This window comes from Mustela nigripes, chromosome 4, assembly GCF_022355385.1.
Source record: "Mustela nigripes isolate SB6536 chromosome 4, MUSNIG.SB6536, whole genome shotgun sequence".
Classification (NCBI taxonomy): Eukaryota; Metazoa; Chordata; class Mammalia; order Carnivora; family Mustelidae; genus Mustela; species Mustela nigripes.
Window position 1 is genome coordinate 113,176,046 of NC_081560.1, and position 72,089 is coordinate 113,248,134.

The window sequence follows — 72,089 nt, forward strand, 5'->3', positions numbered from 1 at the left end:
TAGTCCGTGGGGACACAGCCCGTCTTCTGTGCGCATGCTGCAGTGGAGACTCGACTCGGTTCCCTCACGCCCTGCGGCTGGCTCTGGTTCCAGCCAGGACCGTTCCTCAGTGTGCAGGTGGTCTTACACCTGCTGCTGGTTCAAGTGATGAGCATGAGAGATGTCGTGTACCTCTATGCTCAAGGTTTTACAATCTTTCTTGCAGTAAATACAAAGACTACTAATTTTTTTTATACCTCAAAGCATAAGAAATAATAATATGCCTACCCAATAGACAGCAAGATATTGGTATTATTGATCCCAGTTTCTGTTATTTATGATGATGCTTGCTGTTCAGTTGAGCAGTGGTTTACCAACTGATGTCTATGATACATGAAGCACATCTACTATTTTTGGCCACACCATTCTTGCTCTCACACTAATAGGGATGGCCAGAGAGGTGAGCATCTCATATTTTGCTGTTAACACCTGCTATCTCCCCCTCAAAATATGATTTTTAGTTTTCCAGCACTTTATAAAGAGAATGTCTGTCATCTTCCAAATCCATCTACAAGTGTCTACTAACCACTTTCTCCACCAAATAGGGTTCTGAAAAGCCCCTGGTCAGTGGTCCTTGGAGTGCTTACTCTAAGAGTGATCAATATTGACGTCTGTGGACAAATAAATCAATAAATGAATTCAGAAGGGGACAGGTTCACCCAAAATTGACTTCTGACTTATGCGCCATGTATTGTTTTCTTTTTACTTCAGTGTGTGTGTGTGTGACTTGAGATCTGTTCTTCATTTAATCCACCCATACGATTCTAACACATTAATCAAATATTAAACTTTCTAAGCTGTTATATGCCATGCACTGAATATGCATTCCCTGTAAATTTAGAATACAAATGTAAAAAGCCAGATAAATTAAGGAGTCACCACTCACATAAAATCATTTGTTTCTTTTGCTACAAAAGAAAGAAATCCTGCTTTGGGGCCTGGGAGGGTCAGTGGGTTAAGTGTCCGACTCTGGTTTCAGCTCAGGTCATGATTTCAGGGTGGTGAGATCAAGCCCCGGGTTGGGCTCTGTGCTCAGTGTGGCATCTGCTTGAGATTCTGCCTCTCCCTGTCCCTCTGTCCCTCCCCTACTTGCTCTCTCTCCCTCTATCTCAAATAAATAAATAAATAAGATTTTTAAAAAAGCAATTCTGCTTTCTTCACACCTCATCAGAAGATACTAATAACTGAATAACTTGTAACCAGAAACATCTTGGACCAAAAAGCTAAGAGGAAGCCAATGTGGGCAGACTGGTGAAAGGATGTCTCCGTGCCTGGGATGGAGGCTCCATCATTTGAGAAAAATTATCAGACGTCAAGAAAGTGAAACAAAACAGAAAGGCACGTGGGCATTTAAAATTTTAAAAAAGGGAGGTCTTAGGATTAGTTTGTGATTTTTAAGAATTGGTTGCTACAAAGTGTGGAGAAATGTGGATCCCTTACTTATCTATTTATTTTAATAAGAGCACAGGGTTTAATAAGGCTCAGGGTTTCATTCCAGAAGCAAAGCCTCAGAGAGTGGTCCAGAGGGAAGCTTTTGCCCCACCCCATCCCTGTAGGCACAGAACCATCCCCCTTATAACAAAGGCATGCACTGCAGAGATTGTATTGGGAATGTTACTGGAGGGTCGTGGGAGCTACAAGGGCTGGCTGAAATGCTATTCCTAACAGGGGATAGCCATTCCAGGCACCCCAAGAGCTGGCTGTTCCCCCTCCCCCAAATTCATGTCTGCCAGCTCTGGGCACTGGCTGAGAAACAGGAGTTGGCCAAGGCCAACAACTACCTACCTCTGGAGACAAAAGAAACCAGCAGAGCTCTGGCACTCATCCAGAGTCAGACCACGGGAGGCTTCCTGAACATGAGACATGGAGTGGTTTTCCTCAGAAGACATCTGCTGAATTTTGTGTGGAAGGAGCCTGTGATGCCAAAGCTTCTGAAAAGCAGAGTAAGATCTCCTATAGGCTCAGGGTCTTCAGGAAAGAAAGACCTGTGGCAGTAGGTTCCTGAGATGAGACCTCGACAGGGAGGAGCAAGTAGACACTCATGGTCTACACTTGACCCTAGCCTGAGGGTTTCTGATGCATTCGGTGGGAGGCCTCTGCTATGGACATTTGCATGAGATAAGAGTAACAAATTTAGAGACGTTGGGGGGGGGGTGTTTGAAGCATACAGCGATTTCTTCACTGAAGACTTTTGAGAGATTTTAAAGCTGTTGTCTTTTTGGTTCAAAGGAGGGTGGAAAAAGGAAGTGGATATTCTCAACCCAACCAGATCCACCATGGATTCTCAACTGAAAGGACTAGAGGGGAACTGAAGGTACACTGAATCTCACTAATGTTTACCCAAACTGCCACCCAGCTCTGATCGAGTGTAACTCTGACTGGTGTAAGGCTAAATACCCATCTGAGAAAAAAAAAGGAAATGTAAGATGTTCCCTGGTGCATAAAGGAAGGAGAACTCTGTCCTCCTAATGTTTCTGTATCATTTTGTTTAGGAAATTTGAAGTTGTAAGTGCTCTTTCCAACTCTACAAGATGTGAAAAAGCTAAATTGGGACTCTTGGCATCTGAAGAATGTCCTTCTTGAAGATCTTTGAGGTATCTCTTCAAAATACAAACACCAAGGAGTATGATACCCCATCCTTCTGTTTCCGGGGGTTCAAGTTTCAACCCTTAGCTCCAAGTGATAACTTCCTGTTTGTGAAAAAGACACTGCAAGTTCTAATTTTCTTTTTGATAGTTAGGACAGTGTAAAAGGATGAGTATCCCTGGCTGTGGGAAAGGGTGGGATTCTATTCTGCCTTTGCAGTATTTTAGTTGATTGTCTAATGGTTATACAATATCAGTTTAATGCTTACTCAATAACAAAACTATTCTCTTGCTTTTAAAAAAAATTGGGGAAATATTTTCTGGGTTTGCAGCAGGCTTAATTTTGGTGTTTTCCCAAAACTCGATGTGGGGAATCAGCCCCCACACATCCTCTGACATAGAAGAACCCCTTCAATAGTGGGGAACATCCCTGGGTCCTCTAAGGACATACCTGGAACACTCTCAGAGTAGAGCCATGCAAAGGGGCAAGATGACAGAGCTGCTAAACAAGAGAGACAAGGGATGATAGAAACAGAATCACAGATGACCTAGCTATTACTAGTGGCAGACAAGGGCTTTTAAATAACTGACTGATGTATTCAAGAGACACATGGAGAAGATGAAAAATGGAGGGTTTTATCAGAGGATTGGAATGTATGAAAATCAAATAAGCATTCTAGAACTGAAACAATACAGTATCTTAAATTACGATATCAGTGGATGAACATAAGTGTAGATTGGACAGGATTGTTGCACCTGAAGACAAATCAATAGAAAATATCCAAAGTAAGTAGGAAAGAAAATAATCATGGGGCAAAATAAAATTATAAGAGACATGTAGAACATGTTCAAAGTTTCTATGGGATGTGTAATTGGGAGTCTCAACAGGAGAGAAGAAACAGAATAAAGCAGAAGCAAAACTCACAACGTTTAAAGAAATACTGGCCAAAAACTTTCCAGAACTGATGAAAAAAATATTAACCCAGAGGTATTTGGTGAGTCAAAACGAAAACAACAAAACAAGATAAAACACCAGACCTTGATGTGCAATTCCAGGGTCATAGCGAAGTTCTATGTTTAATTTCTTGAGGAATCTCCACACTGTTCTCCAAAGAGGCTGCACCAACTTGCATTCCCACCAGCGTGTAAGAGGGTTCTCCTTCCTCCACATCCTTTTCAACACATGTTGTTTCCCGTCTTACTAATTTAGGCTATCCTAACTGGTGTAAGGAGACATCTTAATGTGGTTTTCATTTGAATCTCCCTGAGGGCTAGTGATGATGAACAATTTTTCATGTGTCTGATAGCCATTTGTATGTCTTCATTGGAGAAGTGTCTGTTCATATCTTCTGCCCATTTTTTGATATGTTTGCCTGTTTCGTGTGTGTTGAGTTTGAGGAGTTCATTATAGATCCTTGATATCAACCTTTTGTCTGTACTGTCATTTGCAAATATCTTCTCCCATTCCGTGGGTTGCCTCTTTGGTTTTTTTTGTTTTTGACTATTTCCTTTGCTGTGCAGAAGCTTTTGATTTTGATGAAGTTCCAAAAGTTTATTTTCACTTTTGTTTCCTTTGCCTTTGGAGACATATCTTAAGTTTCTGTGGCTGATATCGAAGAGATTACTGCCTATGTTCTCCTCTAGGAGTCTGATGGATTCCTGTCTCACGTTGAGGTCTTTTATCCATTTTAAGTTTATCCTTGTGTATGGTGTAAGAGAATGGTCGAGTTTCATTCTTCTACATATAGCTGTCCAGTTTTCCCAGCACCATTTATTGAAGAGACTGTCTTTTTTCCACTGTATATTTTTTCCTGTTTTGTCAAAGATTAATTGACCATAGAGTTGCTGAGTGAAATAAGTCAAGCAGAGAGAGTCAATTATCATATGGTTTCACTTATTTGTGGAGCATAACAAATATCATGGAGGACAAGGGGTGTTAGAGAGGAGAAGGGAGTTGGGTTAAATTGGAAGGGGAGGTGAATCATGAGAGACTATGGACTCTGAAAAACAATCTGAGGGGTTTGAAGTGGTGGGGGTGTGGGAGGTTGGGGTACCAGGTGGTGGGTATTATAGAAGGCACGGATTGCATGGAGCACTGGGTGTGGTGAAAAAATAATGAATACTGGTTTTCTGAAAATAAATAAATCAATTTAATAATCATAAAAAAAAAAACACCAGACCTTGGTCTTTTTAAGTAAAACCATTAAAAATCAATGACAAAGGGAGGCACCTGGCTGGCTCAGTTGGAAGACCATGCAACTCTTGATTTCAGGGTTGTGAGTTCAAGCCCTGTGCTGGATATAGAGTTTCCTCAACAAATAAACTTAAAAAAAAAAACTGTGAAAAAAAAGAAATCTTTAAGGCAGTTAAAAAAGAGCCAGAACACTGAAATATTCCTTTCCTTCCTAACTACTTCATCAAACCATTTAAAATATAAATACAAATGGAACCACCACACTGAAGAACTCTTACTACTGTAGCAGAGGTTATATATACATGCTTGTAGAAGACTGTTCCTGCTGAGTGAGGTTTGTTATTTAATTTGTGAGTATACTTTAATCCTATGAATATGGTTCTGAAAGCAGGACCTTTGGATGAGAAGGCAAAATCATAAAGCAAAGAGGTTGTCAGCTGGAAAGTCATAGACATCAGCCTCCAAGGGGAAAAACTCAAAAGAGAAATAAGTCTGGTGCAGAGGAGACACGCAAGAAGAAGCTGGGAGTCCAGATGCATGAGAGCGCTGGAACTAAGAACGGTTACATTTGTAAACACACTGAAAAGGAAACGTGTATGGTAAGAAGGGTGTGGTGTTTTGGCCTGTCATGTGGATTTATGCAAGTACAAGTATCCTGAAGTTCATTGACTATTCTTTTTCCTATGTTACCCAGATTAAACAACACGACAACATTTCACCACCTTTTTAGTCCTTTTGTAATTTGGCATCAATATTTAAAAAAAAAAAAAAAAACTCCACTGCCTTAAAATTCTTTCATATAAAAAAGGGATTTTTTTTCTAAAATCACTTGAGTCATATTTATCCTCGCCAAGTCAGTCTGCTATACATTTTTAAAAATCAATATAGTGCACCAACTGAGCTAAACAATGTGAGAACTCCAGTCTTTGTGGTTAACTTCTGACATTCCTGATAAACACTGACCAAAAGGAATGAATACCCCAAGCTATTTCTCTTCTACCACAGGAGATGGGGAACCTTGTAACTTTCCTGAGTCTTGCCTACTTTCCATGAAAACTTTGTAATTTCTTTCTGTAAGAAGCTCATTTTTGGTACACTTATCATGATGGGGGGAAAAGCTCATTTTTTCCCCCTGATGCTGGCCAATGGGAGAGCTAGCTATGTGGGAATCAGCGAGAATAACACAACATGCAAACTGAGTGAAAGATTTGGATTCTGCCCAGTGAGCCTGCAGTTTGTAGATTGTGAAAGAGAAACACTGATTTTTAAATCAACACATAGAATCAAAAATAGTTCTAACAGATGCAAATAGTATATCTTATTAAAGGTGATCTTTGAACAGCAATTGTAATAATCATTTCATTTGACCATGAAGATGTTATTGTTATGTCCATGGTAACCTGGTATGGTGGAAAGAACATAGAATCAAATGGGGATTCAAAATGCAGTCCACTTCTTCCTGGGCATATTGTCTTTGAGATGTTCAAGCCATTCGTTTCTTGGTAAGTAAACTTAAATGAGTAATATTTCCATCAGACAGATGCTCTGAGAATTGAGAGAGAAACAAGAAAGCATTGAGTACAGCACCTGACACAAATGTCAGTCCCTGGTTCCTCCGTCTCACCTCAATAGTACTGATAGATACACATAGAAAGGGCACTGAGTCACCCACTGGAGAAAGGGAATGTTAAGTAAGTGGCCATATGTATGTTGCTAATTGACTAAGGGAACTGAGCAGTGTGGAGGTAAAACTCCCCCTTCAGCATGTGTTTTAGTCCTAAATCTTGTCATCTTGTCAGAAGACCTACTTGGATTTAGGGCACAGGAAAAAAAGAAAAATAACTAGAAAAAATTAAATGCAGGGTTGGGCTCTCACATCCAGATTTAGGCTTCTCTCATAAGAAAGAAAGAAAGGAAGAAAGAAAGAAAGAAAGGTCAAGTTATGAATGGCTACCATGTACTGACTATTAAGTATGTCCCAGTAACTGTGAGCTTAACTGTGTAGTTGTCAGCCCACTCAGTCACTATGTAATTCTGATAAAGGGGTTTTACTCACTTTACTTTACAAGTGAAGAAACTGAAGCCAGGTGTGAGTAGATAAATGTGTCAAAGTCAGGTACCCAGGTGGCACATTTGTTTCAGTTGGTTAAGTGTCTAGCCCTTGGTTTGTGCTCAGGTCATGATCTCAGGGTCATGGGATCGAGCACATTGGGATCTGTGCTCATCAGGGAGCCAGGCTGAGATGCTCCCTCTCCCTCTGCCCCTCCTTCTACTCTCATGTGCTTGTAGGTGCACGCTCTCTCTCTCTCAAAAATAAACAAATAAAATATATATTTTTTAAATGTCAGGAACCTACTCAATGATAGAACAAGCATTTAATCCTAACCTTTTGAATTACAAAGATTCTATCCTTTATTTGTTGTAATGCCTCTCTCACGGTCTACACAAATATACCAATATTTGTTCATTGGTTTCATAGTGAGAATGCATAGTCAAGGCGACACTTAAGGAAAGGAAGAAAGGAAGAAAGGAAGGAAAAAAGCAGGAGGGAGGGAAGAAGGTTGGTTGGTGTGCTCTCTAGGGCTTAGAATTTTGTTGCTGTTGTTTCTGATTTAATCATCTCTGACTTACAGACATTTCTTAGCATCTCAAAAATATAGCACAAGTACTTCTACTAAATCCAAGACAAAATCAATATTACACTTACTTAACCGAACAATCAGTCCCTCAAGGCAGTTCAAACAAAGATGCAGTCTTGTCATCCTGCCAAGAAAGTGACACCTGCTCCACTCCTGGGGGCGGGGGAGGCCCCTTATGGCAGATTCTACTCACAAGAGCTGCAGTCCAGGTCATCAGTCACCATTGGGTTTCCATGAACCTGGGCTGCCCAGGAAGACACAACCCACACAGGCACTGAATGGAGCAAGGCTTTCCTCCCGAAATAAGGGACAGGGCAAGAACAGCTTTAGTAGGGAGCATGTCTCACCCCTTAGCCCATTCATGGCCATGGTATTCATGCACCCCTCTCAGCTGCAAGGGGAGCACGCCATTTCCTCACCGGTGGGAAGGTAGAGCAGTGGGACTGGCCACGTGCCACATGACACCTACACACACTGAATCAGAACAAAGAATTGAATGTCAAGCTGGGAATAGGAGAAAACAGTCCCAAATAAGGTGAAAGGCAGCACAGGCTAGGAGAGCTCCTGTTTCCTACGAGGAGATGGTTCATGTCCGAGGCTACTCTCTTGATCAAGAGTTGGCAGATGGCATGACGTTGTTTCCAACAATTACTATGTCATGAAATTAGAGTTCTATTTTGCTGTATTTGGGTCTATAAAGCTTTTTTTTTCTCATCTGAAGAAAATGCATATGGAAACTTTTATCAAGGCAAATAATCATTTATGAACAGCTTAGAATATTTGTCATAAAAACACGATGCCAGGCACACCTAAAACTAACCAATTTGTAGTAATTTGTGCCAGTAGAAGAATTCTTTGATGATAATATTTTTGATATTTGATGATAATATTTTGATAATTTTGATGATAATATCTTTGATATTATCAAAATATGGAAATTTTTATAATTGATAGAAATAATTGACCTGAAATAATACTGACAAGAAATTAAACAGCACATAATAGAAGAGTTTACCAGGCAAAAATGGACAAATCTGAACCCTCAGGACTTTGGATTCTTGTTAACCAATTGAGGAGAGGAATGTCCTCATGTCAAACAAGGCACCATGACAAAAACTAGACTCAGGAACATAGTATATGACACTGCACAGAGCAGGATTGATAAATCTGTACTTTCTATAAAATTAAGACAGAAAAGAACTGAAATTAGTGGGCTACAAATAAGGTGAAAATTTCAAAGTATTTTCCCTGTGCCGCAAAGCCTTTGATCAAAGAATTAGTGGCTATAGACAGGAGTTTTAATGGAAAAGAATCCATCGAGATCATGACAGTTGCACATTTTATGTACAATGTCCTCAGGGTGGAAATAACAAGGTCAAAACTTGAATTGCTTAAAACTGGCAGGACAAGACAGAAAACTAGACGTTTCTTAACAGCGGTTTCCTACCCTTGGCCTTACATTTTAGAGGCTTACATCGTTCACAGATAAAGTAAACATGCTTCAAAGGGACCAGAGCCCTTGACTTTTCTGTGAGGATGTGGAGATCTCATTTGCTCCTACCAAACCCAGCACACTTTACAATTTCTTCTCTCTTTAGATGAGTTTCCAATTCTTGCATCTTCTTAAGGACTTTTCATTTTTTTTTTTCCATGTCCAACTTGAGACTGTGAATTTTGGCTTCCATACCCAACTCCTATTTTGCAAAAATGTCTGCAGAAACCTAGATGTGCTAATGTTGCATTTTTTAATGGCAGCAGTGAGTCAGACTTGGCTGACTACACTTACTTACTTTGTGACGTTAAGAAACTACTTACATTTCTTAAGCCTCCATTTCTAAGTCTCTAATAAGGAGATAACAGCCCTCAATTTGTGTGTTCATGGTGAGGGTTAATAAGACTGGCCTTCCAAAGGCTTTCTGTGACTCATATTCCATAAAGGGAGGATTTGTCTGCCTTCCCAGCAGGTGAACTATGAATCAGATCTTGTTTATCAATTCTTTCTTCAAACACACCTTCATCATCTCTGCACTCGAAGGGGTTTACTCTACACATTAAGGTTTCTCTTTCAACTCATGCACCCCATTGTCAGAGTCACAGACTCGTGTATGTACGTAATCTTTGGTGTTGTGAAAACTCTCATTATTTCAATGGGTGTTTGGTGTGGAGACATGTATGTGTCTTCAAATTGAGGTCAACAGATCAGAAGATGACTTACATTGCAAAGAGATTTTATTATTCTCCAAGGTCCCCACAGGAGGGGGTCTGCACCACTGAGGGCCACCTTAGTCAGGAGACTAAGGTGGAGAGGCAGAGGAGATGAAGAGAAAATGTGGACAAGGACCTATCTTGGGGTTTCCATGGGATGGAACAGGTGAAGCAGGGTGGGCAGGCTTGGGATTGGTTAGTTTGAACCATGTCAGTAGGCTGTCGGGCAGAGGGGCTGTCCCAAGCTGCCTGGCCTCTGGCCTGGGGCTAGAGCATGAGAGCCCAGCACACAGGAGGAATGGCTGGGTGTGGAACTAACCAGCTGCTCAAGTAGAGTTACTTATGGGTCTCCAGTTGGAGCCTCAAAACTAGGCCAATACAAGCTACAGAAAGCTGTACCCAGTGTGAGGGTGAGGAAGTACATACTCTCCTGCTGTAGGGAGTGCAGCTCATGCCCTTGGAGGCTGGTTCTTACATCAGGGAACTCAGGAATCCCAGTGTAGCTGGAGGCCTGGGGCCATATCATCATGGTTCCTGAGCTGGGGGAGTGCACCCCCATCAACAGCCACAATGTCATATGATAAACCAGCACTCCTGGCTCACGCCACGGGCCAGTGAGGGATCCAGCAGTTTGGAGAAGGTAAAGTTTCAATTCAGAGGAAATTTTAATTTCCTCCTGGGTCTTGGCATAAGCCAGAACATGCAGAAGAGTGTGGGAGGTGGGAAACGGATTAGCGCACCTCTCTGGAAGAGTGTTTTCTGGTGAGGAAAGACCTGTGTAGGTGTGAGGACTGTCTTCCCTGGGTGGGAGGATGCTGGATGTTGTCTAAGGACACCCTGAATGATAGTAGGCATCAACCAAAATGCCGGGTCGCCAACTAAACTCTTCATCACGTCGAAGAAAGCCATTGGTGGTAGTGCATTCCAAAGCAGCTTGCGAAGAACCGCATGGTTCCATCCAAAATTCCAAGTCAGACCTAGGAAATTGAATGTGAAGAGGAAGAAAATGGAAGTCTAATGCTCAAGTTGCATTTTTAGCCTTTTCATCTGGGACCTCCTTATCCATGAGGTACAGCTGACAAAAAGGCTGCACTTGAATTTCTTTTAAAATTATGAGGAAAAAAGTGAATATAAATAACAATGACTATATTAAACAACTAGATTTTTATACTAATACAGTCATATGATGGAACTTTTAATACTTTCTAACAGAGGAAATAGTCCATGGAGTAAATATACTCACTCAGTCAGTGAGAATAACGACCCCAGCATTGCCCCCACTCTCCTCCCCAGACCCTGTGTCCATGTGACTCCACGTGGACAAAAAGGACTTTGCACATTAAGGGTTTTGGGATGATCCTGCAGTACCCAGTGTGATCTTCAGGGTCCTCTGAGGACAGAGCATGTGTGTGAGAGAGAGGGAGATCTAACCAGAGAAGAGGGGTTGGAGTGACGTGCTTTAAATGTGGAGAATGTGGCCACAAGCCAAGTAAGGTGGGCATCCTCCAGAAGTTGGAAAAGGAAGATGGTCACTTCTGCTCTGGAGTCTCTTGAAGGGACGTGGCCCCACTGACACCTGGTTTCATGTCAGAGATCTGACCTCCAAAACCAGAGAACCACCAGTTTCAGCTGCTTGAAGGTGCTGAGTTTATGGACTTGTCAACAGCTTCCATAAGAAACTATGACACCCATGAAAGTTGCAAAGTGGTCCCCTCACCTTTGGCAAATCTCTGACATAGTCGGGCTTTAAATTCTTCCTCTGTCACGGAGGGAGACTGAAGCAAGTCTCATTTGCACACTCAGATTATTTCAAGGCCAGACAGGTAGCGTAACCTGGTGACTCTAGACCCTCGTTAGGAGCAAGAAGTCAGTCTGTGGCATACTGGTGCTGGCCTAGCCAAACAAAATACCCTCAAAGACATGGGTGGGAAGGAGTTGTGTGAAGTCCCTCTCAAAGTCCTTATGGAATTTTTGTCTTTTAAAGATTTTATTTATTTATGTGACACACAGAGAGAAAGCACATGTGTGGCATGGAAGGAGGGGGAGGGCAGGCAGAGGAAGAGGGAGAAGCAGCCTCACCACGGAGCAAAGAGCCCCACTCAGGACTTGATCCCAGGACCCCTGAGATCATCACCTGAGCTGAAGGAAGACACCCAGCCTACTAAGCCACCCAGGCATCCCATCCTTATAGACTTCTACAAGAGACAGCTCAAACTCTTGAAACTGTAAATGAACTTGGAAAAATGTCACTTTATATTAACTAGTAACTTATAGCAGCTCAAGATTTTATAGGTTCAGTGCATCTGGGTGGCTCATTTGATTAAACGTCTGCCTTCTGCTCAGGTCATGATCTCGGGGTCCTGGGATCGAACCCCATGTCTGGCTCCCTGCTCAGGAGGGCCCTGCATCTCTCTCTCCTCCATGCCTGTGCTCTCTCTTGCTCTCTCTGTCACTATCTGCCTCTCTCTAAAATAAATAAATAAAGGCTTTTTTAAAAAGAATTTTTTACATGCTCACTGTTATCTACATGTAGAAAATGGGTTCTGACACCTGGGAGAGTATTTGGCATAAAACATGGGTTCCAAAAGAGTGTTCTTTGAAAATAGAAGCACATCCTTAGACCAAAGGTCCTGAATTATCCCCAAATCAGACCTTTCTTACCAGCATGCGAAGCCCATCTACTTTGAGTTCATAAATAGCAAGTGTTTGCTTACTTGTTTTTACACGTTTAGAATCAACACATTTACCCCCCTTGAGGGATGAAAAAGGATTCACTCAGCCCGACTTTCTCTATAATCTCCCTTCCTTCCTGGAATCAAGATTGCATCTAAGTTTTTCTGTCTGGATAGGACTAAAATAACTCCATCAGGAACAGTACACCATGTGCCTCCTGCTAGATGAGCAGTGGGCACTGCAGACAGACATCACTGCTGCATTTCCCATTCAAGGGAGGACGGTCTAATGGGAAATTCCAAAGGCTCTTCAATACCAGTAAAACCAGTAAAAGGCATCATCGTCACCTATAAAAAGAACAATCCCTAAAGTCAAATTAATTCTGAAATTGTGTTCTTCATCATTGTGGAAAAAATTAATAAATTTTTCCTTTAAGGATTTTCCTTCTTTCTTTAGGGAAAAAAAAAAAAAAAAAGGTGGCATCCAGAGCTAGAAGAGCTGGTCCAAGTGGCTTACTTGGTATTTGCAAAGTATTTTCCCACTAATTAAATTGTGTTATATCTAAGGTTACATCCACAGTCTCCTAACCTGTTTACAGTTATATTTTAATAATAGGAATAATAGATATTTTAAGTCAATGTGACTTCTTAGATGGTGACAAAAAGTCAATTACTAGTATACATTCCCAGCCAAAATTAAATACAGTGATAAGAAGATATTTTGTTTAGAGCAATAACAATTAACTCAGAAAATATCTTCTCAAGTTTTAAAATTTCAATGGCAAGTTTGTTTTTTAATTGATTTGGAAGATTTTTAAGTTTTAATTTAATTTAATTTAATTTTTTAAATTTTTAAATTTATTTTCAGCATAACGGTATTCATTGTTTTTGCACCAGACCCAGTGCTCCATGCAATGCAGGCCCTCTCTAATACCCACCACCCGGTTCCTCCAACCTCCCACCCCCCCACCACTTAAAACCCCTCAGACTGTTTTTCAGAGTCCATAGTCTCTCATGATTCACCTCCCCTTCCAATTTACCCCAACTCCCTTCTCCTAACTCCCCATGTCCAGCATGCTATTTGTTATACTCCACAAATAAGTGAAACCATATGGTAATTGACACTCTCTGCTTGACTTATTTCACTCAGCATAATCTCTTCCAGTCCCGTCCATGTTGCTACAAAAGTTGGGTAGAAATCCTTTCTGATGGAGGCATCCTACTCCATAGTGTATATGGACCACATCTTCCTTATCCATTCGTCCATTGAAGGGCATCTTAATTCTTTCCACAGTTTGGTGACCATGGCCATTGCTCCTAAAAACATTGGGGGTACAGATGGCCCTTCTTTTCACTACATCTGTATCTTTGGGGTAAATACCCAGAAGTGCAATTGCAGGGTCATAGAGAAATTCTATTTTTAATTTCTTGAGGAATCTCCACACTGTTCTCCAAAGAGGCTGCACCAACTTGAATTCTCACCAACAGTGGAAGAGGGTTTCCCTTTCTCCATATCCCTTCCAACACATGTTGTTTCCTGTCTTGCTAATTTTGGCTATTCTAACTGGTGTAAGGTGATATCTCAATGTGGTTTTAATTTGAATCTCCCTGATGGTTAGTGATGATGAGCAGTAATCTCTTCAATATCAGCCACAGCAACTTCTTTCAAGATATGTCTCCAAAGGCAAAGGAAACAAAAGCCAAAATAAACTACTGGGACTTCATCAAAGTCAAAAGCTTCTGTACAGCAAAGGAAACAGTCAAGAAAACAAAGAGGCAACCCATGAAATGGGAGAAGATATTTGCAAATGACAGTACAGACAAAAGTTTGATATCCAGGATCTATAATGAACTCCTCAAACTCAATACACACAAAACAGACAATCATATCAAAAAATGGGCAAAAGATATGAATAGACACTTCTCCAATCAAGACAAACAAATGGCTATCAGACACATGAAAAAATATTCATCATCACTAGCCCTCAGGGAGGTTCAAATTAAAACCACATTGAGATATCACCTTACACCAGTGTTTTGCTGGTTTCCAGTCCCTAATTCTTGATTCTGAAATTTTAGTTCTGCAGCTCTTCTTTTGATTTTTTTTTAAAGATTTTTTCTTTATTTATCTGACAGAGATCACAAGTAGGCAAAGAGGCAGGCAGAGAGAGGGGGGGAAGCAGGCTCCCTCCTGAGCAGAGAGGCTGATGTGGGGCTCGATCCCAGGACCCTGGGATCATGACCTGAGCCAAAGGCAGAGGTTTTAACCCACTGAGCCACCCAGGCACCCCGAGAGAGAGAATTTCAAGCAGGCCCCACACTCAGCAAATAGTCCAACGTGGGGCTGGATTCCAGGACCCTGATATCATGGCCTGAGCCGAAAGCAAGAGTCGGACACTCAACAAACTCAGCTACCCAGGTGCCCTTAGAAGATGCTTTTACTAACCAACCTGGAACAACTTGAGCAACAAAAGGAACAAGGTATCATTGTATGATAATCAAAATATAAAATAACTAGCCATGAATTCATGCTGATATAAATGGATTAGTAAATAGGAGAGAACAAAAAAATCTCCTATGCAGAATTCCTGATAATTTATGTACATAATTATGTAGCTACCCCAACAGGAAGGAGGTATAGTGTAAGTGGTATAGTGTAATTGCCCACTTCCTTCCAAGAAGTACAGTATGAAGAGAGAGAAAACAAAGTAATAAGTCATGTCCAGAGCACTAACCCTTGATAGGATAAGACCAAATCACATTTTATCTCTGTGGTCTTCCTCCAAGAAACCCATAACCTCAGTCTAATCATGAAAACAACAGCAGACAATTCCCAATTGAGGGACATTCTACAAAACACCTAACTCTACTACTCAAAACTGCCCAGGTTATCAAAAACAAGGGAAGTCTGAGAAATTGTCACAGCCAAGAGAAGCCTAAAGAAATGACTAAGTGAAATGTGGTATTCTGAAACAGAATACCTGCATGGGGGAGAAAACTCCAGGGTCAACTATCAAAAGACAAATCACATCCCATAAAATAATAGTTGGCAACCCATAAAATGGTCAAGTGTATCCCTAATATATAAAGCGCTAGACTGAAGAAGAAGAAAAACAAACAAACAAACAAAAAAAAAGCCACAAACCTAAGAGCAAAATGGGCAAAAAATATGAACAGAGGGTTCACAGAAATGTAAATACATCTTTCAGATACATGAAAAAATACTTAACCTCACTCATAGTTAAGAAACTTGCAGATATAAACTTCATAAAATTCCATGTTTCTCTTTCCACTGCCAAAATTCCAGAAGTTGAACCACGTGTTCTTTGGGGGAAGCTGTGGACAAACAAGAACCCATGCGGTGTTGATGGGAGTGACACAAAATGATACCAAAATCCTGAATGATCGAGTTATCAATTATATGCACCCTTTGACCTGGCAGTGCACTTCTAGTAATTTATCGGTTAGAAAAAACCTATATGTACAAGGTCATTCACTAGAACATGGTTTGTAATAGCAAAAGGTTTGAAATAGTGCATAACTGATAATAAACAGTTTAACTATGGAACGTCCATGCTTGAATTACTGTGCAGCTATAACAAAGAAACAATCCATGTTCTGTTTAGATGCAGATGTCTGGGACAGGCTTTTAAGAAGTGACAAAAAAGAAAGAACAGAAAATCAATTATAGACTCCTTACTCGAAGTGTGGCTCCCTAAGCAGCAGAGTCCGCTTCACCTGGGAGCTTTTTAGAAATGCAAAACCCAGGGCCCCCACCAGATCCACTAAATCAGCATCTGCATTTTAACAGGATGCCAGCGGTGTACACCTGCATCTAAGTTTGGAAAGCCCTAAAGATGATGGATTTCCTTCTAAATAAAAGTAGGGGGCATACAAGAGTATTTTTTAACTGAAGAAAGAAGCACTGGTAGGACAAACAAGACAGACAGATATCTACAACAGGATGTCTGGGACTGTCCCGATATAGCCAGTTGTCCCATTATAACTTTATGGAACCTCTTTCATTCTCAGTGGAAGTGTCTCAGTTGAGATGAAAAATGTCACCCTTCCTAGAGGGAACATCACTTAACCTTTTAACCATGTTATTACTAATTAAAAAGTATTTTATTAAAAAGAGAGAGAGAGAGAGAAGACCAGTCAGGAAAAAACACAGACTGAAGAAAAGCAGTGAGCCAAGGATGGTTGGGCAACAAACCCAAGGAGAGTCAACGTCTGGGGCAAAAGGGAAAGAGAACTTTGTGAGCAACAGTAAGGGGATGTATCAGAGTTAAGAAAGGAAAGCTAGCAGGCAGGTGTCAGAGATAACAGAGACTGAGGATTATGCTGCAAGACGGTCAAGTAAGACAAAACCAAAAACTGGATTTAACTACAATTTGGTAGCCTTTTCCAGAGCTGACTCACGAGAATGTTGAAGAAGCAAGAATGCATTCATGAAGTTGAAATATGAATGAGAAAAGCAGAAACTAAAGCCAGAACAGTTGGCTATTCAAGCTAGAGATGTGAACAAGCTGACACAAACCCTTAGGGAGAGTCATCTGGAGGACGCGTGGTCCCTCCATTCCACCAGATCTTCGAAGTCATATTCCTGGATCAAGCAGGACCATGAGAGAGCTGTCTACTCAAACCTCATTGTTCGGTCCCCTGAAAAGCATCCATACACTTCTAGCACAGTGCTGTGTCTATCAGAAATGATTATAGGCAATTTCAGTGTTGTTATTAGAAAAATCAAAGGAAGTTTTACAACTTGCAAAACTCTGTGAAATTAAGAGTCTTGCTTCTCATTCTACCAAATGTTCTTTGAATTTGCTTGATAGACTTGATATACTTCCCTTCAAGTAATTCTTGCCTATTTCTGTCTTTTTAGGTTATTTTAAGATTTTTATTCATTGGACAGACAGAGATCACAAGTAGGCAGAGAGGCAGGCACAGAGAGAGAGGGAAGCAGGCTCCCTGCTGAGCAGAGAGCTTGATGTGGGGCTCGATCCCAAGGACCCTGTGATCATGACCTGAGCCAAAGGCTTTCACCCACTGAGCCACTCAGGAGCCCCTCTATTTTTTTGTTTTAAAAATATGAATCCTTTCAAATTTTAGAAAACTCATTTTAAAACAAAGTGGAAATAAACAAACAAAAAGCTCACCTGGTATGTGTTCATTTTTTGCTCTTAGTGGAGGAGGGAGAGCTGAGGAAGAAGGAAGGAAGAAGGAAGTTAGAAGAGACTTGGCCTGCCTTGTAGTTCCTGGATTTACCTGCCTACACAGCTCCACATACAAGATACTTACGTGTCCATGTGTGGCTCTGATAGATGTTGAGTTTAGACATGATACTTTTCACTGAGTGAATGTAAACATTTGTTTCTTATTGATTTATTACCAATTTAGGTTTTGTGACACAGGAAAATTAAAAACATGAGATGAGTTTAACATTTAACAGTAACCCAAAGGAGAAAACACTCTGGCTTTTTCAGAACTGATGTGGGAAAAATTAAAAATTAAAAATCTCAAGCCACATTGTTAATCTGTTTTCCTGTGAACACTATTAATCCCCTGAGGTCAGAAAATCCAAGAAACCTCTGGAAAAAAGAGATGGGGTGTTGAAGGCAAGATAAAAAATAAATGTCTAATGTTTGTTTCTTACAACTTTCAAAAGGTCTTTTAATAAGAAACTATCTTTGACTCAATTAATAGTGACAAAATGAGCCCTGGCCTGGGAATTTGCACACCTGGCCTTTTTTTAAAAAATATTTTATTTCTTTATTTGACAGAGAGAGAGATCACAGGTAGGCAGAGAGGCAGGCAGAGAGAGAGAGAGGAGGAAGCAGGCTCCCTGCTGAGCAGAGAGGCCGATGCGGGACTCGATCCCAGGACCCTGAGATCGTGACCTGAGCTGAAGGCAGAGGCTTAACCCACTGAGCCACCCAGGCGCCCCTGCACACCTGACTTTTAACCATGGTTCTACCACCAACAAACTGCATGATCTTTGTCAGTCACCTTCTCAGACTCAATTTTTTTTTTCATTTTTCAAATTAGGCCAAAACAGAAAACCTCTTTCCTGCACTACCATCCTGTAGGTCTATAAGGCCAGGAGGAGAGCAAGAACCTCTGCATCTTTCTAGATGCCAACAACAATGGCAGATGGGGAATGGAAAATGAGGGGAGGAGCAGGTGTTCAAGGAGGGGTGATGACAGAATTTCCTTCGTTATGGCTGGTGAGCCTTTCATTCCGATCATGCCCTCACAGACTCTCCAAAGGGGTGACATTTCCTGTGTAGCCTGCGTGCCTACCCCTCTCAGCTCCAGCTCACCTCACTCTTCTTATTTTGTCCCAGACCTTACACTGTCACACAGCCTTCGATGCCTTCAGGATACTGTCATGCTTATACATAACAAATAACAAATGAATACATAATAAATAATAACTGGGGACATGGGGAATGTCAGAGCCAGGAAAGGGCCTTGGTGGCTAGCTAGTACAGCCTCTTCCCTCTTCCATTGCCCAAATGAGTTAACTGAGCAATGAAGGCCCTAGAGAATTGTCAAGGCTCCAGCCACACGTTATTACATACATAACAAATACAATAGCAGCTAACAAAATGTGAGTGCTCAGAATAATCATGTCGACTATTCAGGGCTCAGGAAATGCTTCCTGAGACCTTTTGACTTGGAGGGCTCAGGCAGAGTCAAACGTGCCATGGTTTCACGTGCTTTTGAAGGAATGTTGGGTCCCATTTTGATACATCCTAGATGTCTAGCATTGCCGTCCTTGAGGCCCAAGTTTTCCCCGAGGTGCAGAATGGTGCTTGGGGCCCCAGTTCCTCTGGCGTGGTGTCTGGGTGCTCCCGAGTCGGAGCTCAGATGAGGGACAGCCTCTCCTCGCTACACCCCTTGCTGCTGCCAAACACACAGGCTGAGCGGGGCCCATTTTCTGGGGCTGCTGCCAGTGTTGAGCCCAGCATTGGGCACGGTCCTGTGCGTGAAAGCGACAGGGGCGGTTCCGGGGCAGCACCCTCGGGGAGTGCTGCCCCTTGAGTCGATCCCAGGGTGCTTTCCAAGGAACATGAGTCCTGAGTTGGCTATCTCTGGAAGGAAGTGTTCTTTTGAAGAGGAAAAGTTGGTTTCAAGAACCCACCTTTGTGGACGTTCACATCTAACTCTGGTGGCCTTTCCAAATGTGTTGCTTACCTAAGCTAGACAACTTGAGGTCACCCTCAGAAACATGGCCACATTAGCTCGTGGGTGGGCAGTCCCCTTGCTCCTTATTCTGCGGGCATAACACCGGGACCCCATGGGCTCAGGGTTCATTCAGCAACTGGACCATGCGATTGATTCCCCCACAGCTGTGGAACTCAACGAGCACCTTGACCAGCTGGATGGGGCTGGGATGAGAAACTCTTTCCCTCAAAGCCAGAGAACCCACACCACTCCACAGTGTTCTCTGTGGACTTATGGGGACAATGAAGGACTCCGCTCTCCACCTGGAGTGGAGAGTGCACTTGGAGTGCCCTTATCTCCCGGACAAGTTTTCTCCCACTCACCAGCGACTCCTACTAATGAGGACCTTCCGGTGGGACCTCCAATCAAAAGGTCTCGGGACTCTGCTACCAGGGGTAGCCTGGAGTTCAGAAGTTTTATGTAAGGCAGGGACTTGCAGAACCTTCTCCATATGTGCCAAGAAGTAATTTTCCCCCGCAGCCAACTCTAGACATTCTGGTTAAGGGTATATCTCTAAGTTAATTGACAATAAGAGGCTATCTTTTCCTCTGGAAGAAAGACAGAAGCCGGCAAGAAAGACACCCAGGTCAAGGCCTGAACCTCAACCCAAGGGAGAGGTTCATAACCAAGACAACTTACCACTGCGATGCATGTGCACCAGGGAGATGACAGCGGTCACACTCCTGGATGTGCTGCACTTCCATTTGCACTGAAGAGACAGAGGCCAGACGCTTTGGATGCTGCCCAGGAGGCCACGTCCCCTGAGCCTCGAAGCACCACCTGTAAAAACAAGGAGAGCATTCAGTCGAGGTCTCAGGACCCACACGTGGGGAGACACGGAGTCACCCAGGACCGAAAGTAGGCCTATCCCTCCCAGTAGGGAGTGAAGGCTCAAGGAGGCCCAAACCAGAGGGCCTGCCATCTGTCAAAGTCTTAGCATAGCTGCTGGAAGACCTTCCCCTAATACATGCTTAGAGATTAGGCTGCCAGGAGTTCCATGGGGCTGAAATGGGCCTCTGGTCTTTCCTTGCTAAGACGTGCCTCTTGTGGACACTGGAACTCAACAAGAAAAAAAAAAAAAACAACAACAATAACAACTATCTTCCCCTTCCCCAACACCCTTCCACTTCAGGGTCGTGTCTATGGCAGACTTCACGCTGTGCACATTTTGCCCTGATAAACGCCAACCCTCCAATAAAGCACAGAGCATGGAGCCAGGCTTGGGCACCCCGGTGACCTGGCTGGCTGCCGTGGCTGCCTGGCCCTGCCTGCCTCCCTCCCTTCTTCCCTAGCTCCAGTCCTTTCTATAAGCATCTGCCTGGGCCCTGGGACTCTGACTCTGCCCCAGGTGCCCCAGGCCCTGGGTGCAGGCTGTCAAAAGGCAGTTGAGGGGCCGTAGACTCCAGTTGGCCGGCCCTGTGCTCCTCTCAACCCAACCACCGTGGTGACCAACGTGGGCCCAGGTGCCAGATCCAACTGCGGAGCCCACCTTCCTGCTCAAACACAGGGGGTTCCTCAGAAGCAAGGCACATTGGCCCCAAATAAGCTGCCCCTAGGCCCCCACCCCACTGGCCTGAATATCCCTTGGGGACAGAAGTCCCAGACACCAATACAATCTCCACTCCAGGCAGCGCATTTCACTCCTCACGTCTTGCACAGGTTGTCTGATGAGTCCAGAAAAACCCGCCTACGGTCTGGCCTGCGTGCTACTGTGATGTTAGGAACCCTTCACCTCCCCAGAGTTTGAAAGCTCACCTGACCCATTTCGGAGGGCTGTCCCAGCGACCACGCCCACTTCTCCTGCCAACCTGGGACTCTGCCTGCAGAGGAAATGCCCATCATGGCTGGCCAGAGGCATGACACTCTAACTGCCCCAGCTGAACAGAGCAGGAGACCCAGCAGAGGAGGGGAGAAGGGGCAGGCCCTTGGCTCAGAGACGAGCCCACATGGTGCTCCATGGGACGTGACATCCCTCTGGGAGCTGTCAAAGAAGGGGCAGCTTGGACAACAAACTCAGGGGCTTCATCGTATCACAAAGGGCTATAAACAGTGAGCCACGGGGCTTTCTCAGACCTGAGAAGGGGCTGTGACCAGCAAGTCAGGCTGACGTGGATATCGGGTTGCTACGGGCCCTCCTGGCACCATGGGCCACCGAGCACAGACTTCATGGCAGAGGCCAAGGTCCGCACATGCCTGGATTCCCCAGGAAGCCTTCCCTGCCTCTCTCCGGCAGCACATCCTGGGAAGCAGGAGGATGCCTCCAGGGGTGATAATCCCTCAGTTCTGAGGGCAAGACTGGAAGCATCTCTCTGTCTGTTGGGTTGGCCCAGCCCTCCACAGATCTCCTTGTTCCCCGCAGGGACCTGAAACCCACAGTCTCCCCTTCCCACGGTTCCCCAGAACCAGGCTCCTCAACAGGGGCACGCTGCCCGGCCCCTGAGAGAGGCAGGCCAGGACTCCCAGAGGGCAGGGGCACCTGGAGCACACTGGTCTCCCTCACAAACACCTCCACGGTGTCCTAGATGGGCTCAGGCCAATGCTCTTGGAGGCCGCCAGGATGACCCCAAAGGGCCGGTATTTCTTCACACCTACAGATGGAAAGAGACAGGGATCAAGGGGTCAGGAACCACCCCCTCTCTTGGAACCACACTGAGCTTCTGCAGGCAAAGCCCCGGGCATCCCCAGAGGGTGTGTGTGGAGCGGCGTCCTCCTCCTTCCCTGACCAGGGACTTTCATCCACCCAACACAACAGCAGACCCACCCAGCCCCTCTGCGCTGAGGGTCAAGGGGGACAGCAGGCTTTCTTCCAGAGGAAGAACACAGGTGCCAGAACACAACGGCATGGGTCTTGCCATTCCTCTAGAATCTCTCTGTGAGAACAGATGGGGAAACACCCCAGCATTGGAGCAAGAAATGCAGTTTGGACTCTTGAGTATTTTAAATTGTCCTTGTCCAGTGGCTTCTACCTTGCATTTCTCCTGGCAGTATTACTGAAAATGTCAAAATCAGTGTTCCTCCAAGAATGCAAGTCAGCCATCAGGACTACCCAGACATGAGACCCTAAGTCCCATCGAGATGGGTCATCCTCAAGCCTTCTTCTTAGTGGGATGCAATCTGAAGACTCAACTAGCTTGGATGATCCAGGAACTAGGAAACTGCCACCTTCCAGGGGCAGAAGGGACCTGAAGCAGGATGCCAGCCACCCAGACAGTGAGAAGGGATGGTAGGAAATAACACTCAGATCATTGCTGTTTTCCTGGTAAAAGGATGGCAGAAAAGAGATGGATGAGAATTCTCAAGGAAGATTCGTGATGATGGAAGCTTTGTTAAGAGAGACACTCTGAAACTAGAGTGTGAAGGACAATCAGGAAGGAAACCCTGGGCATATCTCCTGTGTCAAAGGTCCGAGCACCATGAACTTTTGATGTCTGGCCCATGAACCTGCTCAGTGGCAGATCCCCTACCACCTGGTACACATCCCTTTACTCTGGACTGAAAGAGAACAACGCAGCGCCTGTTAGCTGCCAGCACTCATCGTCGTCCTTGCAAAACACGTGCCTGTGCTTTTCACTCATGAACCTATACTCCCTGCTCCAAATTGGGAGCACACCTAATTTCCCTCCAATCTGTGTCTCCCAGAGGACCGTCCCTAATTCCCCAAAACAGAAGTGTGCCATTTTGTTTCTTTTCTTTTCCAGCACCCAATTCTTGACTGACACAAAGATGTACCAAGGCAAAGGGCCACGGTAGGCTATTTACACATCGTCAGGTGATGGAAAACATCAGAGGAAACATTCAAAGGCCAAAGTTCACTTCACCTTAATTCAGATTCCGGAAATCGATGGGTTTCCTATTCAGTCTTTTTGGAAAATTTCTCTCCAAAGAACCATCCCTGGCTGTCGGAAGTAAAATGTCTGTTTTGGGGGTGCCTGGGTGGCTCAGTGGGTGAAAGCCTCTGCCTTCAGCTCAGGTCACGATCCCAGGGTCTTGGGACCGAGCCCCATATTGGGCTCTCTGCTGTGCAGAGACCCTGCTTCCTTCTCTCTCTCTGCCTGCCTCCGTTTACTTGTGATTTCTGTCAAATAAGTAAAATCCTTAAAAAAAAGTCTATTTTGACAGAACATCAGAAATCCATCCAATTTCCTCCATCGTAGTCTCTAAGATACTCTAAATAGCTAGACTTGTCTTCACACCACCACCACCAAGGAAACCCTCACCAAGTCGTAAACTCCAATTAATTGTTATCTGACATTTGCCAGAAGGACAGAGATGACTGGGTATTACTCAAAACTTAACTTCTTAAAAGTACATATTTTCATAACATCCTTAAGAAAGGTTTCCAAAACTGTGCCAGAAAAATGATCTATTTAGATATCAATTGGGTCAAAGGGTATAATTGTGTTACCTGAAGTAGCATGATGATTGTATTGTCCTGTATAAATACATGCTGTTACTAGTTTGGTTTTGTTCCCCCTCCCATTGTATTATGTTGCAGAACTCATAAAATATATTCATTTATGTATCATTTCTATTAACTTGTTGATTTATATTGTAACGTTGTTACTCACTTCTTTGGCAGAGAGAGAGAGCACTCCCAAGTAGGCCGAGCCACAGGCCGAGGCAGAGGGAGAAGCAGGTGCTCCTTCCCTGAGCAGGGAGCTCAACTTGGGCTGGATCCCAGGGCCTGGACCTGAGGTGAAGGCAACTGCTGAAGCGACTGAGAAACCCAGGTGCCCCAGTTAGAAACTGTTGTAAAGAAATCACGTTCTATTTGTGGCCTGTAAATGCCTACATCCCTTGGGTCATTGCCAAGGAGTTCTTGATGGTCACTTTCCAAGAGACCACACGGCAGTGACCAGGCCCGCAGGGACTTACAGTGGATGTGGCCCCCTGCATGCCCAGCTCCCGGTTTCAAGGGGTGAAACCAGCAGAGAGGTTTGGGGTCCAAACACTCCAGGGTGCACAGACTGACCTCGGCAAACAAGAGGGTCCTACCCAGCTGTCAGCTGCCTCATCCTCTGTGTCCATAGGGATACCACATGTGCATGCCATGTATGCAGGCCCTGGAGATGCCATCTGATGCTGGAGACGACCCGCTGTCCACAAAGGGCGATCTTCCCGGCAGACTGGAAATGGAGGATGGGGGGCAGGCAAAAAGGAGGTCCGTGCACTAAGGGCCTCTGAAATCGAACGTGCACGGAGAACCCAGGGTTTTCAAAGGGTATCTCTCTGTCCCCTGCAGAAAGGGCACCTTGCAATCCACATGAATGCAGCTCACTGAAAAATGACAGACATATGTTTGTACGCTTAGCTCATGGCTCAGGCAGTACGCCCCACAGACAATACTGGGAACTGACACTCTTGGCTCCCAGGGGATCCTAGAAGGCACACAGGGCCTTCCTGGGGAAGGGAGCCCCTCAGGAAGCCCTTTACATATTTTCCTATCTTTTAAAGTATTTATCTATTTTCTCTCTTTTCAGCAAAACAGTATTCATTGTTTTTGCACCACACCCGGTGCTCCATGCAATACGTGCCCTCCTTAATACCCACCACCTGGCTCCCCCAACCTCCCACCACCCGCCCCTTCAAAACCCTCAGGTTGTTTTTCAGAGTCCATAGTCTCTCATGGTTCACCCCCCCTTCCAATTTCCCTCAACTCCCTTCTCCTCTCCATCTCCCCAAGTCCTCCATGTTATTTGTTATGCTCCACAAAGAAGTGAAACCCTGTGATAACTGATTTCCTCTGCTTGACTTATTTTACTCAGCATAACCCCTTCCATTCCCATCGATGTTGCTACAAAAGTTGGGTAGAAATCCTTTCTGATGGAGGCATCCCACTCCATAGTGTATATGAACCACATCTTCCTTATCCATTCGTCTGTTGAAAGGGAGCATCCTGGTTCTTTCCACAGTTTGGCGACTGTGGCCACTGTTGCTATAAACATTGTGTCTACAGGGTAAATTTTCTTTTCACTCCATCTGTGTCTATGGGGTAAATACCAAGTAGTGCAAACGCAGGGTCCTTATTCAACACAGCAGGCAGGACTTGGGGAGGGGCAGAGGGAGCAGCACTCCCCCTGATCAGGGAGCCAGATGCTAGGTTTGATCCTGGACTCCAAGAGCAGGATCTGAGCCGATGGCCAATACTTAACCCACTGAGCCACCCAAGAACTCCTGGAGAGACTTTGTGAAACAATCTCGTATAAATAGAGGAATTTTCCAGAGTAGCAGATAGTAAAATGAACATTTCAGTCTCCTAGGTGCCCTCAGGAGTATCCTTTTTTGAATGTCCAAAAATGAAGTTAGTTAACGTACAGCGCAGTATTGCATTCTGCAGTACAACTCAGGGGCTCATCACTTCTCTCCACCACTCAGTGCTGACCACAGCAAGTGCCTTCCTCAATGCCCATCATCTATCGACCCCTCACCAACCCACTTCCCTCCATGACCCCACAGTGTGCAGGGATGCCTTCACCATGAGAGTTCTGTCATGAGCCATTGCCACAATGACCCAATGACATGCATCCAACCTTCCGTTTCAACTGTCACTCTGTGAGCCGAGGCCGTGACAGTTTGGTGAATGGCTGTAGAGGTCCCCACGATGGGGAATCTTAACTGCTGTTGTACAGGTATGTGCCTATCGATTTTCTCAATTCTCTTCTCTCAACCTGGCTACCTCCCTTTTACAGAGACATGCTTCTTCTCTTTGGCTTTTCCTCTCCACCCTCTGATTCCTCCTCCCAGTTCGATGCCTGTGTTTGTTCGTTTGTCTGGGTGATTTCATTGGGATTTCGTGGGGAAGCTGCCATCCTTAAAGCACTTCTACGTTCAGAAAACCATATTCTTTCTGAATACCCATTTCGGACACAGTCCTACAGGGACAATACACAGGTCACACGTCACACTGCTGTCCCTGGATCAGAGAATCTTGGTGCGACACAGGCACCACACTTGAGGGGAATGAATTGCTGGTCACGTCTTCCCGATGGACATGACAATATCGGAGGGGAACGGTCAGCGGTCAAAATGCAGCTGTTTTTAGAAGGAGATACACTGGAAGACAGTGGGGTGGTCTCATGGGTTGATGTGAAGGGTTTCACGGGCCATCTGCTTGATGCCTGGGAGTGGACAGGAATGGGCTGTGCCACCGGGTGGGTGGACAGAACACATAGCAGCTGCATGGTGGACTGTCTGCTGGTCTCAAAGGTAATCCTGGGCTGGGTTCTCCAGTATCAGCCTAGGGAGGGAGACAGGAGACTGTCTGCTAAACCTACAGTCTCCAGAGGGAATCAGGAGACCTGAGAGTAGACAGGGGATGCTGGCAAAAATGAGAGAGTAGGGAGGGACTCACAGCAGCCAGGGTAGCCTCACTTCCATCCAGGCTCCTCAGAGCAGTCTGCACGGCAAGAGTGGGTCACTCAGCATCATCCGTCTCCTTCCTGAAACCAACCACCCCCAGCCCACATGGCCACCTCCATGTCCATTCGTACCATCGACTGCTCCTCGGCATTGGCGAGCTCAAGGGAAGCGCATTCTCGGTGGGGTCAAAGTGTGACCTTTGGGAGCAGAAGGCAAGTGAGTTCTCGGCGGGGTCCTATGTGACCGTTGGGAGTCTGAATCAGCTTGGGAGCCAAGCAGAACCCCAGGAGCCGTGGGCTGCAACTGGCCTTCAGGATGGCCTTGGGCGACTGTGCTGACCTTGCAGAGAGGTGAGGGAACATGGCCCATGCTACACGTTCCTGGTCCTTCACTAGGGCCCCACTGGGCAGAAACCGCCATATAGTTGATGTCAGGGCCCCAAACACAGGTGAGTGAGGACTGAGGCTAGTCTCGTGGCTCTCACTCCCCCCTACAGAAACACTGGCACAGAGGGATTTGTGATTGTGAGGGCAGCTCTTGGTTTAGGTCTTCAGGATGTTTTCTCAGGGGCCGTGGGTTGGTGTCAGGGGCTCAGGGTTGTCCAGCAACAGGGAAACGATGACATTCCTGTCCCAGATCCATCCCTCATCACAGTGGCAACTCTGGATGGTCCTTTCACCACCCTACATTTCAGGGCCCTCCACTGTCCAGTGGGGTTGCCAGCCTGTCACCACTCCTATCGGTGCTGCTGTGGGGAGGACCGGACAAAGGCACACAGATTCTCTGTTGGCTGTCAAGCATCATTCTCATGGGAAGGATAATGAGGGGGCTTCCATCCTCCCCTGCAGTGGAGCCATCCCAAGTCCCACGTGTGGCTTCACCCACAGCCAGCCATCTAGCTGAGTCTGTAGGCAGTCTGTTTCTCAACACCTGCCAAGCGGCTGGGAAGCATCCCGTCCTCCCCTAGGGCCCAGGCACTCCTTGGACTCAATCACTTGGGACACCGTGATGGCACACTAACGTCTAGGCCAGAGGGCAGGGACAGGGGGCACAGAGAGTTCTGGGGAACACTTTCAGGTAGGTGTGGCTTCTCAATGGGATGTGAACCCAGGCCCTCAGGTGTGCTCATGGCGCTCTGTTGTGTTTCTGTCCTGTCTCTCTTCAATAAAAGCCATTTCCCAGAGAACCTGTGGGTGAGGGAGGGGGCAGAATTCAGAGCACGGCACACGGCGACCTCTTCATAAGTCCCACCTGGAGGGAGGAATGCCTGCTGGGCAGCTGGCGAGTAGAGGCAGCTGAAGGATGGACTAGAAGGAAAGGATGTCCAATCCCCCTATGAGGTCTACACCATCGAGGACACCGAGGAAGGTACCTTGGGGATTGACTCATTACGTTGACTGGAGATGTATTCTTTCATTCAGTAGCACAGACATAACCGAAGCTTTGAAAACTGCTGAGACACCTTGTCCTCTGATTTCACTGGTAGCCATTTCCCTCTATGCTGTCCGTCCATCCCCTTTTAAGTTCACAAGACACGATGAGATTCTCCTTCAAACTGGATCCAAGGGACACAGGAAAAAAGTGTCTACTAGCTGAAGGGATGGATCTTAGGTCTTTCTGGAACACACAGGTCCCTATCGGTCTCCCCAGGAAACATGGTTCTTAGATGTGTAGGTAGGAAGAGACTATGTTTTCCGCCAGGAATGCTGAACAGAAAAATGGACCAGAATATGACAGGAGGTTTTACGATGTCCCCTCTCCACTTCCACCCATTAGCCACATCTTAACACGGGTGTGCTACGTACCATCAAAGGAACAAAATGACCTCACCACATTTGGGGAACTCAAGTACCCAGCACATTCCATGTGGTTACCATTCTACAAATGGGGCCAATGCATTCGGTGACGTCTTTTCATTCTGGAAACAGACAGAAATCTGTGCACTAATGTCTCACACAGCTGGGTTCCCAATAGCCCCAGAAAGCCACTGCCCCCAAATTCATCATGGGATGAAAGAACACATTCCATGGCATCCATACACATCATGGAGTGCAATTCAGGTGTAAGAAGAAACAAATGTTTCCAATATTTTATGAAACAGATGGACCCTGGAAACCTAACACACATGTTGAAAGCAAGCACACAAAAAAAGAGGTACACTACATGATCCCAGGCTTTCAGGACACTCGAGTAGGGACATTCGGAGACCCAGAAAGTGGAAGGGACATTGCAGGGGAGGGCCGGTCATGTTGTCATGGCTACAGAGGTGCCATGAGATAGGATGGCAATGTTTTCCCCGAAGATGGCAGTGTGGTCTACAAAGCATCACGGATGTCAGCAGTGTCACTGAACCGACACGTACTAACAAGTACAACCATCCCCAGTATTTAGATTCCATCACCAAAAAACCTACTTCTCCAAGGCACGATAGAGGACCAATAGGGTCACACAGCAGAGGTGCACAGAAGACAGCTGAACAGGCCCCATGACCAGCTGAAGAAGTGGCAAGCTGGCTTGGCTTCACAGTGGGCAGGAGGGCTCACGGGACTGCGCCCTGAAACCCAGGGTGCCTTGAGTGTTTCCCAGACAGACGCTGATGAGTTCCCACTGATGATGTCCCCTCCGTTGGAAAGCCAAGGCCCCATTTTCCTTTTCCATCCTGCTCCCCTCTTCTGTGTTTCTGTGTCCACCACTGCGTACCATGTCCACCACTGTGTATGCCACTGTTGGCCCACTGGCAAGTCAGGCCTTGCTTGGTCACCCTTCATGTCGATTCCCTCTGGCCCTGCATCCACATCCAGCAGACTTAACTCCCCGAGTCATTCCTGAGTAGCACAGCCAATGTCCTGACAGCTCCTCTCTGTTCTCCTAGACCCTGTGGAGGGCCAGTCCAAGGACCTTCCTAGGGGCTGGGCAGAGGAAGGTCCTCCAACTCTCCCTGAGGTAAGCTCACCTCTCTCAGAGACAGAAATGGTGCTTCTTTGATTTCTTCCATCAATGGAGTTTGAGGAACATCTGGCACTTTACCTCCCAGGGCAAGGGGGCAGCAGTCTCCTCTCGTGGAAGAATGCTGGGTCTGACCTCTTAACGCTCAGTGGAAACAAAAAGGGTGATGACACAGGACAGCCTCAGTTACAAACTCCATGGGATCAAACACCTTCTTCAGCAGAAAAGGTTTCTCATTGAAAGAGAACGTTCTGTCTGTTGATCAGAATGGACTTCAGAGATTGAATGATGCTCCAGCATCATTCAAACGGTCCTCTTGAACTTGGGTGGGGGCACATGGACTCAACCACGGGACCTCATTCAATGAACTGCCTGAAGTCCTCCCCAAACCAAAGAGCTGGCCCAACAGCGGACAGGATGCTGGGATCCTCACTGTGTTTCTGTTTCCCCAATTGCAGGTAGACGCTGGGAGCAATGAGAGCTGTACATATTTAAGAGCATTGGGCTCTGGGAGGAAATCTAGAGTACAAAGAAGCCTGCCCCCTGATTCTGGGTTCCAACAAGGAATAGGGGTTGGGGGATACTGACCGAGACTGTCCAGTGAGGCACGGTCACCATGTTCAACAGGGCCTGGAAGAACTCGTACATAGGGAAGGGGTGATCTGTGTGCACGTTGGATGAAGGCCTTGTGTGCGTGGGTGCATGGGTGTTTGCGTGTGTGTGTGTGTGTGTGTGTGTCCCCATGCGTTATGCTTGTGAACACGATTGTGTGCCCTTCCCAGGTCTTTCTCACACTTCCATCACAATCACAGTGTCACCCTTCCAAAACATTCTCATAACCCTGGCACACTTTACATACTCCTTCCCCTACTAACCACAGCTGTACCTGGAGGACATTTCCCTTTGCTTTCCTGATACGGGCATGGTACGGAGAGGAAGGATCCAAACCCTTGACCTCCTACTTGGAAAGCCAGGATTGGAGCTCAGGTTCCAATCTGAAAGTTGCTCTGGCCTATACACCTGTGTTAGTCCCTCAGCCAGGGGGTCATGATGTACCATGGGTGCTAGCTAGCAGAGGGCCACCAGCATCCATGCACACAGCCAAATACCTAGATTCTATGATGGTCCCTGACAGGACCCAACAGGACACACTGGCTTCCATGGACACAGAAGCCAGGGCAAGCTTAGAAGCCCACGTTAAAGATTACATCCTGGCCCCTGGAGTCAAGTGCACAGAGAAAAGCCACATCCTCATGCTCAAGCCCACATGGCTGGAAAGCGTGTGGACCCGTGGAGGACAGAACAGGGCAACATCGGTCATAGCTGGTCTCAGTGTGTACACACGACTGACCAATGGCAGAAAAGCATCACGGAGGGAACTGACTGTACTTGATAAGATTTCCCTACACCTCAGGAAGGTTCAAATTCTCAAAGCACACATTCACACACCACTGGTCAATAGGAAATCAAGGTCAAGCTTGGGTGGAAGCTTTGGACCCAACACCCCTGGGGCAAATCCTGCAAAGCAGGCCTACTGCCTATCAGCACACACTCCAAGACTCCTCTGTGTAAACAACTTCCCACCGGTCAGAACACCTGGGAGGGTTCGGACAGCCACTGTCTTCAGGGGAAACACACACACACACACACACACACACACACGGGACAGCTCAAGAATAGTGGAAGGAATCTATCACACTCATCAACGGTGCCAGCTGTTTACGGAAGCTATAATGTCTGTGCTCTCCAGCGTTGCACATGGGATTTTCTGAAGACAAAGAAAGGATGAGTGAAGCAAACTACTAGGCTCCTTTCCTGACGGTTGAATGAAGCCCAGCAAGCAAGGCTGCTTTTTATGCCATGCAAAATATTACAGAGACGTGATGCATATAGTCGCAGCAGATGGGGATCTTGGTCCCAGGGCTGATGCCCAAAGAAGCAGTGTGGGACCCCTTAGTGGCACGTCAGTCAGGAGAGGTTATGGGACTTGGTCCTCACACAGAAGCCAGGTTAGGCTTCACATGTATTGGACTGGCTATTTGGGTTTAATTGGGTTCGCTTTAGCTAGAAAGACAAAAACCCTCTTCACGTTTCCTCCCTGCTCCTCTCCCGTCCCTTCCCCTCTGCACCAAGGACAAGGCTGTCAGACTCCGGTAGGTTTTGCGGGCCGACAGGCACGAGGAGAGCGTCCGGGCCAGCCAGTAGCTCCCCTTGGGGCTGAGCCGGATGGCGAGTGTCGCGAGTCCTGGCGCATTAACGAACCACACCAGACTCGGGGGATCTGTCGAAGCAGGATCTCACTTTATTGAGTGGGGTTGCAGCTTATATTGGGTAGGGGATGGGAAATGAGGTCAGCGGGGAGAGAGCCTATGGGGTTTGGTTACGTAGTCAGTAACTGGGTAGGGTGTGTTGGGCGAGAGGAGGAAATATCAGAGATATGCGGAACCGAAACCGCCACGTTGGCGCCAATACTGCCACGGTGGCGCCTTTTCTAGCTGGAAGAGAAGGCAGGCCAGCGCCATCTTTGCTGTGCCCAACACAAGGCCCGGCAGCAGTACGGCCCGTACCTCCTACGCGCCCGCACGCACACACTCGCCTCCTGTCCTCATCCATCCAAACTCCCCGCCTACTTCCTGAGCAGCCTCACCAGTGTCCTCACGGTGCCTCTGTATCCTCCTAGCTCCCCGCGAGGACCTGACGGAAGAGCTACCCATTTTGAGGGCCGAGGAAGAAACTCCAATTCTCCCTCAGGTAAAGTCATTGTTCCTCAAGATTTTATTTCTTTGAAAGACAGAAAGACAGAGAAGGAAAGAGAGACAGAGAGCGCATGAGAGTGCAAGCAGGGGGAGTAGCAGAGGCAGAGGAAGAAGCAGGCACCCCTTTCGAGCAGGGTGCTCAATGTGGGCCTCCATCCCAGGACCCTAGGATCAGGTCCTGAGCTGAAGGAAGAAACTTCAATGTCTGAGCTGCTCGGTCACCTCAGTAAAGTCATTTTGTGCTTCTGAGGAACAACCAGTGTTTGATTTCTCTTTCCATGAACATCTGAGCATGGACATGCCAGAGGGGAGAGACAATATCCTTGGTGCTGAGAGCCTGCCGTGAGTTTATACCATTAATGGACACTGGATCAAGATGGGCACTGAGAAAACATCACCACCATTGCTTAGGCAATGGATGGTCATGAGCATTTTCCACCAGGTCATTCTGTCTATGGGATATGGCTTTAGAATGAGTTGCTGAAGAAAATGGATGGGGGGGTTTTGACATAACAAGCCAGAGCCTTTTTGGGAGGTCATTTCCTCCTCTGGATTATAGATGCAATGACCGCATCCCATCTAGCTTGCTTACAACACACACCAAGGGCACAGAGATGTGTGCACACGGTGTGCACAGGGTGCTGGGATCCTCACTGGGTTTCCCTTTCTCCAACTGCAGGAGGCGGCGACCAGATATGTCCCATATGGGTATTCCCCCATCACTCCCTTTAGGGGGACAGATCTAGCTGAAGAGTAAGGTAGGGCTTTCTCTCCTCCTTTGGTCTGGAGAGCATCCCCCATTCTGAGTTCCTTCCGGAAATGGAGGCTGGGGCGGACTGAACAAACAGAGTGTCCTGCAGAAAACCAGGACCCTGTGCTACAGTCCCTGCAAACCAGTAGGTCATTCGGGTGGTGTGCTTGGTGCGTCGGAGGGTTGGGGCTTGTTTTCGTGTGGGTCGATGCGAAGGGACCAGGCATGTGGGTGTGTGGAGTGCGTGCGTTTCATCAGAAGACATCTCCTGCTGAATGGACTTGAGGGCATGGGTCAAAGATTCAAAACCAAACTTCCTTCATCTCCGCTGCGCACCCCCCCACCTCGAGGACACCACATTCCTCGCTGACCACAGCTCCACCTGGAGGGCTGCTCAGGATTCCCTTTCTTCAGACACAGATGGGGAGAAAGGAAGGGGCCCACATCTGTCCTAGCTCGGGACGTTTCTCAGACAGGGTCAAAACACAAAGGAATCAGAAGCTACTTTCGTCGACCCAAACATCACCACCAGCCTTACAAAAATGCTCCCACCTTGAATGCTCACTGGCAAATGGCAATGGCCAGGAAAGCTTCATCATTAGCTCGGGGCCTGATCTGACTTCCTGACAATCTGCTACATGGCCAGGTTAGAGAGTGCCCTTCCCTTGTCTGGCCTCCTCTTGCTCGTGAACTTGCCGGTTCCTGACTGGGGGAGCTGGGTCCTGGGAAACTGTGTCCTGCGGACTCCAAGGACACACCCACATGCCACAGGAAAGGAAGACGGAAAGAATCGACACTTTGTGGATGGGGACTCTGTTGGAAGGGTCAGATGTCAGTATGTAGAAATCCTGGGTCTTTGGTTTTCCTGACCCCGCGTGACTCAGGGACAAATAGAAACCTCTAGGGTACTTGTGCTTGCATTGAAAGCAACCCTGCCACACAGTGTTCTTCTGCAGAAATACAATATCCTAGAAGAGGTGAGAGATAGGTGGGAGCGGCCAAGAAGCGGTCTTGACAATGACCACAACACAGTCACTGGCTGGAGGAACTTGCCTGTCAGTACAACAGACCATGTCTCTTAGTGTTCACCCTCTTTCGGCTTGAAGAGGTCCCTGATTCCATTCCCTGTAGCTCAAGTTCAGAGTCAATATTTTTCCCTCCATTCTTGCTCCTTGCCCTGACCTCTCTTGATGCAGCAGCAGTTTCGATACCCACGCAACCCAACGTCGGCATACTCTCCCGGGCACGCCCACCCCAAGCAACACTCCCTGAGCTCTTCCTGCCGAGCCCCACCAGTGGACTGACCATTCTGTGGATCTCTCCCTAGCTTGGCTGGATAGACAGGTGGGGGAACTTTTGGCAGGAACGACAGAGGAAGATGCCCCATTTTTCACCAGAGTGGTACGTTAGCCTTTCTTTGGGGGAGACACAAAAGTCTTCTGGCTTTTTTAATCAAGGTCACATTAAAAAAACAAATCTCAGCATGCACAATTGACAGGGTAGGGAAAAGTTTGAGGGAGAATCTGTTACCAAATACTACCTAACCCTGAAGGCATTGCAGGGGTGCAGGGAGAACCACAGCAGGATCACCTACCATCTGGAGGGCAGGGAGCTTTGGTACGGGTAGCAGCTATTTCTCCTCGCCACCCATTGTGTCCAGTGGGACCAGGAACGTGGGACCTCTAGGAAGACTGGGAGCATCTGTGGAGGACTCATTTTGCTCTCGGGCCTCTAGCACACTTCCCCATCTGGCTTCTTCCCATCCCCCAGAGAACAAAGGAGCCATGCAAACAGGACAAAGCCTGATTTGATGTTCATACTGTTTTCTTTTCTGAAATTACAGATGTCCCTGCTGGAAGGGGATGGTGGTAAGTAATCTGTACTCTAGAGTCACTCCCTTGTTTGCAACAACCTGGAAAAGGGCAAAGCTGGGGGCTTCCTCGCAGGCTCCACGATGAGAACCACCCTGATTCCAGGTCTGGCGGGACTGAGAAGAAGGGTCAGAGTAACAGAAAGGGATTTTCTGGAGAAAGACCCGTGGCCTCATGGCTCTGTCCTCAGAAACTACTGTGCTGCTCTTTGGGTGGTGCAGGTTTGGGGGCAGGCAGTAGGTGTGCCTTGAGATGGACTATTTCATAGCTACTCTAGGCCCTGTAGCTCCAATGGGAGGCAGAGTTTCTATTCACGTCCCTGCCCCTCTCCAGGACATTTCATCCTCCATCCAGGAAGGGCCCACTACAGCTCAGTCCATACTGATGAGCTCCCCACCTCCACACACTTGTCCGCACGTGCACCCCAAGCAAAGCTCCCAGAGTGATTCCCGAAGATTTCCATTGTGGTCCCAACACTCTCTGTGTGTGTCCACCTAGATCCCCTGGCTAGCCTGTACGATGGCCTTTGACCTGGACAGCACAGAGGGAGAGGCCCCATTGTTCACCAATGTGGTAAGTTAGCTTTTCTTCAGGTGAGGTCCAGCACCCCTTGTTTCTCTGATACTCACAATCAGATCCAAACACCTCAGCACATACAATGTCCTTGGTGGGCAGATTCTTGAGGGAGCGACCCTTAGCCAGGGAGATCCTATTCCAAAAACCCTGCAGGAAACAGCAGGTTCAGTTACAGTCCACAGGGTCATGAGCTTTTTCACGTGTGCTACTGACACCACCATACCACCCAATGGGCCCAGGGCATGCGAACTCTAAGTGGATTCCATATCACTGCCCATGACCCTGCCCATCACTAAAAGAACAAAAGAGCTGTGCACACAGGACGAGGCAGGACTTGATGTTCATCATGTTTTCTTTTCTGAAAGTGCAGGTGGCCCTGCTGGAAAGGGAGAGTGTTAAGTATGCTGTCCTCTAGAGTCACTCATTGCTTTGGAGCAACCTGGACAATGGGCAAGGTGGGGATTCCTTGCAGGCTCCATCTTGAGAGCCACCCAGAATCCAGATCCTGTTGCAATGAGACTAAGGGTCATGTTCTAGACCGAGACCCGAGGCCTCCTGACCCTGCCCCCGGATGCTACCATGCTGCTCTTGGGTGCTGTAGGATCGGGTGCTGGGCACGAGGTCTATTTCCATGGGAATCCATGTGCTGTGATTCTCAGGGTCGGTGTGTGTGTCAGGTGGGTGAATCCGGTGTTCTCGAACGTGTCTTGTCCCCTCAAAATGGCGATTAATGGTGTCCACGTTCTCAGGGATATTTCCCATCACTGTCACGTCATGAACGTCCATTCATGGGAAAACTCTTCAACACCTACAATTGAAAGAGGTGCCAATACACGTCAATTCCCCCAGAAAACAAATCCTGTCACTAACTAGGAAGGGCTAGACTGTGCCTCAAAGACACAAGTGTGTCCCTGAGTCAGTGTCCATGGGGCTCTCCCGCCAAGGTAGGTCTCGGGCAAGAATGGTCACATCACCTCCCTCTTGACACTGCGCTCACACACACACATCTCTGCATCAGAGGCCCCATGATGCGTCTTCCCAACCTCATCAGAAGCACTGAGTGCTAGGACACACTTCCTCCCTTCTGCAGGCAGCTTCCAGGGCAGCGGCGTGCAACAGCCCGTTCGGGGACGACCCGCACAAAGGGGCAGTGGCCAGGGAACAGATGGGGCCAATTCACTCCGTGTTTCTCCATGGAGATCTACCATTTCCCTGCAGATACTGTGTCTAGGAATGCAACTGGCCTTCTCCCAGGGAAATCCCACACCCACCACTGGTCCTCGCTGGGGCTCTCGGAGGTGGGCCCAAAAGATGTCCTATCCAAGGGGGAATAAGGTCGTCTTCAGGGACTGAGCATCACTGGGGGCACCTGGGCCCCGTCCATGCAGGAACGAAGGGTGCTCTGTGCATTGCAGGGTGGCCAAACAGAACCTCAAACCTCAACAGGTGTGACAGGACAATCACTGCCCATTTCACTGGCCATCTGTCTGTGCAAGAGGGCCCTGTTAGATTCTGAAGGTTTGGGCCAATAGACAACTCAAGGGAGTTCAGTGCTGGGAATGGAAACAGAGCCAAATCAGGGTTTCAGGGTTCTTTGGCAGCCAACAAGACTTTCTCTCATGAGAAACACCTATTGGAACAGAATCTGATTTTCCGACATCTCTTTTCCTCACTCGCACGTGCGGGATCCACGGGAGTAGCTTTCGCTGCTCTCCAAGGGCACTCAACGGGCTTTTCCAGGGTAATTGCACCAGTCTGCATTCCACGAATTGCATACAAAGTCTCCAATTTTCTGCCTCCTTCCAACATGGGTCCTTGGTTTGAATTCCTGGTTTGAGTCCTCGCTACCCTAACTGACAATGCCACAGCTCAGCGTCCTTTGGATTTGCAGTACCCTCACAATGCCTTATGTTGAGCATCTTTTCTGACGATGGCTGTTTGACTGGCCGAGTCATTTGTTCCCTTTGCAGCACAGACTATTCCAGTCTTTTTCTCAATTCTTTTATTTGGTGAAATCCCAGTCTTCTTTTATTTGGTTGGCTTTCTTTCTTATTTTTCCTTTTTGCCAGTGAACACACCTTTCCTAAAGTAAGGATTTCCAAGGGTGTCTCCAATCTGTGGGCTGCCTTTTCACTCTGTTTGCTGTTTCAGAAGAGGATGCTTTTTCTGGGCGGTCCTCTTGTCAAGCATCGTGATGCCAAGATGAGTGCATTTCCATGGGCATTTCTCTTCCAATCCCAGGTGCCCCTGCCTCTTTGTATGCCAGCACCCTCCTGTTGGCTCAGGGGAGTCATCCACGGTATTGGAAGGTCAGCTTCTAAGGACCCACCACCGACTTCTTCATATTCAGAAATGTCGTGGCTCGTTGTGCTCCTTTGTGGTTCCCTTATCTACTGTAGCAGCTCCTCTGTCCTGAGAACATCACATTGTATGCTTTTGCTCAGTGCTGCACGGAATCTGTTCCCCATTTATTCTAGGAACTGAGACTTCACCTTAATCTCTTCGGGTCCAAAGACCTCCAGCAGTGCCTGATGGGTGTGTGTGATCCCGGGAATGTCTTCCTTTGATCAATGTCCCTGTCAGGCCAGCCACGGTTGCCCAAGCAATATGCAGGAGAGCAGGCCTGTCTCTCACTCCTGGTTGGTTTCGAGTGCTGAGCGATCCAGGAAAGAGTCTGTCTAGTATCCATCGTACAGTCATTTCTTATCTCAGTGCAGTATATGGAAATCATCAAGGGACGAAAATGTGCAGTTGCTCACTCCCACTAGCCACACGTCAAGAGTCCCATAACGACTGGAGTTTCTGATGGTTGCACTGGGAGGGGACAGTGGTCATGGGCATGCAGAACTGACACTGAGGTGACTGCTGCAGCATCCTGGCCTCATTAGAAGGCATTAGAAGTCTCCTCCAAGGGCTCCAGCTCCGCCAGCCCTGTGAACCTCTAACAGCACAGCAAAAGGGTCAGGCAGATGCTGCATGGCCCAGAGACATCTCAATGTACCTGGGATGAAGGGGTGAGGTGGTTTCTCTCCTAACGGCTTTGCTCCTCTTTCAGTTCCTTCAGATCTACTTGTAGAGAGCATTGACAACTCCACCAGTGAGGACGAAGTCTCTTCAGGTAGGGAACGGCACCGAGGAGGGGAACACTGGGACAGGGCTCCTAGGAACATGAGGTTGCCCCTGCCACTCCGGAGAATGAAGAAGGTGGGTCAAAAACCACCAAGGAAAGGGATGATCTGGCACAGGCATGATTTGCTCATTTCACGGTTTGGGGATGAAAAGAACAGATGATGTGTCCACGGGCCTTTAGGTAGGCTGGGTTTGTCATCACCTCTCGACTCCTTGTGCAGCTCCTTGAAGGATCTTTCCCATCAAAGCTGCTCGTGCCTCCCTTGGCCGCTGCCACATGTCAAAGCTTGGTCTCTCTGCTCATGGCCTCTCGGGAATGGTGCACAAGAGATTCTGCATCTTGCTTGGCACGGGCCCAGACATGGTTATGCTCAGGCTTGGCGGCCCCGACCGCACTCTTCTGGGCAAGTGAACCATGACACTACGTTCTGGTCTGAGCCAGGAGGTGGAAGACAGGTCTAAATTCTCTCCCTCATAACCTCCACTACCAAACCATCCCGATTCTCTCCAAGCTGCTATATCTTCAAGGGGACACCCAATGCTGCAGAAGGGAAAGCGTACTTCCCCTGAGTTCACTACACAGATGCCCATAAATCGTAGCTTCTGCCAGCCTTCACACCCCAGCTGAGTCTGACCTGTGGACGTGTTCCCAAGGGCAGGACGCCCCCATGCAGCTACCCTGGAGACTACCTGTCGTGGGCCACGGTCCCCTGGGCCTGTGTGAAGGGGCTGCTGGACCTGATTCACACACTTGCTGCCCCAGGTCCACTCTACCTCTCACCAGCTGGTGTCGAGGCATAGCACAGAGCCTCTTGGGAGCAGGGCCAGGGAGTCACAGTTCCTCTCACAAACCCACCTCGCCGGCACACAGCCCTGGCCATGCTCTCCACTCCCTAGGCATGCCCAAATGGCAAATGTTCCTCAGGCCTGCCCAGGGCCCTACACACACTGCTACCGCATCCATTCCTGGCAAGCCTCAGCAGGAGCACTGGCAGGAATCCTGTGTTTCAGTGACTGCACCGCAGGACGTTTTCCAGGGCTTCCCTGAACAGCTGAGGGCACCTGCACAGTATCCCGTGCTCCCGTCTCCATGCAACCTCCATAACTCTTAAGGAAACACAGGGCATTGCATTCCCTGAAACACATCCCAGGGAAGGTCATCTCAGTCCCTGGGCAGACATGGGCTGTGGGGAGGTGGTGGGCCATCTCTCCCGGCACTTCTCCAGCAATCCCAGACCCATGACAGCTGCTCCCAGCAGAGAGGGATCAGGGGATTGATTCTGGGGGACCCAGGATATATCCTCTCTTTCCTTGGTTGCCCCCTCCTGGACAACAATAGGACTGGTGGAGCTTGGCAGGGGGAAGGAGATGGAGCATCTCTAGGCAAGGAGGTGGAGGAGGAGGAGGAGGAAGGAGAGCAGGGAGGGACAGGAGGGACAGGAGCTGCACTAACTCCCCTCTGTCCTCTCTCACAGCCACCCCAGCATCCTCGCTGCTCTCTAACCTGGACAAGAATTCCACGGAAGACGACGATTCCGACAGAAGGAGCCACCCTGTGCCTGTAATTCACTTCCACCTCCATCTCTTGGGCTTCCTCTCTCCTCTGTCCATAAGCACCTCCTCCCAGCTCTTCCCCTTTCCCTGCTTTGACGACGCCCACCCTGGAGGCCCTCAGGCTTTGCATCGGAACTGCTGCATGAAATCCCTGGGCAGCCCTCCTCACCCCTTTTCTCCCATCACCCTGACCCCTCACCACTGACTCTGGGAAGCAGCCCTGGACTGCAGAGCAGGGAGGAGGGCTGGGAGTCTACAGGGCACGGATCACCCGGCTGGAGGGGCCTCAGGAAGGGAGGCTGGGCCTGGGTGTCCCCACTGGGTTCTCTGCTGCTGGGGAGTCTGCGCTCATGCCCAGTTCTGCTCTTGCTCTCAAGAAGCTTCCCTTCAGTAGAATTCACACAAACAACAAGGGAAGCAGAAGAAGAGGAGGACTCAGGAACAGGGTGAGTTGGGCAGGAAAAGGGGCCCGACACACGCTCTCCCTCGTTGTCCCGTCCCTGTTGTGGGTACCTCAGCAAACCGCACAAAACCTGGGGTGCTGCCCTAGCCTCTGCCCACAAAGAGGAGAGGAGAGGAAGGTCTCAGTCCCTGCAGGCACTAGGAAGCCCTGAGAACATCCCACCGGCAACCTCCACCTGATCCATGCAACTCCCTGTGGTGGTTGGGCGCTGTCGTCCAGGAGCTGCTGATCTTGGAGGGACGGCCCTGACTGCCTGGAGGGACTGGACCCCAGGCATCCTAGGCACGGTTCTCTTCTGGCAAAGGGCTCCACACCCCCCATGGAACCCCACCCTCTGCACAACCCAAGCCTTGCCCTCCCACCCTGCAAAAGTCAGCAGACGGCTTGCTCCTGGACAACACTCGTCAGGAAGAGACAGTGGTGGGGTGGCCTCATCTCCCACTTCAGGCACGTGAGAAATGAACAAATAAGACAGGCCCCCGGGCTCACAGGAGCAGGACAGCTCACCGCTACCAGCGCTGCATCCCTGTGGGCACAGAGTCGGGCCCCATCTCCAGCTGAGTCCTGTCCGCCGGCCACCCCCGTATGATCTGACCAACACCTCCAGTCCCCCGAGCCTCCAAGACGCCTCGTGGGAGGTAGTGGGTCCCCTCATGGCACCATTTCGCTTTGTGAGTTTCATACTCTAGAGACTCTCCTCGATCCCTCAGTCGGCAGGGGAGACCCACCAGGGAAAGGCCACCCTGCCTGCTCCCACCTCGCCCAACACCTGCCCACAGCCCGTGGACTGTGCAAACTCACTTCCCATGGGAGTCGGGAGCACGTCGTCTCAGCCACACCACCTGCAACACTTGTGTGGGCAAAGGCTCCCTCCACAGAGAAGGGCACGTCCAGGGTTCTCAGATAGGCTGGGTAGGGACAGCACTGCAGGAGGAGAACCCCCGCCGTCATGGAGGAGGACACTCAGGGAAGGGGCCTGAGGGACCCTGGCAGTGTAGCCTTCATTCAGCCCCAGGGGGCCCACAGGAAATTCCCCTTTCTTCAGGTCATGCATGGGTCCTGCAGGGAAACCTCCACCTCAACACCTCAGAAGACACGTCCCGCAAAACCCCACAGGCCTCTGGTAAGACCTGGCCCATGCCACATGCCACTCGCTATCTCACACCACTCCACCCGTTGTCTCCACAGCTGCCACACAGGACATTGTGCCCACGACCCCGGGGCACCAGAGGCTCCTGGGGTGCTCCGACAAAGGGAGCCAGGGCGGCCCTGGGGACCCACTTGCGACTCCGATTTGGGACCAGAGGAGGATTCGGCGTGAACACACAGGGAAACATGCCTGCAGGAACGGCTCTCTTCTGCCTGACCTCCGTAGGCCAAAGAGACGACTTCTGGGCAGCCCACCAGAAGATGGCACTGGAGCCCTGAGGATGAGATGAGAGGACCCTCTGAGTCAGCAGCCACACCCAGAGTTGGTTGCCTGCGCCCTGCCAATGACGGACACTTGGAGCACGAGGCAACCATCTGGGCCCACAACAGTCCGTTGTCTGGTGAGACTGGGCCCACCTGAGACTGGGCGGGACAGCAGCCTTCCCCTCATCTCCCCCGTCTGCTGCAGGTGCTGCTCCTCCTCCCGCTGTCCCCTGCAGTCCCCAGAAACCCTGCACAGCATGACACATGCAGGACAAAGCGGCACTGCCAGGGCCCCTTGACCACACTGGGATCGACTCGAGGGGCAGCAACCCTACCCCTGCTGGATTCCCCGAGGGTGCCACCCTGGGACCGCCCCTGTCGCTTCCACGCACGGGACCGTGACCAATGCTGGGTTCAACACTGGCAGCGGCCCCACAAAACGGGCCCTGCTCAGTCTGTGTGTTTGGTGTCAGCAAGAGGTGTAGTGAGGAGAGGCTGTCCCTCATCTGAGCTCCAACTCGGGAGCACCCAGACACCACGCCAGAGGAACTGGGGTCCCAAGCACCATGCTGCACCTCGGGGAAAACTTGGGCCTCAAGGACAGCAGTGCTAGACATCTAGGACATACCAAAATGGGACCCAACATTCCTTTGGAAGCATGTGAAAGCATGGCGCTTTGGACTCTGCCTGAGCCCTCCAAGTCAAAAGGTCTCAGGAAGCATTTCCTCTCCCATGGCAACCCTCAGCATCTCCTGATGTTCCATGAGAATCTCTTCACCTTGGAACGGGGCCATCACTGGAAACATGGCTGATCTGAACAAGGCTTGGGTGGACTGTCCTACAGAGACAGCAACGCTGAGACCCAGATGGGACCAAAGGGCTTTAAGGGACTGAAGCTGACTTTCAGGAAGCCGGTGGCCAGCAAGCCCCTTGGGAATGCTGGTCTTACCCCTTGGCCTCCAGACTACCCACCGCCTCACCAGGAGCAGAAAGAGTGTCACTTCTTGGCAGGAGTGGGAACCCCAGGATCTATCAGGCACCTCAGGAAAAGGAACCTGCCCAAATCCACAGGTATCACAGGCCAGCCCTTTCCTTGGCTTCTGGCCTTGAGAGACAACGTTTAGAGATTCCTTGGAAAAGGCCCAGCGATGCAGATTCTAAGCGATCACTCCAGATTGATCACAAGTCTTGCTGAGCTTAAGTCAATAAGGGGGCCACGTGGGTTAAAGCAGGGCTTGCTTTCCAAGGAACATTAGCCCTAAGTTGGCTGTCTCTGGAAAGGAGTGTTCTTTTGAAGAGGAAAAGTCGGTTTCAAGAACTCACCTTTGTGCACGTTCAAGTCTAACTCTGGTGGCCTTTCCAAATGTGTTGCTTACCTAAGCTAGACAACTTGAGGTCACCCTCAGAAACATGGTCACATTAGCTCGTGGGCAGGCAGTCCCCTTGCTCCTTATTCTGCGGGCATATCACCGGGACCCATGGGCTCAGGGTTTATTCCGCAACTGGACCATGCAATTGATTCCCCCAAGACTGTGGAACTCAACGAGCACCTTGACCAGCTGGATGGGGCTGGGATGAGGAACTCTTTCCCCTCAAAGCCAGAGAACACACACCACTCCACAGGGTTCTCTGGGGACTTATGGGGACAATGAAGGACACTGCTCTCTACCTGGAGTGGAGGGTGCACTTGGGGTGCCCTTATCTCCCGGACAAGTTTTCTCCCACTCATCAGTGACTCCTACTAATGAGGATCTTCCAGCGGGACCTCCAATCAAAAGGGCTTCTTGCAATGGTTTCTTCTCTCCCAGTCCTACTGATCCAAGATCAATAGGGGTGGCCCCTATTCGGGTACACTGGCAAACAAAGGCTTTAGCTAAGCATCCAACTGCCCTCCTGGGAAAAGCAACCACCCAATTCATACGGGGATGGCCCCTGACTCTGAGGACTTGGCATCAGCTCCAGAGCGTCCCAGAGAACAAAGGCCACCAAACCATGACAGCAGGCCCATGATGTTACCAAGTACCACATTACGCTTCCAGATACACCTGAACTAACACCCGAAACCAGCCCACCTGGAAACCCAGTGACCCTTAGGCCTGGACATGACCACTCTACATCCATGGCTCCGAACTCTGGAAAGGCTCTGAAGTCCACTAGAATGAAGATGCCCCTATGAAAATGTGGAGGACAGGTGCTTTAGCAACAGCAACAGTTTCAGGGAAAGGTGGTAAGAATAACCAGGTGTGCTGTCATCAGTCAAACTCGGACTGCTGAGGCCAAAGCCTGTCAGCAAACATGTCTGCCCCCAAAGCAGAGATCCTAGTGCCCACCTGTTGGTTCTCATTGGCAGCAAATCATACAAGCATTTATCCGGACTCCGACAGGCCTCATCGCCCATGAAGCAATTGACAGAAACGGCTCTTCTTCCCAAGCCAGGACCCGCCAACCCGATATGGGCCTGAAATGCTTGCACGTTCCAAGAATGGCCCTCCCAACCCGAGGAGCCCTTGAAAGCCTGACTGCGGCTCAAGGAGACTTGGGATTTGATAAGGGCCCCTAGCTGGGACGCAGTGGCCATGAAGCTCTAACCTGGGCCCATGGCTTCCCCAAGCTCCAGAGGCCACTGGACATTTGGGCTGGGCCAAATGCATGGGTGCATCATGAAAACCATCACTGACCATCCCCACTTCATGCAACAGTGCATGGGTGCTCCGTTCCACTGACGTGGCCACCTAGCATCCATTGTTGCCCCTCTTTGGGAATAGAGGACATTGTGGGGCATGGGGAAGTCCTTACTGAGTACACAGTCAAGGCCCACCATGTCACCCCAAACAGGATTTCTCAGTGAAATACGGGAATGATCCCAATGCACAAAGCAGTTCTACAGAACACAAAAGCTTCAGAGGTGGTAACTGCTGCACAAGGTGGAGCCTGTGCCCATCGAAAGACACAGTGCTGTGCATACATTCCCCATGATCTCAAAGATAACTATGGGTTCCTACCAGATGCCACTGTTCAAATCCCCACTTCTAAGGATCCCTCTCCTTAAAGACTGGCTTAACTCTTGGCCTGGGGGAGAGTTCTCACCCACTATCAGAGGACTCTTCATGGGGATTCTCCTTCTCTTTCTTCTTCTAACCCTTTTGTGTTGTTTCCCACCCCCTGCCCCATCTCTGCAGGTGGTGCCAGGAACCCTTCACTGCAGTAAATTCCAGAGGACAGATGGTCCTTTCCGCTCAGTAAGATCCAGTCACAAGTTCTCCCCTGCACTCAGCGGCCTCTTCCTTTTACAACTCTGACCGCAGAGGCCTCCCCCAGCTGGGCTTCCCCTACCTGACCAGCAACAACCCACGCAGAGGGACAGCTCTGTGCCCCTATTCAGCAGGAAGAAGTTACAGAAGATGAGACCGTCCTCCTTCAACAACCTTAACCACGCAACGCTCTGCAGTGGTCAGGGGTGCAGGACGAGAGAGGAGGCTAGCTGAGCACCAAGCAGGAGCTGCCACACCACACCACCCCCCAACCTGTGATATGGGGAACATCCCTCAGGTGCTCTAACTGCCCTGAAGCTGAGGAAAGGAAAAAACAGATTCATCACAGAAGATGGAGATCAAAACCCGGCAAGACCAGAGTCTCCTTCAGTTTGTAAAAGACTTCATGATTCTGCAGGAAGAGGCTTGCTTAACGAGAGGCTAGCGACCTACCAGAGGCCCGGATCTCCGTTTCCTGAAGCCCTGACATCTCCCTCCCCTCCACGACACTGAGGGAGGCTGAGGCCGAAGGAAATGTCCGTAGGATAGAGTTTCTTTTCAAACCTGCAGTCCCTTGAGAAGGACCTATGAGAGGAGGAAGGTAACATTCCTCCAGGAAGCTCCACACCATCTTTCAATTCATACCTTCCTAGAAGGAAAAATCACCTTCCCTTCACAAGAACAAAGCCAACTGTATCCTGGGTGTCCTCTGTCCACCTGCCACGTTCTTGCAAAACCTCCCTTTTGCCTGACCTCCCCCAATGTCATCCCAGAAAGTCAGCCTCCCGTCACGACCCCAGCAAGCAGCCCTTTCTATCCAAGGGTCATATCCCTGTGCTTTAATAAAAACCACCTCCTGCTAGCAAAGCCGTCTCAAGACTTCTTTCTTGACCATCGGCCTTCAATGCTAACCTCTTCCCTACATCAGTCCTGTCTCCTGTAGGGCTCCTGTGGAAACAACCCTGCCACACAGGCCCACTTCTGTCAACTCTTCCGACTCCATCCACCTCACCCACTGCACATTCTGTGTCCTCCGAGGACAGGACCCTTCTGTGATTCTTGCACTCAAACCTTCACATGGCCCCTCTTTCAGTCCTTGACGTGGTTGACGTTGCCCTTCTGAAACTCCCCAGCATCTCACCCTCACTCTCTTTGTCTCGCAGGTTTATCTGGTCCATAGACTGTCATCACCAACACCCTACAACTGGTTTCTGCTCCTGAGTAGAGGACTCCATCCGTTTCCTTTGTCATCAAGCTCAAATCTTAACTCTCAGATGTTTGTCTCACAACTTTCAAACTTCTTCTTTCCCCTAATGCCTCTCTACCAGTTTCTCTTCCCCCTTTTTCAAGCCGCCCGCCCATCTTTTTGTTCTTTGTATTCCTTCCGCCCTCCCCCTCTTTCCTTTTCTCCTTCTGTTATGTTAGTCCCCACTCAGCACTTCAGTACTTTTTCACCTAGTGTTCCAGGACTCTTTCTGGTGTACAAGACCCAGGAGCTCACGGCAATACGTTCCCTATTATAAAGGATGAAGGGAGACCCACACAGGGGCATCTCAAAGGTCTGTTTCTCTGAAGTCTACGGGAAGCTTCAGGGTCATGAACCCTGGCCTTCCACATTAGAGCTGGACATGGGCTACACTAAGTGTTCCCCACAATCCCCTGTCATCCAAGACCCTGAGCATACGGGCTGTCCCACCAGAGACCTGAAGAGTTTCATTTCTTGGCTGAAAGGGGCCTCAAGTCAAGCCACCACCCGAGTGTTTGGAAAAGTCACTGGCTTCAGCACGACTCACGGGTATATAGTCTTTGAAACAGAGACATCGAAAATTTAATCAGCAGTTGACGTGGGGGTGAGTCTAACATGTAGAAAGATCTATCTGAATTCCAGAAAGGAACACGGCACCCGACTACAAGTGGCTTGCAGGGGTAGACGCAGTGACCATTCCTGAAGGAAGGGGCTGAAATATGTGCATTGAGTCAGGAAGGGAGGAACATGAGTGTGCAGTCCTGCCACAACCCCTTCTGTTCTGGCCATTAGCAGAGGGTTCACACTGCACAGGAACCTGGCCAATACTGGAGCACAGCACAGAGAGGTCTCACGTCCCTCACCTCACTCTGGGTGTGCTGTGTCCTGAGAAGACAAGCCTTGTATTTGCTGACAATGTGGAAGAGCCTTCAGCCATGTGTCCCTGGTGCCAGGGACATCAGAGCTTGTTCATCCTGGATTGCAGCACACCCATCTCCCCAATGTGGGAGAGCCTTTAGTCAGGGCTCTAACCTCGGGAGACACGAGAGAACTCACCCTTCCAAGGAAAGGAGACATGACACACATGGTGGGAACAACTCCAGGGCAGTGCTCACCTCTGTACAGAGTAAGACCACCGGAGATGCACCTCAGCGATGGAACAAAGGTAGGAGACCCTTCCTTCAGAGAGCTCTGCTCTTCTTCATGTCCAGGACCTCACACGGGGTAGAAGCCATGTTCTGGGATGGCTGCACAAGAGCTCGCAGCAACATGCATCCCTTTGAAGTCATGGGCACGTTCCCACAGAATGAAACCGGTTGAAAGCATTTAGGGGAAAGCATTTAGGCCAGCAACACCCTTAGCTAGCATCCGAGGATCCACAATGGCGGCAACCCGGACAAATGTGGTCAACGTGGAAGAGCCGTTAGATATAACTCTCACATTTGGAGACACCAGACAACTCAGAGCAGCGAAATCTGTGTCATCACTGGGGCCCCGCCTGTACCCAGAGTGCCCACCTTGCTCACCGCCACAGAAATCACACAGTACAAACCCCTTGTCTCCCGTCACTGAGGCAGAGCCTTCAGCCAGAAGTGGGCCCTTTCCCAATACCAGAGAACTCACACGGGGAGAGCCACTAGCGTGGTATCCTGGTGGGAGAAGCTTCAGGTGGGGCTCAGGCCTAAGGCTCCTGCTACCATCTCAGAGTGTGCTTCATTCCTCACACGGGAGCGAAGGTGCAGGCACCCCTGGGACCCCCTGCATCATCGCTGTGGCTGAATGCTGAGGACATCCCATATGGAAATCCCATTCCTCACGGAGCCAACACAGGAAGGATCTGGGAGAATTCACACACAGGAAAATCCTCCCAGTCTGATGAGCAAAGGAATGGGCTCAGGTATCCCTTCTTCCCTAGCCAGCAATGACACCCTCACACCGAGGAATCACTGATCCCAACGCAATGGGGGTAATTCTTCCCTGGACACTCCCATCATAGAATCACTGGGCAAATACCTCCCAAGGAATTCCTCGGGGTCACACTGAGATACAAACTCAGACACTGCAAACACATACAGCAGGGCCCCATTCTGAGGGATGCAGAATGCGCTATTCCAGTAACCAATAGCTAGAAATCAAGCACATCTGCTCTGATCCAGCAGTACTTGCATGAAGGCCAGTCTCACCAAACAGGCGGGGTATCACAACCGTGCACACTGTCCCAAGTAAGAACGGGGGACGTTTCCTTTAATACCTCTCACAATTGACACAGGTAACGTCTCTTGCTAGCAAGTGGGGTCACAGGAAGTAACACTGCCTGGGATCCATGAGAACATCAAGTCAAGGGTGAACTCAGAATCTCAGAACACAAGGCGATCGATGGATGTTCATGAAAACAGGAACTTATCCATGTAGGTAGATTGCAAGGATGAATGGTCACAAGATTCAACAAACACATGGTTTGTGATCTACCTCTCATATGTCCTTCATTCTACTAATATTGTCCTCACGAAGTGCAAAGGATTTACAAATTAATGACACACTTAGAAATATCTCTATTTACTTCACTGATTGGAGAGTGACAGAGCTAGCGAGGGAGCAAGAACAGCCGGGGTCCGGCAGCGGAGAAGAGAAAGAAAGGTGCCCAATACAGGGCTTGATCTCCCAGGATCCAGCGATCCTGACCTCAGCCAAGGGCAGATGCTTACCCAACTGTGCCACCCAGGGGCTTGCAAATTAATTTCATCTTCTACAAGGGTGTTCTTTGGAAGACCTGTTGGGACCAGGCAGGAAAACCTCGACAGGTCAGCATCAGGCAGTGAGGCTTCCTCCCCGTCTATGAGAACGTGGGAGTCAAGGGCTTTTCTCCACCACCAAGAACAGCTACGTATCTCTGGGCCTTAGAGGGTGTACAACCACTGCAGACGTGGAAATACTCCCCAATTCAGAAGATTTTAGAACAGGAGGGGGTTCTTACACTCCCTTCCATAAAGACAAAGCCTGTCCAGGAATGCCTGCGAGGTTCTCTCAGTTAAGGGACCAACGTCTGGCTTTGGCTCAGGTTATGATGTCAGGGTTATGGGACTGAGCCCTGAGTCAGGCTATGGAAGGCATGGGGAGCCTGCTGAAGGGTCTCTCTCATCCTCTGCAACTCCCACTCGGCCCACAAAAAGAAACATAGAAATAGAGAGAGAGAGAGAAAGAGAGAGAGAGAATGTACATGACCCATGTACATCCATTTGTAAAGATGCCCGGGATTCTTTGCTCTAGATGAATGGCCCAACAAAGCAACTGTGGGCAGAACATCAATCGTCAAGAGAATGTCTATACAAGGTCAGGCTGCAATAACTCAGGATTCTGCTACCAGAGGCAACCTGGAGTTCAGAAGTTTTGTGTGGGGCAGGGACTTGCAGAACCTTCTCTATATGTGCCACTAAGTCATCTTCCCCAAGCAGGAAACTCTAAACATTCTGGTTAAGGGTATATCTCCAAGTTAATCAAAAAGAAGAGGGTATTTTTCCCTCCAGAAGAAAGACAGAAGCTGGCAAAAAAATTACCCAAGTCAAGGCCTGAACCTCAACCCTGGCAGGAGGTTCAGAACCATGACAACTTACGACTGTGGTATACATCCTCCAGGGAGATGACACAGGTCACAATGCTAATATATTTGGCATTTGAATCTGCACTGAAGAGACAGAGGCCAGACGCGTTGGATGCGGCCAACGAGGTCAAGTCACCTGAGGTTCAAAGCACCACCTGTAAAAACAGGGAGAGCATTTAGTTGAGGTCTCAGGACCCGCACTCAGGAAGACACAATGTCACACAAAACTGAAAGCATTCCCCTCCCTTCCGGCATAGAGCACATGCTCAAAGAGGCCCAAACCACAGAATCCCGAAATTTAAAGATTTAGCATTGCTGCTGGCAGACCTTCAAATGATACATGCACAGTCAACTGGCTACCAGGAGTTCCATGATATCTTTGCCAGACCGAAGCAGGAGGATGTGGGCCAGGAAATGGCCCAAAGGTTAATCACCATGTGCAACTAGTGACAGGAGTCTAAATAAAGTTTCTGCTGCTCCCAGAACCTGAACAGAAGATCTGCATAAACCCTATTTCAACTGCATTTTGCATGACCGTCCAAGGGTTGCTTACTTCTCCTTGCATCTTCATTCATCTTTGACATGCATTCTCATTCCTCTACCCTGTAACTTCAATGACATGGAACCCCCATTGGAGATATGCATATACTCTACCTCCTCAATGTCTTTTCTACTCTATGTGAGTGACTCTGTTAGTCTTGCTTCCTTACTTTCCTCACAACGCTATTTGGCTGAAATGAGCCTCTGGTCTCTCCTTTCTAAGACATGCCTCTCATGGACCCTGGAACTCAAAAAAAGAAATAAAAGAACCAACAACTAATCACCACCCAATATGAATGTAACCTATACCTTGAAGATCGAAGTTGCTTCACTCCTATCCAGAGACTATGTTACTGACCTAAAGGGCAAGCCCTCCAACAACCGGATTCTAGAGGATTCTGGGACGATTTGGGTATAGTTCTGATAGGATTTTCCCAATCCAAAAACACTGCCACCCTACAAAGTGATGTCCCCAAACCTGATTGTGAACTAAACAAATTCAGAGCTTCATGGGACCCATTGTGAAGCACAGAAATGCCTGGCAGTGGTGGCAGCATGTGCCACTCCCCATGGCTGAATGATTTCAGTTCAACAGATTTGGGATAGTTTCTTAGACACAAGGAGGCAGCCACAAGCACACATGGTTTCTTAGCATCTATTCTAACTAAGCCTGGCAGGCATAGTGACGGACCATTCCATACAGATTTTGAAACCCTGCTGTGCTGGAACTTCTCATGAGGAATCTCTAGAGTGAACTTTTAGGAGTGTGTCCAGGCCAAAGCCAAGCACAATACTACCATCAAATTTGACTGCAATACCTGTCAATTTGGGTGGATTCCTCTTCTCGATTCCTCTCCCCAAAATATCCTGAGGTTCCTATACCTACCAACAGGTAACATTCCCTACTCATCTGGCAAGGCTCCTGAGCACTGTGTCATCGAGGTATGAAGCCGCTATTGTCAAGGGGCTCCACAAAGTCACCCTTAATTCCTGAAAATTGTCTGTTCATTATCTGAGTCTACACACATTACTGTCAAATTGGACATTTCATTCAATCCCTTGGTAAAATAACCAAGGTTTCCAGCGGTGTTCTGTTAATAAGAAAAAGGCACTTGTGCTGAACTTACGCCAATAATCCCAAGTACCTTGGAAGAAAGAATTCTCCCTGAGAGTTTCTGAATGATGGAGAGTTCAGGAAGGGAGAGAAATTAAATTTTCCCATTTGTTCACACAAAAGTATTTCATCACATTTCTGTAGATCATGGATATTTTCAGATACAGCTTCCCTAAGTCTGGGAGAAGAAATATTAAAGAACCAGCAACGTTTCAAACAAGAGTCACAAAGGTAGGCTCATGTTCCTCAACTCACTCAGTCCCCCTTTACTAATGCTTGCTTGACTTGAATGCAGCTTTTCCATGAGTTCTGAAAATCCATACCCAGTTGAGTTTGAAAATTTTCACGATTGGACACTAAGACCCCACAAGACACATTACTGTGTATAGTCACAGGCATTTAATGGCAAAATAGGGATAAAAGGCCTGTGGACACACACTTAATGACATATATTTTCACCTAACATAGAAGGCAAGACATCAACATGGAAGCAGAGAGGCCACAAGACCTGCATCCTCGTTGCCAGGGCATGGCGTGTCCATGAGTTTCTGTATCTCCAAGCCAAATACGCTCATGTCTTCTGAGCTAAGGTTTCTGCTTCTAGAATTTTCTCCCAAGGAGAAAACCAGCGGGGTTGTAAAGGATTTGCAACAGTGTTTAAGGAGGCTTCCTGGATAATGATGAAGCCCTGCAGCTCACCGCTTTGCCCAAGGCCCACAAACCTGTTCAGTGCGCCCTTTTCATCCACCATGGTCAGGCAGGTATAGCCCTTTCTCCCCAGGTTGCACAGCACACCCTCTCCTGGTGTCCACCAGGCCGCTCGGCCTCTGTGTTCCATGTCCTCAATGGATCTCTTTGGAAGAAGGTAACCCGCATAGTGGTGGAAAGAGCAAATATACTCCTTCCCACACTTTCTCCCTCTTTGCACTCAACCAAGGTTTCTGCAGGGACATGCAGATGGGGTTCTTCTTTTGTGGCGCCTCCAAGAATCCCCTTGCACAACACCTGAGCCTTAGTGCTTAGCAGGCTATTTTGGTCTCTACCCCCACCGCCCACCTCAGCCACAGAGCAGCATTCCACCTGCCACCCTCCTCAGAAAGAACTCCCGCACCCTAGCTAGCTGCTCTCTGTCCAACGTCCAGATGCTGACCTAGGAATCTGAAAGGAGACTGGAAGAGGAGATACGCCCATCGCACTCAGGTGCCTGAGTGCACGCCACACTACACCTTCTACTTCAGGGTTGTGGTGATGGCAGACTTGCCACTGTGTGCTTTTTGCCCTGAGACATGCCAACCCTCCAATGCAGCACAGAGCACAGAGCCAGGCTTCAGCCCCCAGTGACCTGGCTGGGCCTGCCTGCCTCCTTCCCTCCCTGGCTCCAGTCCTTTCCTATGAGCATCTGCCTGGGCCCTGGGACTCTGGCTCTGCTCCAGTGCCCCGAGCCCTGGGTGCAGGCTGTCAACAGGCAGTTGAGGAACCACAGACTTGGGCTGGCAGGCCCTGTGCTCCCCTCAACCCAACCACTGTGGTAACCAATGTGGGCCCAGGTGCCAGATCAGACTGCAGCCCCCCGCCTTCCTGCTCAAATGCAGGGGGCTCCTTGGAAGCAAGACATGTCAGCCCCAAATACCTGCTCCCTAACCCCCTCCCCACCAGCCGAATAACCCCTAGGGACAGATGTATAGAGAAACCAGCATAATCTACACTCCAGGCAATGCATTTCACTCAGCCTCTCATGGTACTCAGGTGGGTTAGAGCAAGATTCAGCATAACAGCACAAATAACGCTTGAGTAGTGAGCAAATGTGGTTCTCCCAGAGCGGCAACATTTCCAGATACCCTGCAGCAGGCCTGGTTGTCAGCCTACCTGTGCTTCAGTAAGAGCCCTGCTCTGACATTGATGAGCAAGCCACAGACCAAGAGTACCTCTGCAGGTAAATGGGCCCAAATGCAAACTGGATCCTTTCATTTTGTTGTTTCGATTTTGTTCCAAAGTCCAGGAAGATAGCTCTGGGGCATGGATGGGGGTCTCCGTTCAAGAGCACAGGCAGTAAATGAGCCATATGTTCCCCTCAACACCACTCCTGGGACAGGCCAAGTCAAGCTACCACCCGTGTGCTACCCTGTGGCCTCAGCAGGGCCAAAGCCGAGCCTGCTCCCTGGATGTGGAGAGAACAGGGATACAGTCCCTGAGCCACACATTCTGAAGCCAGAACTCTAAGGGAACTATGCATGTGGGCTGGTGGTAGCACAGAAACTGGGCGGCACCACACTGCCCTGAAAGCCACGCAGGCTCCTGGAAGCCTCAGAGTAGGGGTCCAGTGCCTGCTCTGCATTCCAGATTGCCACTGCTCTGTCCTGACTCAGACCTAAGCTGGAACCCTTGTGTCCCTCCAAGTTCAGGTGGCATAAAAAAGGGCCTATAGTAGGGGTGGACCTGGGAAGGGAACCCCCTGAGGCAGATCCCAGGATGAGGCGGGATGGCATATCAGGGGCTCACTGAGATGGGAACCCACAGCACATTGCTGTGGGAACAGGGAGCCCAGGGTCTGTGGGGGGTGTCCACATCACTGCCTCAACAGCTGTGTCCCTGACAAATGACTGAATCTGTCTGTGCCCCATGTTTTCTATAAAACTGGGCCTCACAGCACTTTGTCCCCCAGAATTTGGTTGAGATTAACAAAGACAATGAACAATAAGCACCTCACCAGTGCTTGGAACAGAAGCGCCATCCATGAAGACACATCTCCCTAGGATTGCTTGGTAGGAAACCTGTTTTGGAACCCCTGGCTCAGCTGATCATGTGGTCTTGAACATCAGAGAAAAAATACCAGGCCTAAGGGAGCCTCCCTTCAACATGGTGACTCAGAGCCACCCTGATCCAGTTACACAACCTCCTCTTCAGGGACATTCCTGCCTATCTGGTAAATATTGGGCTATGCAGATGCACTACCCTGCAAGCCCTGTCCCAGGAAGCCTTGGGCCCAGCTGTCTTCCCACATCACCAGGACAATGGACCTGGGCCTCTGGCCTTACCTCGCTTCTCAGTGGTGATGATGGTGGCCTCTAGGGGCTTCCGCAGCCCTGCCTCATCTTGATCATCAGCCTGAAGATGTACGCTGACTCTGGGTCCAGCTCAGTGGCCATGAATTGCCTCACCATAGCTCCCATCTCCACTGTGGTGAAAGTGCTGGAGTTGCTGATGGCCAGGCAGTAGGCGGTCTGATAACCTATGGGTGGGACAGGAGGGCCACACATCAGTCTCATCACCCTGCTCAGATCCCACCTTCCAGCCACCACCACTCTGCCGTGTTTCCACCACGTCCTTCCTCCTCTGCCAGGATCTGAGAGGAATGGCACAGCCGCAGTGGAAGATGGAGCCTCTGAGTGCTGAGCCCCCATGACTCTCATTCCCCTTCATCCATCCCACCACCAAGATATGGAAATAGTTTCATCTTTAGTGATTCAATACTTACATAAAACACCAGTACTCATCATATCAGCCATTAAAAACCTCCCAAAAAACAAAGTTCCAGAACCAGATGCCTTTCATGGTAAATTCTACCATTCAGGGAAGGATTTATACCAGTGTTTTGCCTGCTTTTCCAAAAAACAGAAGAGAAAGCTTCTAAACCCACTTGCTGAGACCAACATGACCCTGATACAAAAATAAATGAGGACACCCCAAGAAAAGAATCTTACAGTCCAATATCCCTGATAACTATAGATGCAAAAATGTTCAACAAAATACTAAAAACCCAAGTTCACCAATATGCTGAGATGATCATATACTATGATCAAGTGGGATCTTGCAGGAATGCAACAATGGTTTACAGGTGCAAATCGATCAAAGTGATATAGCACATTAACAAAATAAAGAATAAAAATGATGTGATCATCTTGAGAAGCAGGGAAGCAATTGACAAACTTTAATATCCATTTGCAATCAAAATTCTCAACAGAGCACATAGACCAGGAACATACCTCAACACCAAAAGGGCCATATATGGGCCACCTGGGTGGCTCAGTGGGTTAAAGCCTCTGCCTTAAGCTCAGGTCATTATCCCAGGGTCCTGGGATCAAGCCCCGCATCGGGCTCTCTGCTCAGTGGGGAGCCTGCTTCCCCCTCTCTCTGCCTCTCTGCCTACTTGTGATCTCTCTCTCTCTCTAATAAATAAATAAAATCTTTAAAAAAAAAAAAAGGCCATATGTGACAACCACACAGATAACCACACAGACACTGAAAAGTTTTAGCTCTTACTATTTCCTCTAAGACCGCCGAAGTTAGAAACACTGCCACTCTTTCCTTGCCACTTTTACTGAACACAATAATTAAAAATCCAAGGCAGAACAATTATGCAAGAAGATAATCAGAAGGCATCAAAACTGGAAAAAAAGAAGTAAAATGGTCACTATTTGCAGATGATACAGAATAGAAGGAAAACCTCAAAGAAGCCAGTGAAAAATTGTTCAAACTATGACTAAATTCAGTAAAGGGACAGTTTACAATATCACTACCCCAAAACCTGCTGCATTTCTATACACTAATAACGAATCATCAGAAAATAAATTAGGAAGAAGCTGCATCAAAAAGAATAAAATAACCAGGAATACACTTCACCAAGAGGTAAAATCTTGTATAATGAAAACTACAAGACAGTAAGGAAAGAAACTGAAGGCAACACACATAAACCAAAACATATCACATATTCATGGGTGAGAAGAAATAATAGTAGTAAAATGTCCATACTTCCCTAACCCATCTATGTTGTAATTCCTATCAAAATTCTAAGGACATTTTTCACAGAAAGAGAACAAAAGGATCTAAAAATTTGTATGATGCCACAAAAAACTCTGAATACCAGAGCAATCTAGAGAAAGAAGAACCACACTAAAGGCATTGCGCTTGCTCATTTCAGACTAATGACAAAGTTTGAGAATCAAAATAATCTGGCATTGTCATAAAAACAGACACACACATCACCAGAAGACAGGAGAGAACCCAGAAATAAACACACACATCTATCGTCTGGGACCTTTATGACAAAAGAGCCAAGAATAAACAAGGGGGAAGAAACAGTCTCTGTCATCAGTGGTGCTGGGAACACTGGAGAGCCACATGCAAAACAACAAAACTGCACCATTCTCTTATACCATACCCAAAATTTAACTCAAAATGGGTCAAATACTTGAATATAAGTCCTGGAACTATAAAACTTGTGGCAGAAAACACAGTGTTTGGAAAGGTCCTTAACATAGGTCTTGGTAGTGGTGCTTTTAAGCTGATACCAAAGTAAAAACAAACAAAGAAGCAAAGTGTGGGCCTACATCAAACTATAAAACATCCAAACAACAAAGGAAACCATCAACAAAATAAAATGGTAACCTAAGGTAAAATATTTGTAAATTATATATCCAGTAAGTGGTTAATGTTTAAAATATAATGAACTCATGAAACTCAACAGCAAAACAAAACAAAACACACAAAAGAACCAAAAACTCCACAAGTAACCTAATGTAACAGCAGCAGATCCAAATAGACATTTTCCTGAAGAAGAAATACAGATGGTCTACACGAACACGAAAAGATGCTTAACATCATTAATCATCAGGGAAATGCAAATCAAACCAGAATGAGGTACAACTTCACACCTGGCAGAAGTGTCATTATCAAAAACACAAGAAATAGCAAGTTTTGGTGAGGATGTGGAGTAGAGGAAAACTCTAGTGCACCATGACTAGGAGTATAAAAGGGTGTGGCCACTATGGAAAACAGTACATAAGTTCCTCCAAAAAATGAGAAACAGAACTACCAAAGGAGCCAGCAATTCCTTTTCTGAGTATTTATCTGAAGGAAATAAAAACACTAACTCACAAAGGTAGATTCACTCCTGTGTACATTGTGGGATTATTTAGAACAGTGAAAATAAAGAAACAACCTAAATGCCATCAGTGGATGAACGAATAAGGAAACTGTGGTCCATAAACAGTGGAATTCTACTCAGCCATAATAAAGGATGAAATCTTTCGATTTACAACATGGTGGCCCTTTAGGTCATTATCCTAAGAAAAACAGGCCAGACAAAGACAAATACTAGAAATCACATGTAGAACCTTAAACAAAACAAAAACAAAAATATGAGCTCACAGACAGAACAGATGGAGGGTGGCAGAAGTTTGGGGTTGGAGGTGGGAGAAATGGGTGAAGGGGTCAAAAGGAAAAAGAAAACAAGCCCAAATATAGCATCTTTTTTTTTTCAATTAAGTAATCTGTACCCCCAACATGGCTTAAACTCATAACTTGGAGACCAAGAGCCAGACACTCCACCGACCCAGGCAGCCAGGGTCCTGGAATTGTAGCACCTTCTGATACTCAATGTATGGAGAAAGGGGAAACTAATTTAATCTATGGTATTTTGAGGACTAGTATGTTTTGGTAAATGTAAGAAGTAAAGAACACATTCTTCAGGGTCACACACTCAGGACTATATCTAGTTCTAACATTTATCATGACACTGAGCAAGTAACTTACCTTTTTAATGTAATTATTTATTTGAGAGTCAGAGGGGCATAAGCAGGGGGGACATAAGCAGGGGGAGGGACAGAGGGAGAGGGAGAAGACGACTCCCCACTGAGCAGGGAGCCTGACCTGGGGTTCGATCCCAGGAACCTGGGATTATGTCCTGAGCCAAAGGCAGAAGCTTCAATGACTGAACCACCCCACTGCCCCTACTTAACCTCTTTTCTGCCTGTTTTCCCACCTCTGAGGATATTATGAGTATTTGCTTTTAGAATAGCTTCTATTTAAATTTAAGAATAGTTTTTAGAATTGAGTGAAATAGAGATCACTTAGAATAGTACCTATGAGAGTAAGCCCTCAAAAAATGTTGTAAAAAATCTTATTCTGGGGGTACCTGGGTGGCACAGTCAGTTAAGCAGCTGAATCTTGATTTTGGCTCAAATCAAGAACCCAAGCTCCTGGGAGAGAGCACCTCACAAAGCTCCACACTCAGCGGGGATGCTGCTGGAGGATACCCTCCCTCTGACCCTCCCTTCTCTAGCGTATGCTTGTGCACTCTCTGTCTCTACAATAAATAAGTATGTCTTTAAAAACCTTATCCTGGGGGCGCCTGGGTGGCTCAGTGGGTTGGGCCGCTGCCTTCGGCTCGGGTCATGATCTCAGGGTGCTGGGATCGAGTCCCGCATCGGGCTCTCTACTCAGCAGGGAGCCTGCTTCCTCCTCTCTCTCTCTGTCTGCCTCTCTGCCTACTTGTGATCTCTCTCTGTCAAATGAATAAATAAAATCTTTAAAAAAAATTAAAAAAAAATAAAAACCTTATCCTGAACATTTGGTGGTTGCACAATCATTTTCATAATTGGGCAGTATCTCCTAGTTTATAAAGCACTTTTATACACATTCTCGTATTGGAGTCAGGATATGGTCATGGGAGAAGAATTTATTGTGTTTATTTACAGAGGAAAAAAAAAAAAAAAAAGAAAACCAGACTTAGAACAGGGGTGTGCTTTGTTCATGGCTGCAAAGCTAACAGATGATCTTCTGATTTTCAGTCCAACGGAGGAGAAAAAGAAAAAATCCAAACACTGTAACAAGAGCCAATGAAGTGCACTTCAACTGATAATGGAATTAATGCTGTAAAACGATGCAACATTTATAAATATTTACCCACCCAGCAGTGCAGCTACTAAATATGTAGAGCATATATGAACAAAACTAAGAAAAGCAATCAGCACCAATACCACACTTTAATACCTCACACTTCTCTCAATGATCCCCCATCCAGACAGAAGATCACAACAGAAACATCAGCCTCAGACAACCTGTTACTTAGATGGACTTGACAGATACACACAGAACCCTCCATCCAAAAGCAGCAAATGGAATATACTCCTCTCAAGTGTCCCTAGAATGTTCTCAACCTTAGGTCATATGTAAGGCCACAAGACAAGTCAATAAATTCCAGAAGCCTAGAAATTTCCCAAATGAGGACTGAAATCAAATCAACCATCTTTTCCAACCACAGTGGTATAGAACTAGAAATCAATTCCAAGAAGAAAACTGGAAATTCATAAACACAGAGACTAAAAAACATGCTACTGAACAACCAGTTGGGTTCATGGGCAAACCAAAATAGGAACACAGAAATACTTTGAGGTAAATGAAAAAATAATACAATGAAACAAAACTCACAGAATGCAGTAAAACAGGTTCTAAAATGGGGCACCCGATTAGGTGATTAGTCTAATCCATTAGTCGGTGGAGCTCTGTGACTCTTGATCTTGTGGTTTTGAGGTTCAACCCCACACTGGGCATAGAGCTCACTTTATTTTTTTGAAGATGTCATTTATTGATTTGACACAGAGCGGGAGAGAGAGACAGACAGACTGAGCAAAGTGGAAGGAGCAGCAGGCAGTAGAAGAGGGAGAAAGGGGCTCCCCGTGCTGACCAGGGAGCTCATGCAGGGCTCAATTCCAGGACCCTAAATTCATGCCTTGAGCCAAAGGCCAACACCTAACAGACCAAGCCACACAGGCAGCCCTTAGAGCCAAATTAAAAAAAAAAAAAAAGTTGTTCTAAGAAGGAAGTTTATAGTGATACAGGCCTAACACAAGAAACAAGAAACATCTCAAATAAGCAACCTAACTTGATACCTCAAGGAAACAGAAAAGAACAAATAAAGTCCAAAGTTAATAGAAGGAACATATCAGAACTTAAATAAATGAAATACAGACTAAAAAGACAACAGAAAGATATATATTAAAAAAAAAAAAAAAAAAAACAAGAAGAACAATAACAGATCAACAAAGAGCTGGTTCTTTGAAAAGAACAAAGCCGACAGAGTCTCAGCCAGACTCTGAAAGAGATGTTCCCTGAAACCACTGACATGCGAAGGCTCATAAGAATGTACTATGAACAATTACAGCCCAACAAGCTGGATAATCCAAAAGAAAAGGATACATTTCCAGAAACATACAACCTGCCAAGATTGAATCCTAAAGAAACAGAAATCTGAACAGACCAATGAGCAGTAGAGAGATTAAATAAGAAATCAAAAACTTCCAACAAGCAAAAGTCCAGGACCCCATGGTTTCACCAGTGAATTCTACAAATCATCCACAGACAAAAATGAATACCAATCCTTCTCCAACTCTGCCAGAAAAACAAGAGGAAGGAATGATCCCCACCTCATTTTAGGAGGCCAGCATGGCCCTTATTGAAACCTCCCAAGGTGCCCAAGAAAATTACAGACTAGTATCTGTGATGAACGTAAACATAAAAATCCTTACCCAAATATCTGCAAACCAAATTCTACAATACAGGAAGAGGTATGATCCAGTAAGATTTATTTCAGGGATGCAACGGCGGTTCAACATCCACAAATCAAACTAATGTGCCACATTCACACAACGAAGGATCAACATCATAGGACCATCTCAACAGATGCAGAAAAAGCATTTGATAGCGCTGCTACCAAATCACTGCCCCCCCCTCACCTGTGCTTCTGCCGCTTGGCTGGTCCCCACACCCTGTAACCACTGGCCACCCCACTATGCCATCCCCCACTGCCACCCTGCTGCACCCCACACACCCACCGCTGTCCCTTCCACCCCCCATTCCTGACAGGCCGCTGCCACCAGTGCTGCCACCCTCCACCCTGCTACTCCTCATCAGTGCCTCTTTGTTCCACAATGGCTAACCCTCACCACAGCTGCTCTGCTGCCCTGCCGTTGCAACTGATGCCTTGCTGTGCCACCCCCAGTGTCCTTACTGCTCCCCTGTGCACCCCCCAGGACTCTGCCACCCTGCTGCGCCACCCTCCAGTGCTTCTACTGCCCGGGTGCCTGTTTCCAACAGCACCACCACTGTTACCGTGGTCACCCTGCTCCTGCCCATCTCCACTGCCCCATCCAGCCCCCAAGCCATGTTGTGCCATTGCCATGTAGCCGCTGCGTCACTGGTCCCTCCAACCACATCCAGGCCAGTCCCTCCCCGCTTCACCTCCCTGCTTTGCCTCCCCATCTGCTGCCATCTCAAGTCACTGCCTTCCTCAAATCACTGCTGCCTCACTGCCCACCCCCCACCATTTCTTCACTGCATACTGTCCCCTTGTTACTGCGGCTGTGCAGAGCCCCTGCCCTGCCCACACAGCTATTAACCTGATGCTCTTGCCCTGCTGGTCCCACCAAACACCCCGAACTCCTCCCACCTGTCGGCCCCCCACCCCTGCTCCAGTGCCTCCATATTCCCTCCCCGTTGACCTGCTGCTGCCGCCCTATGCATCCCTGCCTTCTCCCAATGCTGCTACTGCCTGGGTGCCCCTGCCTCGTGACCCTGCCGTTGGCAGCACACCCCTCATACTGTCCACCTTACTACTGCTGCTGCAGCTAAGCTGCTGCCCTGTGCTTGAGGCCACTGCTGACCTTCACTTTCCAGCCCCACTGACATGCACTGAGGCCCTACCCTGCCCTTCGTGCCCTACCTGTGCAGTTGCTGTGCTGCTACCTCCCAGCTGGTTCTGTCTCCCCTTCTCCGCATGCCACCACCAACTGCCTGCCACCCCACATGCACCCGTGCAGCCCTGCTGTCCCACCCCGCCCACCACCATGCTCAGTTCTGTCCTGATGCCCCACCACATTGCTGATACCACCCCCATCTGCTCTCCCCACACCCCCACTACCAATCCCCTGCCCCTCACTGTCACTTCCCCCTACTGCTACCCTGCTTCTGCTCTGCTGCCATCTTGGGTCCCACTCTTGCCCTATATCCTGCTGCGTCCCTGTGTCCTACAACTGCTGGTCTTCGTAGCCCAGCCTTATGCAGCCCTGCCCTGTTGACTTGCATGACTGCCCCACCTGCCACACTACCCCCTGCTGTTCCTGCCCACCCCTCCCTGCAGCTACAACCTAGATGCTACCCTTGTCCCCCACTCTGGAGACTTCCCGATTCCTTACCCCTGTTGCCATGCTGCTGCCACCCCATGAGTCCTACTCCACCTTCCCCGCACTGGTACCACCAGGCTGCCCCCACAACATGAGCCGCTCCCACCACGCTGCACCACCGTCCACAGCGCCCCCACTTACAACCACTATTGCCTCTCCGCTGCTACCCTGGGTCCACGCTGCTGCTGCTAACAGGGGTCCCGCCCTGTAGACATGCACCAAGCCCAGCAAAGCCAGGCCCTTGCTTCTCTGCCTGATCCACCACACCATGACATTGATACCCCGCTCATATCCTGCTAGTCCTGCCCACCCCCAAGGACACTACGGCCTAGCTACTCCCCTCCCCCCACTCCGATGCCTCCTGGCTGCCAAGCGTGCGTCTGCCCAACACATCCACCACCCCCGTGTGGCTACCAGCTTGCTGCCCCCCAAAAATGCACCCCTGCCACCCAGCTGTGCCCCCCCACAGGCCCCCACACTGCCGGGCGGCCTCTGTCCTGTGCCACGGCCTCTGCTGCGCTTTGCTTCCCCGCCTTGTTGGCAAGCACTATGAGCAGGCCCAGCAAGCCAGCCAAGCTGTCTCTGTGCTGCTGCCTCAGGGCTGGTCCCACCCTCCCTATGCTGCCCTGCCGCCTCTACTCCACCCAACCCCTTCAGGTGCCACACTGCTGACCCCCTCAGATGGCACACAGCTCCCGACCCATGGCCGCTACTCCTCCTTGCCCCTCTACTGACTGGTTGCCCCCTCCCCCGACTCTGGTAACCCCAGCTCTCTCCCCCACTGGTCCCGCCCCCATACCTGAGCGTTTTCACCTCTCTGACACCTCCTGGCACCCTTGCAGCCCTGCTACCCTGCCCAACACGCCAAAACTCTGGCCTCCCGATGATACCAGGCTGGTCCCTCCCCTCCACCCACCACCACCGCCTAGCTGCTTCCCTCACCCCTGTCTCCGTGGTCTCCCCACTACCAGCCACATTACTGTGCTACTAGCACCCTATCCACCACCTCCCCGTGCTTCCACCACAATGCAACCGCCCACATACACCCCTGTCCCCCTTACCTCAGCTGCTGCCACTCCACTGCGGCCCTGTGCCCCAGACCTCTGCAGCGCTTCACCTCCCCGCCCCCTTGACGCGCACGATGGGACCGCCCACGACCCCCTCCTAACTGTTGCTGCCCTGCTGCCTGGGGCTGCTCGCACCCTCCCACCCCCTCACCCCCTCACCCCCTCTGCTGCCGCCTAGATTCCGACCATCCCCCACAGGTGCCACGCAGCTCCCACCCCTCCCTGTACGACTACTGCCTGACCCCTTCCCCGCCTCTGGTGACCCCTGCTCCCTCCTCCGTGATCCCGTCCCCCTACCTCAGTGTTCTCTCCCGGCTGCAAACCCCTCAGGCCCATGCAGCCCGGCCCACCACGCCCTGACGTTGACGACCCGCTAATGCCCTGCTTGTCCCGCCCCCAACGCCCCACTACTGCCTGGCGGCTTCCCCTCCCCCCTGCTCCGTTGCCTCCCCACTGCCAGGCATGTTACCGCTACTTCTGCTCGGAATATCCGCCCCCCTCCCCGCCCCTCCTCCACATTGCTACAGCCACATGCACCCTGCCACCCTGCTGTGTCCCTCACCCTGCCCCGCTTACCTCAGCTGCCGCAGATCCACTGCAGCCCTGTGCCTCAGGCCTCTGCGGCGCTTCGCTGCCCTGCCCCCTTGGCTTGCACGATGGTCCCGCCCACCACGCCCGCCCCCCGCTGTTGCTGCACTGCTGCCTGGGGCTCCTCCCATCCCCATGGAAGCAAACGAATGTTACAAATTAAGGCTACTTTTTGTTGTTGTTCTGAACAGTCAACAGATAACCATTTTCTATCACACCGCTCTTCATAATAGTGAATTCTATACAATTCTGTTATTAAAATGGCTAAAAGTATAAAATTATGTTTTTAATGTCATATAAGTGGATTTCAGAGTGAGATATGGAAAAGTCAAAAAAATAACAATCCTTGAAAGAACGTGATGAAAATGGAAGAATTATTATTTTCTACCAGAGGATTTTCTCATAAGTAGAGGAAGAATTTTGATATATAAGGCATATGGAATGAGCCGTTGTAGTAAATTTTGTATTGTATGCATGTAAATTGACACAAAATAAATAGAAGTAACATGCCATGAATAGATAAATTCTGTTCCAGGAACAAACAGGCATTCCTGTTCCAAAACAATAAATAAACCTACTCTTATTCATCAATTGGTGAAATATGAAAATAACAATTATTTCAATAGATGAAGATAAAGCAATTGATTAAAAGTGTTAGTAATTAGATACAATGGATAATGGCATATGCAAGCTACATATAGAAAAACTCAATAATTTCTTTTACATATGTATGTAACAAATGAGTTACAAAATGTAATCATTACATATGACCAACAAAAATGCTTGATTTTATAAATATAAACATAAACCTGAAATATGCTGCAAATATTAACCAGATAACATACTGTGAGAGATTTTTATTTACTCCTCAGAATGTTCTCTATATTTAAAATTTCTCTACAGTGAAACATCAAGACTACGTAGATTATGAAAAGGAACATAGAGACCAGATCTCATTCATAACAGCAACAAAAACTTAAAATATCCAAGAGTAGCTTTATTTTTTAAAAGATTTGTTTATTTTAGAAAGAAAGAGTGTGTGTGTGTGTGTGTGTGAGAGAGAGAGAGAGAGAGAGAGAGAGAAAGGGGGAATGGGCAGAGGCAGAGAATTTTCAAGCAGACTCCCTGCTGGCCACAGAGCCCAATTCTGGGCTGGATCCCAGGGATGAAAAGATCATGAACTGAGATGAAACTCAACAACCGAGTCACCCAGATGCCCCTTCAAGAATGACTTTAAATGAGAAGAAATTAAAATTAGATCCATCTTAAATATGTAAGAATAAAAAGGAAGAGTAGGAGAAGGAAGAGAAAGAACAAAGACAAGAGCAGAAGAGTAATCAAGGAGTAGTATGAATTTTACTAAAGCTGGCATGGGACAAAACTAGAAAGAAAGAAATAACTTCATTAGTAGTATCTTTGTGGTATAACCAAATGTAGTTTGTTTTTTATTCTATATGCTTGAAAAAATATCTTCCTGTTTTTTATTTCATTTTTAACTTTAATATTTAACATTCAAAGAAATATTTTGGGACTTCAGGCAGGAATTTTCCTCAACCACACTGCATCCCCAAAGTTTTTCTATATGGTTGATCCCCCACCATATCTTAGGTCTTGGAGATGATCATTATTTTCTCTAACATGAACCAGTAATAATAGACATTCCTGCATCATGTTTGTTTCTTTTATTGTCCTTACCACAATAAGTCCTTATTAACTTAGTTATGTACATGTTAAATGTCTCTTGATCTCTCACTTTAACTCCAAAAGGGCAGTCAGCTTTTGTTTTCTTCACCAATATATAATCAATTGCCTAGCCAATACACATTAGGTAGGAACTCAATAAACACGTTTGGATGAATAAACAATGTAAATGAGGAAAGTGAAATTGTAACAGAGTTTGAAATTTAACTGAAAATCAATCCCAGGACCCTGAGATCACGACCTGAGGTAAAATCAAGAGTTGGATGCTTAACCAACTGAGCTACACAGGCACCCCACAAACCATATATTAAAAACAAATACAGGGGTACCTGGTTGGCTCAGTGGGTTAAAGCTATATTTTATCTAGTTATTTTTTTCTGGAATCACAAATTTAATCACCCATTGAACATATGCACATATAATCTCCTTGGTGCTGTCTAGCATCTTGGTTTAATGTTTAAAAAAATGCGAAAAAATAGCTATTTGTTTGCAGGTTATAGTTAGTTACAGGTACAAATCCATTGATGAAACTCTGTGCTCACTATTGCTTCCTGTATGTCTTATTTTTTCCTTTGGTCGTGCTTTTCTTCCTGCTTAAGTACATCCTTTAATAATTCTCATAGTGATGGTATGTAAATAATAATTATCCTTTAGCCTTTGGATGACTGAAAATTTATTCTTTTTCTCACAAAGGATGGCATTCATTCTGGATGAATATAAGGCATGTGTAGTGAAAGTTTTCTTATAATAAGAATGTGCTGATGACAAAATAAATGAATGGGTGAGCCCATGGTGGGGCACCAAGGCAGGGTCATCCAAGAAGCCTGATACGATAACATATGGTTTCCAGAAATGCATGTTGCTTCACTCTCTAATAAACTGTTTCAAATGAGAATTTGCAAGGCAAGAAATGTTGGAAAAAAGTTTCATGGTAAGACCAAAGAAGTCTGAATGAAGTATTATTTAATACGAGTTGAACTGAGCAACTGTTTCTTGATAAATGGTCCGGAAGTCATGGGTCCTAATACTTGACCCAGCTAAAGGTTAGGAAATAGCACATTACGACTGGAGAGGAACAGAGAACAGCATCTGATTTCAGCTGTCACAATTATATGGGGGCATTGAGAAATACATCACAAGGCAGCCTTCTTTATTAAGGAGCCTGCAAGTTAATAGGCATTGCTAAGGCAACAAAGAGAAACTCTAAGCCAGAAGGATAGATTTGGACACTGAAAAGAAAGGGAAGTATAAAAAATGGTATAAAAACTCATTTTTGCATACGTTATCTATTTTAGTTTGACCCCAGAGTAAATTTATCAGAACATTTGGAAAAAAACTCACATTAGGCCAGGTACACTACACTGCTACTTAGGAATAAAAGCTTTGTATGAGAGAGCAAGGTTGTTCAAGTTATGGAGGCATTTTTTTTTTCCTAGTTAGATGTTAGCAATGTTGGTGGTCACCATCTCAACCCACTTCATAGATCACAATGCTTCTCAATCACAGCCACATGTTTCCTACTACTCTTAAATTTTTGCCACCTTTATTCATTCATTGATTTTGATATAACAGTACATGCTAAGTCTGGGCATTGTCTTCTGCCAGAAATTCCTTTTAAAATGCCCATTCCAGTGACCTGGTAATAGTTTGAATGGTTTTCCAATGGTATGTGAAGTATTCTCGTGACTAAATATCAAGGAGAATGACATGACTACTTTTTGCTGTTGTGTAGAATTTATTTGTTCTGTGACTGAACGACTTTAAGTTGAGTAAGAAAAGGGTGACTGGGGAAAATGTTAGCTCAGCTCTTAGTTGTAGAAACAAAATTATTATCTTGTCCCCAAAGAGGTACTGCATGACCCCTAAAATAAGATGAGGCAAATCTAAGGTTGACAGAATTATCAGCTTCTCCCAAACTCAATCTCTACTTACTTAGGAGTAAAGTAATTTGCTTAAGGCATACTGCAGTGAGATTTTTTAAAAATTTAATTAATTAATTAATTAATTTTTAAATATTTTATTTATTTGAGAGAGTGAGAGAGAGAGAACACAAGCAGGGGCTAGGGGCAGAGGGAGAGGCAGACTCCCTGCGGACCTGGGTGCTCAACATGAGACTTGATCCCAGGACCCTGAGATCATGACCTGAGTCAAAGGTACACACTTAATCAACTGAGCCACCCAGGTGCTCCTTGAGTGAAAATTTTTTAAAAGAATAGAGTTATTTTTAAATAAAAATATATTTTATTATTAAAAATTATTATATGATCTCCCTGATATGAGGAAGTGGTGATGCAACATGGGGGATTAAGTGGGTAGAAGAAGAATCAATGAAACAAGATGGAATTGGGAGGGAGACAAACCATAAGTGACTCTTAATCACACAAAACAAACTGCGGGTTGCTGGGGGGAGGGGGTTTGGGAGAGGGGGGTGGGGTTATGGACATTGGGGAGGGTATGTGCTTTGGTGAGTGCTGTGAAGTGTGTAAACCTGGTGATTCACAGACCTGTACCCCTGGAGATAAAAATATATGTTTATTAAAAATTAAAAATTAAAAAAAATTATTATATTAAAATAATTTTAAATCTTTTAAGAAAAGGATTTTATTTATTTATTTGGCAAAAAGAGAGAGAGAGAGCGCACAAGGAGGGGAGAGTGGAAGAGGGAGAAGCAGGCTCCCTGCTGAACAGGGACATCCCCCCACTCTGATGCACGGCTCAATTCCAGGACTTTGCGATCATGACCTGAGCTGAAGGCACACCCTTAACCAACTGATCCACCCAGGGGTCCCAAAATGAATTGGGTTATTAAAATTATCTTCCAAAGCCCTTTCTAAGTCTAGGACAGAGAAGAGAATGTTGTCAATTAGAATCTTAACTGATTTTGTGATAACTTTTACACTTACGTTAAATAGCCTAATTTATATCTTTTCATTTTATGTATATATTTTAGCACAAATAACCATTACACATCATGTACCAATAAATATTTTACAAGATTTGGAATACACATCTTACTTGCTATTATAAAATATTTTAGTTATTCTCTCTTTTATGAAACACTATTGGCTATGTCACTATTGGTTATATCTGAAGTTGACTCTTTGATTTGGAATGGAACTCCTCATTAGTACAGTACATTTATAGAAAATATCCAATGGCCCATTTTTCCATAAACTAGATGGCATTGTGTCCAATGATGAGATCTAGCAAAAGGCAAAGCTTGGTTCTACTGGGGAACCAATAGAAAACAGAATTCAACAAATACTTATTAAATTTTTACTATGTAAAGACATTTCCATGGATCTGACAAAGGTACAGAAAAGAACAAGAAACTGAAAACCTGGTAGAACAGATGTGTACTCAAACACTCAGACTATGGTAAACACCATAGAAGACCTAAGGGAAAAGTGTCAGGTCATCACAGGAAGTCTTACAAATTGTTTAATGATTACAACATCAACAGTAACCTAGTGCTAAGTGTAGATACTGGAAACTCTGCAGAGTTGCATACAGTTCGATGAAAGGAGAGGTAGGGAAGAACCACTCAAATTCCGTGCAAAGACATTCATAAATGAGGATCTAGTACAGAGAACCCAAGTTATTAAAGGACTGATGTGGTGCTTGTAAAATCAAATTAATTTAAAAGGTGCTCTAAATAAAACTAAGTTTCTGAAATTTTTAAAAAATCATTTATATTTGTGTTGCAAAAGTCAAAATCAATATGATTGAGTCACTTTATTTTATAATTGCCAGAAAATCATGCCCAAAACTTGATCAATAATTGCTCTTTGTACTTTCCAAGAATTAGGACATAATTCCATTTATAACCTAAATTTTATTAATTATAATGAAAATAAACTTATGTTTATAACATAATTTTCAGTTACATTTTTTAAGTTAAAGTCCCTAATCAACCCTCTTTTTCTTGTCTAGAATAAAATGTGGGTCCCATTCCCCATTTGAAGTGGATTTCCTTTGATGGGACTTATCCTCTACTGTCCATCATCCCTGGTTTAAAAGAAAGAAAAAGCATTAGGAAAAGATTCAGAAATGGGACAGTGTAGACATGTCAAGAGAAAAAAAAATATATTAATTTGATTTGAAAGATCAGTTGAAATTAGATAAAAAGGGGACACAGACGGGTCAATTTTAGTTGGTGGGCACCAGGGAGACCTCAAAGCTTATTTGGATGGGACACTGAAATGACCCGTGGTGCCCTTAAGAAGAGGACTTTGGTTTCGGTTACCAGGCTGGGTTTAAGTAGAAACGAGGAACAGGAAGAGCCCTTATAAAAGCACAGGCAAGAGGTCAATGAGGCATGGGGTCACGACAGAGAGAATAACCAACCAGTGGGATGAAAGGGAGGAACAGGTGTGGGGTGGAAAGCAGATGCCAAAATTTGCTTGGCATGAGTTGAACTCCACAGGCAGCTCCAGCCCTGGATCTAAATCTAACATAACATAATAAAAAATAAAAAAATAATAATTAAAAATAAAAAGGAAATAAAGAAATCACAAAGGAGAAATCAGGGCTAAAAATAAAAGGATCTGGGGTCTTCTGCACAGGAAATCCTGGGGGTAAATGAGATTGTTGACAGAGAGAGAACAGAAAAAGAAGAGAGTTCAAGGCAAAGCCTTGAGTACTGGCTGTATTTTAGGAGGAAGGGGGAAGAGTCACTTAGGAAGGAGAGAGAGCATGATTGCAGTTAGAAAGAAAGCAAGGAGAGTTGAGGTGCTTAATAGCCAGGGGAAGAGGCGCCTCAGAAGGAGACTCTGAAGGAAGGAGGGTGAAGACTGAGAACAGGTTCACATGGGATGATGAGGTCACTGGATGTGGACTTGAATGGACGTGTTCACATACTTGTCCCCTCCTGCCTGGAGACCTGCAGTGTTATGTTACAGAGAAGCAGCCCTGCACTGGGTGTGGTGAAGACAGGATCCAACCCTGGCTTCCCAAAGTAGCCCTCGACCCGGTGCCCGTCACACACCCCTCTGGACGTGGACATTGTACTTGTGTAATGGGAGATGGCACACACTGGGGAGAGGGACTCACACCCAGCTGGCATTGCATACTGACTACCATTACCAAAAAAAAATAAAAAGTAACATTCCTTCCCCAAGGAACGTTTTAGAGGTTATTAAAAGCATTGGTTTTAGGATGCCTGGGTGCCTTAGTGGGGCCAAGCTTCTGCCTTCAGCTCAGGTCATGATCCCAGGGTCCTGGGATGGAGCCCTGCATCGGGATTTCTGCTCAGCAGGGAGTCTGCTTCCCTCTCTCTCTCTCTGCCTGCCTCTCTGACTACTTGTGATCTGTCTCTGTGTCAAATAAATAAAATCTTAAAAAAAAAAAAAGCATTGGTTTTAGAAGCAGATGCACTTGAGATGGGTGCTGGCTTGGGGGACTCCTAGATCTAGAGCACTAGAAAGGGATTTAGGCTCTAAACTGTGGTTTCCCCTTGGTTCAGCTGAGCTCCCCCACAGGCTGTAGTAAGAATTACAAATGACATGGAAAGATTCTAACTAGCATAGTTCCTGGTACCTAAAAAAGTTTGTTGGCTAAATGAATATTTGTTGGCTAAATGAATAAACACCGGCTGGTATTCTTGGAAAGAGAAAAGCTAAAACAGGATAGAGTCATTCAAGGA

The 72,089-nt window shown here is 47.3% G+C and overlaps 1 protein-coding gene and 1 long non-coding RNA gene across 2 annotated transcripts in view; both read right to left on the reverse strand.

Moving 5' to 3' along the window:
• Positions 1-17,493: 17,493 nt before the first annotated feature.
• Positions 17,494-22,100, reverse strand: LOC132015169 (uncharacterized). The gene is made up of 4 exons (XR_009403573.1): positions 22,041-22,100; positions 21,320-21,384; positions 20,204-20,344; positions 17,494-17,535 (listed from the first exon to the last, which is right to left on the reverse strand). It is a non-coding gene; the product is annotated as an uncharacterized LOC132015169 (long non-coding RNA).
• Positions 22,101-50,501: 28,401 nt separating this feature from the next.
• LOC132016389 (renalase-like) overlaps positions 50,502-72,089 on the reverse strand; it is a 50,874-nt gene continuing 29,286 nt past the window's right edge. Inside the window, exons 4-5 of the mRNA XM_059397632.1 lie at positions 55,167-55,360; positions 50,502-50,632 (exon numbers count right to left, since the gene is read on the reverse strand). Of these exons, the coding sequence (XP_059253615.1) occupies positions 55,197-55,360 (164 nt within the window). The 3' untranslated portion in view covers positions 50,502-50,632; positions 55,167-55,196. The remainder of the gene's footprint in view (positions 50,633-55,166; positions 55,361-72,089) is intronic.